A 72,089-nucleotide genomic window follows, 5' to 3' on the forward strand; every position below is an offset into this window, starting at 1 on the left:
TTTGGAGGATCAATCCTCCTTTATTCCCCCTCCCAAACTTCTAACCCTAGAGGTGGAGGAAATTAGTAATACCTAGGAGCAAAAGAATAGGGCAGTTAGCCATAATATAGTTGGAAATCCCAAAGAAGGCGATAATTTAATAGGTGAATACCCTTTCATATAAGGCAACCATGAATCATTGAGCACCATTAAAAACATCTTGCAACCTATGTGAATGAAGATTAGGTTTGTGCTGGAGGAGGGCAAGATCCTGAGAATTGTAATTTCTATACCTACTGAGAAGACTAGTGGTACACTTTCTAAAATTAGTAAGAGGGTTGAAGGTTATTTACTTGAGCTAAAGAAATTTTTTTGGGGAGACAACTCCTTCCTTTCCACTCCCAAGCTTGGAGTGGTGTCTTCTTATTCATCAATGATCTTAACTAAAATACCAACCCAAGCAAACAAGATAATAAGTTGCCTAACAAGGTGTCATTCAACCCCTACTTCCCCTATGTGTAGTGATACAGGGGAATGACATATTCCTAAGAAGAGAATGAGAGACAATAAGAAGGTTGATGTTGGTAATAAGGTCAAACAAGGTAGACCTTAAGAATAAGTACAATAACAAAACAAATTTCCAAAGAAATTACAAGAGGAAGGCAATTGACCCTAGAGGACTCTCATAAAGGTAAAAAATGAGGTTCCTATCATGGAACATAAGAGAGTTGAATAGCCCTCAAAAATAGTACGTGCTTAAATAAACTATCCATGTTATGAAGGTAGATGTGTTACTAATCTTGGAGGTAAAAACATCTTCTTTTTGTTTCTCTAATGTGGTTGATAAAATTTAGCCTAGTGTTAATTTTGTCTATAGTGAAGCAAATGGTGTGTCAGGAGGTGTGGCTATGCTTTAGAATCCTCAGATTATCTTAGGAAGTACTATTATGGTTGGTCAAACTATATTACCACTTCCCATCTCTACAACAACCTATCTTGGTGTCTATTTAGTATTTATGCCCCTAACACGAGGGCGGGGAGAGTGGTGATCTAGAATAAGATCTGTGATTTCATTGGTAATAGTTTGGGTATTAAATATTTGTGCACGATAATTTTAACACCTCCCTTTATCCTTCCAAAAAGTTGGGAAGAGTGATGGATTTCATTGATAGCATGTCTGACTTGGAAAAATTTGTTAACACCAATGATCTTTAGGATGTGGAGCTTCAAAGGCCCCCATTTAATTTGTCTAATAAGAGAAAGGGTCGAGACCTTATCCAAGTCAAACTATATTGGTTTTTGGTCTCTATAGATTGGTAGTAGTTACTTTCCTTTACCTTCTTTGCCCTGTTTGATAATTCCCCCATCCTCTTTAATTGGTTGAATGATCAATATAGTGACCCCATGTAATTTCACTATGAAATTATGTAGCAATCTGTGTGAATGAGTGGTGAAGTATTGTGTTGAAGGTACAATAATGTATATGTTGGCTAAAAGAATTGAGAATGTAAGGAAAATAGATATTGATTGGAGCAAAAATTCATTTGGAGACATTTTTAAAAATAAAGCTAAAACATAGGAGAAAATCAAGCTTATTTAGTAGGCCATAGCTAATGGAGATGACTCTATTGAAACTCATAGAAAGGAAGATGAATAGAGGAGTAAATGGAAGGAGAATATTGTTAGGGAGGAAATATACTAGAAGCAAAGATCAAGAGTCCAATGGCTTATAAAAGGGGATAGGAATGCCTCCTCCTTCCATAGATCAACCTCAAAACATAAAAAGAGAAATGCCATCACATGTTTGTAGGATGACAATAACAACTAGCTGAAGGATGAAGAAGAGATCAGGAGGTAGGGTGTCCAATTTTTCTTTGAGGCTTATGCTAGGCCAAATAGGTCAATTGACACCAACATCAGGGATAGACTTATCAACTCCCTCCCTAGAGTACTTGATGTTAAAGACAATGATGCTATTATTGGTCCTATTGTCGAGGAGGTTAGGAAGGTAGTGTTTCATGAAAGCTTATAAAGCTCCAATCCTAGATGGCTTTCCACCAACACTTTTGGGACCTTACACCAGAGCTATGAGGGACTTCTTCAAAATAGGTAAAATCCTAATAAAGTTAAATAACACTCATATTATGCTTGTTCCTAAAGCATCTGAATTGAAAACCCTCTATGATTTTAAGCCAATTAGCCTCTGTAATACTGCCTATAAAGGTTTTTCCAAGGTTCTTATTAAAATAATTAAACTGCACCTTGGTAATTTCTATCATGCCCGAAAAATGCAAGGGCAAAAACACACAATATTTTTTTTTAATTAATAATAATTAAATCCACTAAGTTGATAAGTTTAACTTGGTTGAGACACGGATACATTGCAAGACAATGACAGGTTTTTCTATCAATACCTTGACATTCCATCTTAAGTTTATAATGTTTGTTTAGTTAAACTTTCATTATTAAATCGAATTGATTAATTAAACAATCTAATATCAAATAATTAAAAGACTTAACTCATTATCACTTTTATTTACTTTTAAAATATTTAAATCATTCGGATAACCATTTAACTAATTACCGATCTAATTAATTTTGAAACATTAAAAGAGTTTACTAATTAATACAACATTACATTTGTAATTAAACTTTATTTAAAATTTATTCAATCACAAAATTTACGTAAATCTATAGTCTGTAATCTATCCTAAAATAAAACATTTCTAATAAAATCATAACATAACTAGAATTAAATAAAAACTAAATAAATAAATAAAATATTACCACTCCTAACTTGTATAGCAATTTGTAAACCAGTATAATTACTAATGTTTAAAACTTTTTAAAATTAAATTTCATAACAAATATAGTCTAAATTTTAAAATTTTAATTCAAATCTAAACTAACCTACACATTAACTACTAACTAACATTATTTAAACTAACATTTTATTTCATACAAAACAAACAACTTTATTGCTAAATATACTAATTTAAAAACATACTAAATCTAAAATTAGTACCAATTATTAATTTAACTAACTTTATTATAAAAACTTTATAAAATAAAAACAAACATACTATATCTAATACTAATACCTATTATTAATTTAACTAACTTCAATATAAAAACTTTATAAAATAAAAACAAACATAATAAAAACTTTAATAAAACTATAACTAACCCTATACTAACTACCTACTATCCCTTAACCACTCTACTCCCCACCCCTTATTCCACATGGCCAAGGCTACATTAAAAAAAATGCAGCAAGATATTTCATAAGAAAAAGGTATGCTTGCTCAAAGAAAAAGGCAAAAAGGTAAGTGTGTAAAGTTTTTTTTTCAAAAAAAACAAAACATTTGCCATGTCTTTAATGTCCACTTCAACATTTGCCATTTTCAATTGTCAAATCACGTGGTCAATTTGGGGCTGCAATTTTTATGGGGTGCACGGGTGATGTCATCTCCCTTAAAAGCATTTTTGAGACAATCTTGCTTGCACCAAACATGGTAAGCATTTATGACAAAGTTTTGTAGTTGAGATAAATAGAAAATGATAGTATTTTTAGAAATAGATATTTTTATTTTTATTTATTATTCTTCTTTTATTGAATTATATAATATAACAAAAATATCAAAAAAGAATATTTAGAAGAATCTTTTAAATGCTCTATTGTAAGAAGACAATTATGTCTTCTTCTCATACAAAATCTAGAGAGCATTTTTGCTCTTGGAGGATTTTTTTTTTTTGAAGTCTATAATTTTTTTCTAAGTGTGAAATTTCTAAGCAATTTATTTTTATAACAAGGAGGTTTATTTTTTTTCTTCTAATTGGATTTACCCAATTACTTATTTAAACAAAGGGGTTGTAATTTTTTTTTAAAGAGTGATAATAGGATAAAAAGCAATACATGAATATTCGAGTTGATATATTTTAACTTCCTAATACTCATGAAAAATAACTAAACAAGATACAAATCAAACAATGAATCTTCTTTAACACACACACACACACACACACACACACATATATTTAATGCAAAGATATATATCCTCATTTTTATCTAATTAACCTTAATTGAATGAGTAAAATTTTGAAAACATGAGATTATCATAGCAAGAAAGATCATCATTTTATCTCATTTTCGATACACACGTACATAATTGAATTACTACAAGGCTCAAGCAAGAATATTACTCAATCTCCTTTCTATTAAATCACCTAATTCAAAGGCTCCGTCGGGAAAGAACCAGTAATAAAACCCGACATCCTTGCCACTTCAACAATAAGTTTAAATACATTTTTACACAAGATTTCAATTCCGAGAAGACACTCCCAACATAACTGAATTTCATAACAATTTGAATTTTCTTCTTGGCCCTTAACAAGGGATCCATTTTGAATTTTGTAATACATCTTGGTGATCATGAAGAGAACGAAAACTGACCAGGTAACAAGCAAACATAACATGAAGACAAAATTAGACATTCACTCCCATCCCGAGTTTGCACAACAGGTTTGACATTGAACTAGACTAGGGAGAAGGTGGATTTTTCCAACAGGAGATGTCGGCCACAATACCATAACATATGCCCAATCGGGGCTAAAATCTCAAGAACTTTTGTTCTTTCCACAGATGCCCTTTCGAGGTTGATATCACAAGGACATTTGTTCTTTTACTTCTCAAATTTCAAAACTCAAACACATGGTTTGTGCTGACGAGTAGGGGCCCATAACACCCTACTCTCTTTCCCTCTTCTCGTCTTGAGAAGAGACTCTGCACTGTTGGAGTCCAACTAAAGACCTTCCCTCGTACATGGCCACTTTTTCCCTATCTGAGGGTGAGTAATGTCAATACAACCCATAAAATCCCTTTGAAATTTAAAGCAAAACACAAAGGAAAGACATTCAAGAAAACCTCTTTCAAACCCTCCCAAAACATACTCAAAACACATACAAACATATAAATGCAATAAAATTGAAGCATGAAGCACAACATGAACAAAATGAGGTGAAGTATTCCTACCTTCTGAATAGGGTTATGGCAAATGAACAAATTTGAGATGAGCATTCCCTTCCTTCTCCTTCTCCTTCAATCCTGAATTCCACTCTAAAACTAGAGGTTAGGTGAACACTCAAAACCCTCTCAAACTTGCCTCTAAAAAAGATCATAACTCAACCACCTCAAAAAGGTAATAACTCCCCCACTTTCCTAAAAGTTCTAGAGGCTTCTAACTCAACTAGACCTAAGGCTAACCTCAAGGTGGAGTTAAAGTTATCCCACCCATGATGAAAAAAATCTAAACAAAACTCTTATCACTAAAATTGGATGACGTCTTGTTGTGAATCCTACTCATTGGGGAGATATTATGAAAGCGGAGTATCTTAGTAACTTTCCTTTGTGTATTATTTAAATAAAAATGTCTGGCCCTAGGGCTCTAAAATCTGGAACAATTTGATTAAGAATAAAAATCTCCTCTAGGAGGGTCTAAAGATGGATAGTGGAAAGAGGAAATAGAGTAAGATTATGGGAAGACAGTTGGCTTAGTGAGAAATCGTTAATGATGACCCAATTTTGTTAGCTCATGGATATCTTGAAATTATATTTTGGGAGAAAGTCAAATGATTATTTTACCTTGGGGAAAGAGTGGAGGAATCTTATTGATGACAGGATACCACATTACTTAGAACCACTTGTTGTGGAGTTATAAAGAATCTTAGAGGAGAATAGAATTATTCAATTCCTTGAAGAGGACAAATTTGTTTGGGACAAAAATGATTTTGGAAAATTCATAATTAAATATGCATATCTACTTCTTTTCAAGAAGGATTTAACCCCCTAGTGGCAAACGAATGTTAGGAATGGCTAGTTGATTATCAAAAAAACTTCTTTTGATGGATTGCCTTGTATGGAGAGATGCTTACTATTGACAACATAAGAAAAAGGGGTGTTCAGATTCTAAATAGATGTTATCTGGGCAAATGGGAGGAAGAAGATATTAATCAGATCCTTCTCTCTTGTCCATTTTCTAGAGAAGTATGGGTGTTGGTCCTCCATAAATTCTCTCTTTCACAAGTTTTTTTGAGTGACTTGCAATTATTTATCCTAAATTGGGATTTCCCTTTCTTCCACCCTTTGATTAGATTACTCTAGAAAATGGCCCCACCCCGTATCTACTAGAGAATTCAGAAAGAGATGAATAATTGGGTTTTTAGGTGGGGGGGGGGGGGGGTGGGATTTTCCAGCCGATACAATGACATCTATTATAATTAATCTCTTAAACAAGAACTTAGGTGTTTATAAGTGGAAAAATCCCCCCAATCCCCTTTCTATTGGTGACCAAAAATATACTTTAACTTGGAACATAACATGAGCCTTTAAGATGAATAACAACTCTAAATCTTTAATTCGGCTAAATTCTAAATGGGGTCCCCCCTGTTAAAAATGAACTTTGATGCTATTGGGAGAGGTGGTTGTATGGTTAGAAACATTGCTAGTAGTCTACTTATGTCTTATTCAAGGAATTTTGGCCACAAGTCTAACAATGTTGCTAAAGCCTTAGTGTTCTTTTAGGGTCTGAAGTTGGCTTTCAATATGGGATTAAAATACCTATGTATGTTTGTGTGAAATATGGTACCTATATATGTGACATGACACCTTGATAAGTCATTAGATTCATGGTTAGATAAATTGAATAATTCAATAAAACACATAAAACTATGGTAGATCGACCTATTGGCTTCTATTCAATATGAGTATGAACCTCTCTCATATTTCAAAGATAATCATTGACTATAGATGCTATTAGAACAAAGAATTTAGGCTGAATGCAAATCAATCTATAATTTTTGCATTTTTTAATGCAATAATAATATGAAATCTAGATGAATAATAACGATACAAGATCAATCTAAATGGAATCGATAAAGTAATAATATTCAAATAGTGATGCACAATACCTCTAAATCAAAATCAACATGATAACTTTACTCTTCAATTGTACACGAGAAATAAGGGTTTGGAGACCTGAATTTATAGGTCCAAAGGTTGAGTTGAAGTTGAATTTGAACTATGCACCTCTTGATGACCGAATACCTTAAAAGGTGGAAGCACGATTCACTTTCTTGATCTAGAGTGTATTTTAGAAGATAAGCAAGTTAACTTATCCATCTAATTTAGAAAGCTTAGTCAACAACTACTTTCTTTCTAGAATATGTGCATGATTCACTTAAATTGCTTTTTTGATTCATGCATAGTTAAGTTAACTATTTCATTTCTCTTTTTAATTTCTTTTTTAGATTTAACTCAACTTTTCACTCAAACTTTGTTTTTGTCAATTTTAGAAGATATTGAGAACATACTTGAATATTTATCTCATTTAATTATATTTTCTTAATTTATGAATATTTAATTTAATAATTGATAGTTTTAGAGATTTAATCCAATTTAATTAAACTAATTCCCTTTTCATGTGTAATTGCACAAATGGGTTCAATTTAATTGGTGTGCTAGGATATTGAATTAAATTAATTGATTTAGAATGATTTAATTGTCAATTAATGTTGATATTTAGGAATTAATTAATTTTTGATGATTATTGCAAATGTTGATGATCTATGTAATTCGATTCTTTGATTAAATAAACGATGAAAATTAATTGGTTTTTGGGTTAGGACTTTGACAAATTTTGAACGATATTTAGGATTAGGGGCACTTGGTTTAGTGGACCATTTTAAAGTGATTATTCTATGTATTGAGGGTGATTCCAAAATAATTGTGGAGACAGTTAAGGGTAATATATATCCATGCTCAATTTCCAATATTCATGGCAGCATATAGATGCTTCTCGCTAGCTTGGAGAGATACAAATATATCACACTTACAGAGAAGGAAATGTTGTGGCAAATTCATTGGCTAGCTTGAGCTTGCAACTGTGGGGAGTTAGATGTTGGAGGCAAATGGCCTTTCTACTAACACATACCCAATCCCTTATTGAAATAGAACAAAATTCTATACACATGAAATGATGATTCCCTTGTTTAGCTGGAATTCCCATTGTAGTTCAAAGGTGGTGATAAATACTAAGCAAGGCACCTTTGTTAATTCAAATTTGAATTTAAGTTCCCCATGAAAAAAGGGAGTCACATGACAAATAGTAAAGTGACTTTTTATAATATTTATGGTACCATAATTGATCAATCCATAAGGATTAATGATACAATCTCTAATGATTATGTCAGACTTGGACCAAGTTAATTTTTTAATGTTCTTACCAACTTTTGGCATAGACTAATATTCATGATTTTTAGAGAAGAGTAAGAATGATAATTGATTATGGTGGGGACCATTCGTATGTGTCACCAAGATGGCATCGAAGAGAATAATTTCTTACCATTCTTAGTAATAATTACAATGATCGCAAAGCTTTCTAAGTCAACAAGCTCAACATTTTTGAGTTATCTATAATATTCTGTCTCTGCAGTAAGGGTTCTTGGAGAGAGGGTTTTCTAAAATTTGTCAATTTGGAGTACTCAAAGGATTTTGAACAAGAGATTGAGATAGGTGGTGAATGGTATGGGTGGAGCCTCCAAAAATTGAGGACTACATGTAGAAAAATCACTGCACATGGATGACAACTATGGAAGGTGGTATGCTCCCATTCATGGAGGGGATGGAAGGGTATGATGAAAATTGCTTGACCTAGTTTTTCAATTCTTGGAATGATAAAAAAAAAGTTACAATAAATGACATTACTTTCTAAGTCAACGAGGAGATTATCACCATGGCTATCAGTTCATCCTTGGAGGGCATGAATGATAGAAGGTGACCGAGGTCCTGGATGAAACCAATCTTAGTAGATTTTATAAAAAAAGATTAAGCCTTAACTAGGCACATATGTTTGTTTAATCAGGAGGAACTATTAGAGTCGTGGGATGAAGCATGTCTCTTGGTTAGGAAGTATCTCACTCTTGAGGGTAGATTTGGTGTTTGTTATTACTACCACTTCCCTTTGCTAAAACACTCTAGGTACCATGATGAAATCTCTATCCTATTCATCCTATTGCATGATTTAGAGGCCATAGTGAAAATTTGTGATTTTACACCAGAGGCTCATTCTTTGCCTTTATAACTTCAACTTTGTGCCCTCTCCATTGTGTTTTCATGCATAATGTCAAGAACTTGCTTAATCCTCTAGGTGTTGTGGGTGGAAGTTGTTATATGATCCCCACTCCTTACTCGTCCCCATCGTCCACTCCCTCTTGGACCTCCAAAAAATAGAAAAAAGATACGCTTAGGGCCTAGGTGAATGTTAAGAAACCCAAAATTGAAGCCCTGGTCAATGTTGAATTGGTGGAGTTTGAAGATGATAATGAGAGTGGCCACAAGAGGTCTAATAGATTAGCAAAATGTAAGGCAAGATGGAAGTAGATAGCTAATGGGAGGATTGATACGGAGGAAGAGAGTCAGGGTTCGAGGTGAGCAAAAAGAAAAACAAACCTAGGAGGAAGGAGGAAGCTATTAGTGATAAGTATGTTGAGGAGGATGAAGAGGAAGAAGAGACCTCAGATTCAAATGTGGGTGAAGTAAAGAAGAAGAAGGACCCCGACCTTAACTCCACCCACATATCTGCTAGCTTTACCATCAACACAATGGACTTCACATCCTTTTCACCCCTGCTGCCCTTGCGATAAATGACACCTCCCCTATGATAACTACTTTCTCGATGGATGCTATAAAAAAAGGAAAAGAAAAGGTTATATCTAACCCTATTGTGTTGTAGGCCCATGATTCTGATATGTTGAAGGGCAAGTGTGTTGATTGCTAGGGTTTGAAGAACATAATTGAGAAAGCCAAAAATGATATTGACTCCTTGTAGGTCAATTTCACCTCCTTAGACAAGAGCTTCAACACACTCACAAAACTTGTTGTGAAGGTTATGCATTCGATAGCCATTATGGTGCAACTCCTACGATAGGATAAAGAGGATATGATGTTAGAGGGTGGAGATTCTAAAAAACTTTATGAATTTTCGGCAAATGATTTGACAAGGATCCTCCTATCGAGGTCAGAGAAGGATACAACAAAAAATAGTTATTTTGTTTAATGTGCTTTGTTTATAGTGTTGTGGATCTGCTAGGATGACCCAAATATGAATGTTTTGGACTAACCCTATGTGGCCTTTTATGGTTTTAAAAACTCTGCTCGTAGCTTTAGGATTAGTTTTATTATTATACTTTCCATGATGGATACTACTATGAACAATATTAGTGTTAAGTTAGATAAGTACTTTAATTGGCTTTGTAGGTTTTGTGGGGATGGATTTTTGATATTACATGAGGGGTTGTGCATTATCTTTTTTTTTTGGTTGATTGTTTGCTATTAATGGGCCTCTCACTGTATTGTTCTTAAAGGCCATCTCCCTATTTCGTTTGCTTTAATATAAAAAATAACAAGGATGATAATGTGGTAAGAAAACAAATGTGGAGCTCAAAAACAACAATGTGGGATACAACAACTACGTGAAAGTGGATTTCTCTTACACCATGTGCTAAAATAGAATGCAAACTCCTAGGTGTCTCAATGATAACTAACATGAAAATGCATTATTGTAAGAAAACTTAAGTAAAGTGTAATTAGTAATATTTAATTACACCAACACAATTAATATAAGAGTCTAGCTCTCCTTTGGGGCTAAATTTGGACATAATTGATTTTTCTTGAATGGAATAATCAAAACTAGAAAAGGGTGAATGAACGAGCTCTTGGTTTATGTCCTTAGGGTAAGACCCCACTTCTTATCATTTTAATATAGTTTCCACTGAAAAGTAGTATATTATGTGGGGATCAAGCTATATATATTGGCTTGACTTGTTTGAAGGACCTCTTAATATTTTATCCTATTTTGGGTACCTCCTTATAAGGTGCAACATATCAAGGAAACTTGTTAACATGATTTATCACTGGTGCACACACCCTCTAGTATTTGAGCAAGTTGGAGGAAGACTAGACCCCATAACTTTGTGCCTACAAGAATCTCTCGCCAATCAAGTTAGGCCTCTAGCTCAAAATATCTTGAGACTATCATTATGCATTCTTATTTACCATTTTTTTTAATATGATTCCGAAAATCTAATCAAACCATATTTACTTTTTCCAAAACATCCTTAATCACAAGGCATATTCATGTAGATTATTGGTAATGTCTCACTTGTAATATCATAATAAACTAGATTTCTTTCTGTTACATATAAACAAAGATCTACACGATTCTAGACATTTTACTCTATAACTTATACAACGTGAACAATATAAGTAGCTCTTAATATTTCTTTCATTATTATTTTTTGTAGTTAGATCTGTTACCAAAGGGCAATGATAATTAGGGGAGATGACCCAGTAGTTGCCTAGGCTAACTTTGGGAACCTAGAATTCCTAATTTGTACGTCAAAATTTACCCTTTTTTTGGTGAACCTCCGTAGGTGAGTGAAGAGCTCAAGGCTAACCTTTCAACTTTTCTGCATTTAGGAAGCTCTCTGTAGAATTCGTAGAATGCGAGGTGGTCTAAATGTGCAATTTTCAAATGTTCACCCAAAACCCATTATGTTCACCCCCTCAATAGCCACTCACAAAAAAAAAGTACCTTTTGTACAAATGAACCAATCAACAACGAAGGAAGCTAAAAAATGATAAACTATTAGTACACGTGTGATTGGCAATTAGCACAATGCTCTCATTTTTTGGGGCTTTTAATGAGTGGTAATTAGAGGAATAGGTAACAATGACAATCATTCAAATAGACTGTGGCTATCCTTCCTACAAATTGCACCATTGACTTAATTTCAAAAAAATGAAAACACAATGATTTTTTTTGAAATTTTCAAGCATTTGATCTTCATGATCTGTATATTTTGTAATTGAAAACAATAATTTTTTTGAGAAAATTTCACTATGCTTTCATGAATTTGAAAAAGAATCATGTTTGACCTTTTTTTGTGTGTCTTTGGTGCATTTTGTTTGGAAATTAGCTAGCAGCCATTCAAACATAGACAACAACTAACTCGTCTCCCCTATTATATTCATTATTAAAAAGACGAAAGAGGAATGTGACTATCTAACCTTATTTATTTTTTCTATTGAAATATTTTATGTTAGCTGATCATGAGTTAAAGGATGATAATATTTTTGCGATTTGATGGATAGACTGTTGGTGATAACAGTTATGTAGTTGCAAACCTTCCAACTGGGAAGACGACATTTTCTATTGAAATATTTTATGTTAGCTGATCATGATTTAAGGATGATAATATTTTTGTGATTTAATGGATAGACTGTTGGGGCCCATTTGGTTGCAAGCGTAGGAATAGAGAATTAGAATGGAAATTTGGAATAGGAATAGAAATGGAGAATGGGAATGGAAAAGACCAATCCCATTCTTGTTTGGTTCCTATGGTGTTTGATTGGGAATACCTATCATCATATTGATGATGAATCTACATCTGGAGACTTCTCTTATATGAAAGCCAATATCAGGGTAGACATAGAAAGCTTTGGCGATGAGGAAAGGATTGGATTTGTGCTAAAAAGACTAGTTTCTACAGAATGGAGAGGAATGAGCCCTACTTAATCTTTTCCTACTATGGTTTGCAAGTCCACGTCAATGCCAATGTTAGCCCCAAATCAGTGAAGTTTAAAATTCAAAGCTAGAAAGAATAAAATCAAATATTGTGCAGCTACCGAGATAACGATTTGTAAGAAGACGTCATTTAATCTTGGGGTGTTTGCACATGATGCCCTTGAGCGGCCTTATAATTGAGGTGGTCGCGTGCATAGTGATGTCCCTATCAATTGCCATGTCTTTGACTCACACGGTTCTTCTCCTTCAGCACGATGATCTCCGTTGGAATGTTGGCAACCAACTATTCGTCATGGGAAAATGTTTATTGCGATCGAGAAGGTCTTATTCTGTGCGGGTTATTTTTGTACAGTTTTGGTGTAGTTATGGAGACAAAATTATACTCGACATGCCCATTCCCCTTTACAACAATGCCAGTCGAATCCAATCCGCTTTACCAGAGCAACTTTTTGAAATATTTTTGAAATATACAAACAACAGAATGAGCAGAAACGATACCCCAAAAATATCAACGCTTAACACGAACCCGACAGATTGTCAAATATGATTAAATGAGATTGAGAATGGGAAGGGGCATTCCAATTACAAGTATTTTTTGGATTAAACAAAAGCTCATTTTGAACTATTTTGAAAATTCATAATCCTATTATGCATTCCAATTCCGCCAACCAAACAAAGAATATAATTTGTATTCTAATTTTCAATGCCAATTCTCATGCTATTCCAGCAACCAAACGGGCCCTTGGTGATAACAGTTCTGTAGTAGCAAACCTTCCAAATGGGAAGACGGCATTTTATATTATATAATGGGGAAGCATTTATTATATCGCAGACCGCGATATAAGTTCTGCGACGGAGATGCTTCTAGTTCCCTCTTCTCCTCGTTTCCTTCTCGGTGAAATACCTTACAAACTCAAAATTCCAGAATGTATTTCATCTTCTTCTCTCAAGCCACAACTGCGAATACGATGTTGTGCTAATCAAAACAACAAACCAAAATTGAAACCCTCGATTCTCCTGGACATGAGTTCTTCTTCTGCCCCTTCTTCCTACACACAGCTGGGCGAGGGCAGTGAGAGTGACAGTGGTGATAACAATAGTAGCAAGACAATGTGGGGTAAGCTAGGTCAAAGGTTCAATCCGCGTGGCATTCTCTCGAGCGTCAAGGTCATATGGAAGGAGCAGCATTTGGCCCTGCCACATTTGAGTGTGCAGGATATAAGGTGGATTAATTGGAAGGAATTGAAGAAGCAGGGGTTTCAAGGGATCGTGTTCGACAAGGACAACACACTCACGGCTCCTTACGCACCCTCCCTCTGGCCCTCGCTCGCTCATTCTTTGCAAGATTGCAAATCTGTTTTCGAAGGTCACATTGCTCTGCTCAGCAATTCTGCCGGTAGATACAATTTCTTCTATTTCCCAGAAAAATATGCTTTCAGTCGCGTTGCACTTTAACGTTTTCACCTTTTTCGAAGATGTTACTTTTTTTTAACTCCTTGGATAGATTTACTTTTCTTTTGTTGCCAAATATTGGGTAATGTTAATTGTTCCTCTATCTTCATGTGGACTGAATAAGGTACTACTAAAAAATTAAAATATGGATCAACGTACCAGAAATTATGCTTTCAATCAAACCACATTTTAAGGGTTTCCTTTACATTTCAAGGCAAAAGGTTGCGTCCCATGGCATTACTTACTTTTGTTGTTAGATGTTGGGTGAGGTTAACAGTTTGCCTATCTTTATGTGGGCTGAGTAAGGAACTGCGCAAAGGTTTAAACGTGTAATTCGCTGAAATGTGATTTTATCGGTTAGAATGCAATTTGAACTTACAGAGCGAGCTTGTAGCGCACTTGAAGTCCTAGACTCCTGAGTCTTAACGCACAGCCAGTGTCGGTTATAAGGTTTGTTGGAATCCTCAATTTAGCGACACATATGGGGGCCATTCCATGGTTGTGTTAGAACGCTTGCTTTTATACACTTGTATGTCACTCGTGAAGCGACCCGTGGTTGACAGTGTGTGTTCGATCCGGAGGCTTTCATGGCAATTTCAACTTGATTCTGCTTCGATTCCAGCATTTTTGTTATCTTCAACCCTAAGTGGCAATACCCAAACACTACACAACTGCTATTATTATGCATTGCCGTGTGAGCAATTTCATGTCAACAAGGAAAAACACATTTTCTCAGCCTATTTCATTTCAGTCGCTATACAAATTTTTTATGCAAATAGGAAAGGAGTCGCAGCAGTACATTGCCCGCAACAGATATTATCATTGCTTAAGCTTAGTTCGTGTATGGTGAATCCCTTATGATGAATTTTAAAATCTATTTAGAAGTGTACATAAATTTTATGATGCACTAGATTTATTTCAGTAGGTAAGTCTGTAGATGGAAAGGAGTGGGTATTTCTCTCCTGCCCTCTCCTAACAGCTGGGCTGAGTTCCTTTAAAATGGGTTACAAATTCTTGCTATGGAAATAAACGTTATGGTAGATTCGTTTATGGGTTACCAACCTTATGGTAGATTCGTTTATGAATTATCCTTTAAACAAATTGAAAAGGACATGATAATAAAACTGGAACCAATCTGTAAGAAAACTTAAACTTAGGGTTCGTTAAGGAAAAATGTCAAATCAAATTTATTATTAATTATCAATGCAGAATTTACTGGTTAATTCAGTGTATGTCACAATTTAGGATTTATATTATTATTCTTTTTAATTAATAAATTTATGATATGTGGATTAGGGATATATTTAGTTTATTTTTAATTAATAACTTTATGATATTGTGGATAAGAGATATATATAGTATTTTTTAATTACTAAATTTATTTAATATTGATCAATAAATAATAAGTATCTGTAATGATATTTGAGTTGACACATATATTTTATATTACTGTACTGGATTTCAAATATTTAATATTTATGGTATTTTTGTTTAACATATTCATGATACAGTATTCTGTACCTAATTTCTGATTTTAGGCTGCAAATATGTTCATGTTTATGATTTTATATGAATTTTGCATGTACTTCTTCAGAATGCACCCAGCCTCACATTATTTTTGTTTTACTGACATACCATACCTTTGTACTTGTACCCAATTTTGATTCAGATTTTGTAACTGGGACATAAATATTGGATGTTTAAGTATTAATGGAAATGCAAGTTGTAGGCTTTAGCTGACTAGCCACTGGTGCTTAAACAGAAAAAGGGCACCCCCTCAAACCAACCTGACTGGGCTAAATTAGAGACCAGCAGTGCCATCCAGTGTGCTGCTGATCACTAATGAGCCTCATGGATTTTTTATTTGGTGTGCTTGGGCTGGATATTTATAGTGTTGCCTCTACTGGAATACAAGAGGTTCACAACCACTTGGACTTTATTTCACCAAGAGTCAAGGGCCCAAATTTAGCACATATACATGTAAACATGTACTAATAATATCACCAAGGAATCTCTTGGAAGGGAAATTCTCAAACATTTTCTACATAAATAACTACTCAAACTCCTGATGGGAATTTGAATATGTTGTTGATGTTGTTTCCAACCATTTTTGGAGTTTTCAGAAGTTTCCTGCATTTGAGTTTTAGCTTTTGGAAGTATTTGTTGAGTCATTTCTAGTAGTTTTTGAGAGCTTCTGATATAGTATCCAATAATTCCAAGAAAATTTTCTTTCTTGTACTGTTTCCTGCCGATTCCTGTTTTTTAATTTTTCTTTAGTAGTCTCCAGACAAGTTTTAGCAGTTAATTTATCCATCCCTTTCGCATATTCATCTTTCACTTCTCTAATATTTTCAAATTCTAAGTACTGGTTTCCAGTTTTTGTTGCAAGGCTTGTGTGAGATGTCATGCCATGGCATGTGTTGAATTCTGAACCAGAATGTAGAAATTCAAAATGCAGAAACACATCAACAGATGACACAATAACTTATCCTGGGATCCACTTGAGGGTGAAAAACTCAGCCCCACAAAAGATAGATCCTTTATTGTATTCTCAAAACAAATACTATATTCTCAAGCTCATAACTGTTAACAGTTAAAGCAATAAACCTTATTCACAGTTTGAACACATTTATTATGAAAATCTAGAATATGTAAAAACTACAAGTATCTCACAGATTCTTCTCACACCAAGGAAGCTTACTGACATAAGTTGATCATACAGTGATCAAACACAGAATGATTATCCATGAGATATCGTACACATGACAGAAGATATATAGTTCAAACACTGAAGTCACAGAACCTATATATGAAACTCTTCACTGTTGTCTATCTGACGTCCCAAAAATAGCCTCTAATATTACTGGAAAAAGTACACCATGATGCTACCCGTTTAGCTCCCAATAAAATCACTTCGGGTTACGCTTGAATAAACATAATCATTGAATCCTCTATTGAATAAACCAACCGAAAATCTCTACTGCCACGAATAAACTTTATTCGTTGAATATAAAAGTGCGAAAACTGATTCATCACAATGAACGGACAATCATCAAGGCACCAGGTAAGACACGTCAGTCACAACTTGAGCCACTGCAAATATCAAGAAGACCCAATGCCATGTCATCACAAACCTGATATGAGGAGTGAATATCAAACAACTCTTTTAATGGCAGGGAGAAGAATAACCAATGACATATAGATGTAAATATGTGAATGAATAAATAGCTCGACGTCAGGCACCATAACTCCATGAAGTTGTGTGGAGATGGGAAAGGCAAGGAGTCGGTTTACCTCACCTTCAGAGAAATACAAAGTTTCTTAAATTAATGCACCAAGGAATGAAGAACACAGTCCATTATTGCAAATATATACTGAGAAAAACTTAGTCGAACATACAGGTAAGAATGATGTCTCTCGCAGCTAATAAAAACATTAACAGGATGTATAGATAAATTAACTGCTGAAAAATGTCAAAAGACTTCTTAAGAAATGATAAGAAACAAGTGATCGGCAGGAAACAGTATGATAAAGAACAAAAATTAATAAGGAACAAAAACTATTGGAAATGGCTTAATAAATACTTTGGAAAGCTGAACTCAAAGGCAGGATAATTCCAAAAACTGCCAAAAATGGCTTGAATTAACATCAACAATATATTAAAATCCTTCACTAGGAGTTTCTAACTATGTCTCACATTGTTTCTGAGACAGGGACAAGGAACAGCAGGGGTCGTGTTTCTGTGATATATTTATTATTTATGATTGTTCCTTTCAAAATATATTGATATATTATAGAGACAGAGATGGAAAGAGACAAGAGATATGTCAATAACTGATAACAACAATATCAATATGTAATTAAATCATGAGAGCTTTAGTATAACAGCACAAATTTTTTTAGTAAAGCATTTTTAACAGCAGTCTCTTAAACAAAGCCTCTTTTGGGCTATAATATCCAAAGAACCATTTGAGTCACTATCGCCCTGTAGCATAATTGTATCACCCTTCTTTACCATTTTTTAGTCTGTGCAGGTTCAAATCTGACAATGGAAGTGCTACAGGAGTGTGAGGCGGACTGTTACAGTTGTGACAATTTAATAGGCACAAAGCTTAGTTACCGATTCGGGATACGAATCCGATTCGGGCACGTGAATCGGATCCGTGGATTCGTGATTTTTTTTTTTCCCGATTAGGATTCGTGAATATATATATATATTACTGATCTTGCCCGAGCCCCAACTAGTAACAGATATATATATATATATATATATATTTCTCTCATTTATTAGTATATATAATGCATAAAAAGGTCATTTTAGCACTAGAAAGCCAAAAAATATATTTAAAAAAGTCATATTAAATAACTTAGACTCACTTAAACCTGTCGATCCTTGAGGATTCACGCTGGATCCTTGAGGATTCGTGCCTGGATTCATGCAGATCCGGGCAGGATCCTTGTTTTACATAGTGGATTTGTCAGGATTCGTGGGCCATGAATCCGGACGAATCCACTGTGTAAAACAAGGATCCTGCCCGGATCTGCACGAATCTAGGCACGAATCTGGATCCGGATCGGACCCAAATCTGGATCCGGCCTCTAGGGCACGAATCCGGTAACTAGGGCACAAAGCTCCCAAGTATGACAATGGGTGCCCTTATCTTGCTATTCGGAGCTAGACTTCGAGGAGACGACACTTCTGAACCTCTTGACTGCATTTTTAACTTACATCTGTCAGATTTGGACAACTTAAGATTAAGGCGCCCAACACCAATGTCTGGCGCTTTCAGCTCTAGTTTCTAGATCCAGTTTCTTTCTGTGTCTTCCTTCTAGATCTGGCTTACCGTGTCCAACCCTTTGTTTGTAACTTAATGTTCATTGCTGAAATCACTCATTTTTCTATAATTGGTCTAGATCACATACATACACTTCACAAATTTCAATTCTGTCACAAAAAAGAGACAAAACTGTAGTGTTCAACTCTCCTACCAGTACTGTAGCTGAACTTATTTGTGCTCTGATATTATAATGGCCTTTTGAGTTCCTTAAGTTTCGCCAATTGATGAGATCTCAATTCAATATGTTTCACGTTGAACCTAAAATCCATGGTAAGCGTGCAACAAGCAAGGAAAATGTAATGTCTTCTTTCTGAAATAGTACTTTATAATAAATAATAATAATATTAAAATATATAAAAAACAAATCTAAGAAATAAATAATAATATATAGTATATTGTAATTAAAAATTACTTAAGTTTAATGAGAAGTCAAAGGGCATGCAATGAAGAATTGTGACTCTCTCAACATTAGCAGTTCATTTGAAAGGGAGCATATAGAGGAAGGAGAATGAAGCAAAGGAATTAAGGAAGCAGAAATGAACCCCTTATTTTGTCAGTCACTGACAAGGTTGCATTGAAGTCACCTGCAAGTAAGACAACTTCATTCTACAGCTCCTGGATTTTCCCATCTAGAGTAGACCATAGCCTTCTTTTCGGTGACACGCTTTATAAATATTGAAGACATGTCTTTTAGAAAGACTAGCCTTGAGACTTAACGAACTGCCAATATCTGTCCCAATTGCAAATAAAAACCTTAAACATTCTTGGATTCCACAAAATTCCTAGGCCACCTAAAGCCCCATCCACTTCTACAAACCATCCTTGCCACGACTTCCACGACTTCAACAAATGATCAACTTCCCCCACTACTGACTTAGATCTTTGAATAAGTACAAAGTCACATTTTGTTTGATCAAGACCTCTTTCAACTAAATAACATTTGTCAAGGGCATTGCAACTCCTTATATTCCACAAAAGGACCTTCATGACGTTTGAGAAAGGGTGATTCCGTAAAGGAATGTAAGATCTCTGACAGAGTAACAGATTGAGTAATGTAATTCTCTTGACTGAAATTCTGATATATAATTCATATGTATTAATCTGCTATGTACTGAGACTGTTTTGAACTGTACCAAACAATTAAAACTTATATCAAAATTGGTGTGATAACTTCAGACAATATTGTGATATAATATTTTGTATATAACTTGGATCGACTGCAGATCACGATTGTGTGTTTCACTGCTGTAGATACTGATTATGCCGTGAATAGATGATAGTTCTCTCACAGCGAACACACACAGTATATATAATGAAACATAGAGTCATCCCATGTAGGGACATGACTCTACGTGGTACAAGTACCACACAGGGTCATGTCCCTACATGGACATGGGCTGGTCAACTTTGTTAATTGCTTAATAACGCCAATTCAAATAATCCAATGTGCGATGGTCATAACAAGTTAATGTACTATGACTGTCGGTGGTTTAGGATGCCACAAAAACCATAAGAAGAAAAGCCTGATACTATGTGAGGCAATATTATAAGATTCAATTTAAGTAAAGTAAATCATGACTCATATATATATATATATATATATATATATATATATATATATATATGTATGTATGTATGTATGTATGTATGTATGTATGTATATGTGTGTGTGTGTGTATACACACACACACTATCTGATTTACCACGTGCTTCAATTCGACTGAAGCTACAACTTTAACACTCCCTATTAGTGAGGGAGGATTTAATCATCAATGTTTCCTCACCATAGTGATATTCACTTGATATGTGCACTGACATCAGATTTGTGATGTCTATCAAGAGAATAAGTTATCTAATTTCCGTCACTCTGGGGCAGCAACTTAACGTAGTCTATCTGATAACAAGTAATCAGAATGCCATGATCTCTATCATGACAAGTATCATGATCTTCGACACTCTAGGACAACAACTTAATGTTCAAATATTTCCCAAATAATCCAACTAGTAACTTTCTTAACCATACTGCTTCACTGGCTCCCATAGAGGCAGCTACATGGGGACTGGTCAACTTTGTTAATTGCTTAATAACGCCAATTCAAATAATCCAATGCGCGATGGTCATAACAAGTCAATATACTATGACTGTTGATGGTTTAGGATGTCACAAAAACCATAAGAAGAAAAGCCTGATACTATGTGAGGCAATATTATAAGATTCAATTTAAGTAAAGTAAATCATGACTCATATATATATATATATATGTATGGATGTATGTATGTATGTATATGTTTACATATGTATATGTGTGTGTGTGTGTGTGTGTGTGTGTGTGTGTATACATTATCTGATTTACCACGTGCTTCAATTTGACTGAAGCTACAACTTTAACACTCCCTATTAGTGAGGGGAGATTGAATCATCAATGTTTCCTCACCATAGTGATGTTCACTTGATATGTGCATTGACATCAGATTTGTGATGTCTATCAAGAGAATAAGTCATCTAATTTCCGTCACTCTGGGGCAGCAACTTAATGTAGTGTATCTGATAACAAGTAATCAGAATGCCATGATCTCTATCATAACAAGTATCATGATCTTCGACACTCTAGGACAACAACTTAATGTTTAGAGATTTCCCAAATAGTCCAACTAGTAACTTTCTTAACCATACTACTTCACTGGCTCCCATAGAGGCAGCTATATATTCAGCTTCAGTGGAACTTAGGGCAATTGATGACTGCGTTCTGCTAAACCAAGATATCATTGCAGATCCAAGGCTAAAACAACATCTTGTAGTACTTTTACGATCGGTGGAACTGTCGGCCTAGTCAAAATCTGAGTACCCATGTAGTTGAATTTCAACATGATCATATTTTAGACCAAGTCCAATAGTACCACACAAGTATCTTTAAGTTGTGCTTGGCTGCCATGAGATGAATCTTCTTAGGTTACACATGAATTGACTTAATGTATTTGTTGCATAACAAATATCAAGGCGAGTATTCACCAAGTACATTAGAGATCTAGTTATTTGTCTATAGTATGTAGGATCTATAGGTTCAGATTCAATTATCATTTTTAAGCTTGTGAAGGTTTGTTTCCATTGACGTTGATAATGACTTGCAGTCCATCATTCCAAATTTGGTCAAGATGTCATCCGTGTATTTTCCTTGGTTTAAGAAAATCTAGTTCTCCTTTTTCCATGCTTCTAGAGCCAAAAAATATTATAGAAGTCCAAGATCTTTCATATCAAATTTAAACGCAATATCCTATTTGCATTTTACTATAATATAATCTTCCCCTGTTATTAGAAGTTATCAACATAAAGAACAAGAATTAACATATTGCCATCTGATATTTTGAAATATATATTAGGATCAGCTTCATTTTTAGAGTATTCTAGTTTTGTGAGATGACTGTCTATCCTTTTGTACCATGCCCTGGGGGCTTGTTTAAGGCTGTAGAGGGCCTTATTTAATTTACACAGGTAGGAGTTCTTATCATGAGTGAAAAAGCCTTTTGGTTGTTTTAGATATACTTCTTCATCAATAACACCATTCAAAAAGGCAGTTTTGACGTCTATTTTATGTATCTTCCATCTTTTGGATGCTATAATAGCAATAATGGTTCTGACAGAAGTGTATCGAGCAACTGGAGCAAATGTCCCTTCATAATCAATTCCAGCCTTTTGAGAAAATCCCTGGGCAACGAATCTGGCTTTTTATTTTTTAATACTACTGTTTGGTGCATGGTTGATTTTGAATAACCATTTGGATGAGACAAATGATTTGTCCTTAGGTCTAGGTACAATATCCCAAACATCATTTTTTACTATAGACTGATATTCTTCAATCACTGCATCTTTCCAAGCTTGGCATGATAAGGTCTTATCAATACTTGATGGTTTAGATTTGATGAGTTAGATATGAGGGCAATATAGCATGAATGACTTCTAGTTTTCTTGCTTTCTCTAAATATTTCTTCAGGTTCTACGTTGTTTTTTTCAATCATTTTTCTTGCCCATAATGGCCATTTCTTATTGTGAGGGTTTTCAAAAATTTCAGTATTTGATGATATGGGCTCATGACCTTTTGAACAATTCTCCCTCTGATTCTCAACTATAAGTTTTTTTTTAAAATTTTATAGTTGACTCCTTGTTTGATTCTTCCATGTTTTTAATAGAGGTTATATGCAATACCTTCTTCAAATTTGACATCTCTGCTGACTTCAATAGTTCTATGCCCTAGAATGTAAACCTTGTAACCTTTGGATGAATCACTATACCCAACAAATATAACTTTCTTCCCAGATGGTTCTAACTTGGATCTCTTTTCTTTCGAAACATGAATATATATTGGACAACCAAAGATTCTTAGGTGACTTAAATTTGGCTTATTTCCTGTAAAGGCTTCTTCAGGAGTTATTTTTTCTAAGATTGAATGGGGACATCAATTTTGGATGTAAATTGCTATATTTGAAGCTTCAACCCAGAATGAGATGTGGAGATTTTGATCATGCATCATGGCTTTAGCGGATTCAATGATAGTTTTGTTTTTCCTTTTTACCACTCCATTTTGTTGTGGATTACAAGGTACTGAAAACTCCCTCTTAATCCCAACAAAAGTGCAAAATTCTTTAAAGTTCTCATAAATGTATTCACCCCCATTGTTAGAGCTTAGACTCTTGATTTTCTTCCCAGTTTGATTTTCGACTAATGCTTTAAATTCTTTGAACTTTGATAATACATTGTTTGACTCTCTAGTTTTAGAAAGTAAATCCAAGTTTTCTTGGAGAAGTCATCAATAAAAATTACATAATATAAGAACCCTCTTAGTGAAGGTATTGACATAGAACCACATGAGTTAGTTTGAATAAGTTCAAACACAGTTTTTGATTTATGTTTGCTTTAAGGGAAAGATCCTTTGATATTTTTTCCTAAAGCACATCCCTTGTAGGTTCCAATGTGATTAGATTTGAGACTAGGTAGACTTGTTACAATCTTTACAACAGATGGTAGAGCACGAAAATGAAGGTGACCTAGCCTTCTATGCCAAATTTCATTAGAGTTTGAAACTTGATGGTTTAAAGCTAGGTTATTGAGGGTTACAAAGTTTCTACAAACTTCCATCTTTGAAACCTATGGTGATAGCATTCTTAATATTGGAATTCTTGGGACAAGATAGAACATTATCTTCTTGAAAGGTGACACAATACCCTTGATCTGCTAGGCCTGAAATGGAGACCAAATTTGTTTTGATGTCAAGTACAAATAGTAAATCTTTTAGTTGTAGAGTAACTCCGGTTTTCAATTGTATTGAACAGCTCTCGATTCCTTTCACTAGATAGGCGGAGTTGTCCCCTACTGTGACTTCTTCAGTGGAGTGATCTTCAAAGGTTTCAAATTGGTCTTTGAATCCATTTGTGTGACGAGATGCTCCACTATCTATAATCCAAGTATTTTTGTTGGTATTTAGTTCACCCGATAATGCTAAAAGGAATAGTGCGTTTTCTTCCTTGACTTCAGCTAGGGCAGCTTGAATTTTCTTTCTTTCCAGGCAGTATTTGTGAATGTGTCCAAATTTATCACACTTGTAGCATTGAATCTTAGACATGTCTCTTTTCTTATATGTTTGATTACTCTTTTCCCTTTTTCGTTTGAAATGTCTTTTCTTCCTTTTATTCTTTGTGTTAACTTGAATGGCTTGAATCTCCCTCTTGACTTGGACTGATTCCTCTTGTGATTAGTCTTGATTCTTCTTGTGTACAATTGTTCTTAAGTTGGTCAAAATTTGGCAATTTAGATCAAGTGCTAATTCCTCGAATAAAGGATTCCCAAGACATAGGTAATCCTTTGAGAGCTATTAGGGATAATTCCTTGTCATCAACCTTATTTCCAATTGTTGAAAGTTGATCTTTTAATTCTGCAATTCTAATGGATAAGATGTGATAGTCAATTCTTTATTCATCTTGATGTATAGAAGTTGCCATTTCAAAGTGAGCAGTCTGCTGGTATTATTGATTTCAAATATGTTTTGGATAGTCATGAACATCTCATAGGCGGTTTTTAGATTTGATATGGATGGAAGAATCTGATCTTTAACAGAATCTGTAATAATTTTCATAGCTTTGTTATTATGCCTTTTCCAGATGGTTTTATCTGGATCATTTTCAGGCATAGTTTTATTTTCTTCCACATATGCTTCTAATTCAAGTTCTCGAAGGATGATCATAATTCAAATTTTCCATGATACAAAGTTTGAAGCACCTTCGAGTCTATCCTCCAGCCTTACATGGTTCACCAAGGTTGCAACTTAGACTTTATTAAATAGGTTTGAAATTTGAGTGGCAACCAATTATTTAAACTCTATCAATTAGGCTCTGATACCATGTAAAGGAATGTAAGATCTCTGACAGAGTAACAGATTGAGTAATGTAATGCTCTTGACTGATATTCTGATATATAATTTATATGTATTAATCTGCTATGTACTAAGACTGTTTGAACTGTACCAAATGATTATAGCTCATATCAAAATTGGTGTGATAACTTCAGACAATATTGTGATATAATATATGGTATATAACTTGGATCGATGGCAGATTATGATTTTGTGTTTCGCTGCTGTAGATACTGATTATGCCGTGAATAGAAATAGTTCTCTCACAGCGAACACGCAGTTTATATAATGAAACATAGAGTCACGCCCTAGGGACATGGACAGGTCAACTTTGTTAATTGCTTAATAATGCCAATTCAAATAATCCAATGCTCAACGGTCATAACAAGTCAATCTACTATGACTGTTGGTGGTTTAGGATGCCACGAAAACTATAAGCAGAAAAGCCCAATATCATGTGAGGCAATATTATAAAACCTTTTTCCGATCTCAACTTACTTTGGCTTGCTGCACTTCCAGCCAACTCCAATTTGAACCATTTGGATTTGGAACATCTTTTTTTCATTTCGGGGGTCTTGACTTTGTCTGATTTCAATCCCGTCTGTGACTCCAAAGACCCTTTTACAACTTTTGTATTTGAAGAAGATTCATGACCACTCTTCTCCAACGCAAATTGTTTATTACGGCTTAGAGACATATAAACATCTTTAAGTTGAACCCCATGATCGTTCTCCCCATCACTACAATGGATTCAACTTTGAAAGCGACCCTTTCATCATGCAATGCCCCTCTAATCTGACTTCCTTTGTAAGGGAGACAACCTTTGAAACATTTCCGAATTTCTTCTGCCAGTATCATCTTTTCCAAAATAATGCCCATCCCCAATCTTACTTTCCCCATCTACTTGGGATTGGTTGGGCATGATTAAAAGGTTACTCTATTCCAGTGCTTTCAAGCTACGTCTATCTTCATTATTGGGTCTTCATCCTTACCGACAACTCCATCTGTTTTCCCATTCTAAGTGCAATCAACAAGATATCCCTTTGTACCATATCTGTCTTTCATTACCTTTGGACTCTCATACTTACTCATCACAGTCTCAATAGTATTTCCCTTGAATGCTGATTCAATGATAATCTCTATGCTTGGCTGGTCATTCTCTAAACAGTGTTTGCACAGTCATCTAAATCATTACCCAGGTCCTTCTGAGTTGGTGTAGAGCACAAGGGCACCCTACTGTCTTGCAGTGATTTTGTGCGCGATCTATCTTGGTCTCCAATCATATCATTGTCCCATGTTTTGTCTATTTCTCCCTTTTCTGACATTTGAATAACTTTACACATAAAGGCTTCATTCACCCCCATTTTTTCGTTTTAAAAACTTGAAATGTTCCCACTTTGTATGGCCTGTGTTTTTACAAGACTTAACTCCACGTATTCCTCCACTCTAATGTTTTTTTTCTGCATACAAACATTTGTGACCAGGTCTATTTCTTTCTAGATCGGATGAATCAGACTCTAGCTGATATATATATTCTAGCATACATGCTAAAATCTTTACTCTTCACTCCTTCCCCAACCTTAATAAACGTCCCTAACTTGTTTCCTATCATCATTAGTATGTCCATGTCCTAGTATTCAAAATGAAGATTATAGAGCTGAATCCAGATTGGTACTCCCTCTATTTTTGCCTTCAAAGGGTTGAAATTCGACTCCTACTCTTTAATAAAAAGGCCCATTCCACTCATCATGTTGGATAACCCATTGTTTTGCTTGAGCAGTTTCACAAATAACTAAGTAAAAAGCTTTTGGGAGGGTTTTAAGTTCTACTTTAAAAGGCCATATTCTTTGCACCATTTCTTGATGGGGGATAACATCGACCATTTCTTGATCCACTTCATAGAAAAGCCTTTCTCTCTGAACCATAAAAAACATCATTCCATCCAATGTGATCTATATTAATCGATAGGGTTTTTGCCCGAGACAAAATATACCTTTGCTGGTATATCCTTTGTCTTGACCTCCTTTGGCTTCCAAAATTTCTTTGAAACCCTTTAATATTTTTTTCCGTTTGAGTTTGTTACCTCCCTTACCTTCCTCTCGCACACTCAAGTAGTGCCCAAGCAGAAACCATTCCGTTTTGTCTGTCTTGTTGCAAGTCTTGGTCCATACATGTCCTATAATTGCCTGATCAACCAGAAAAACCCTTCCAATGACTTGATCTCGACCTCCCCCTCAACACACTCCATTTGTTTCTTAATTCTAAGTCTATTTTTGCATTTGTATTTTTAAGCAATCTATAATTCTTTCAGACTTCTGGTAATGTAGATAGTTCTAGTTAAGGTGGAAATAAACTCGAGTTTGGATTTCAATTCTATAGGCACCTCAGAAGTGTTCTAAAACATCACAATGAAGTTATGCTGTTGAATATCTTTGCATATAATGTAGATAGTTCTAGTTAAGGTGGAAATGAACTCGAGGTTGGATTTCAATTCTATAGGCATCTCAGTAGTGTTCTAAAACATCACAATGAAGTTATGCTGTTGAATATCTTTGCATATAGTTACTACATGCCAATTTGACCTATTAAACATGTTGGAGGTTGTTGGAATAGGAGTTTAAGAGAATGATCATGCATTGTTGTTTAATTGCTAGAGGCTATGGCAATTTGCATTCTTTTTTGGCTAGTGACCATTCCTATTGATTTTGGTGGCCTTTATGTTTAAGATGGAGGTTGTTTTTCTTGTCCATGTGAATTTCCAACAAATAGTTGGAATGGTTATGTTGCTACACCCAAATGACTGAGTTTTCATTGCTGGCAGGCAAAGAAGTATTTATGACAGCAAAGAAAAGGAATAATGGGTTGGCTGGTGCAAGTGAGAAGACATTCATCGCAGGAAAGCAAAATGAAAGCTGTATTTAGAGTATATCGTGATTCCAAGAGTTGAGTGGTGATTGAGGAGGGTGTTGGTTCCTTGCACAAGTCTAATAGACTGTTGAATATGACATCATATTCCATGTATTGACAATCGATAGTAATGTGGTGTTGACAACATGCCCTTCTTGGAGTTTTGATAATTTAATGACGTAAAATATACTAAGATAGCACACAAGGAGTAGGTCAATTTACTTTTGAGAGTCTAAAAGTTTGTGTGGAAGCACAGTGCATAGTTGGAGGTTTACAACAAGTGATAGGGAGAGGGACCATTGTTGTGGTCTTGCAGAGTTTGTTGAGAGTGGTTTACTAAGATTTGGAGCACTTTGAGATGTATTGTAGATCATAGTTTTTCTGCAATTATCATGGGTTGGTGAGCTCAAAACAGAAGTGAGCACACATTGAGTGGGTCAATTTATTTGAGAGTTTAGAAGTTTGTATGGAAGCACATTGCATAGTTAGAGGTTTACAAAAAGGGGATAGGGAGAGGGACCATTGTTGTGGTCTTGGCTCTTGTAGAGTTTTTTGAGAGTGGTTCGCTAAGTTTGGAGAACTTTGATATGTATTGTAGAAGGTAGTTTTTGTGCAATTATCATGGGTTGGTGAGCTCAAAATAGAACTGAGCACACATTGAGTGGGTTAATTTACTTGAGAGTTTATAAGTTCATATGGAAGCACATTGCATAGTTGGAGGTTTACAACAAGGGGACAGAGAGAGGGACCGTTGTTGTTGTCTTTCAGAGTTTGTTGAGGGAGGTTTGCTAGGTTTTTGAGCACTTTCAGATGTATTGTAGTAGGTAGTTTGTGTCCAACTATCTTGGAGTTTGTGTGCTATCTTGGATTAGTGAGATAGTGCGCATGGAGTTAGTTAATTTATTTGAGAGTCTAGAAGTTTGTGTAGAAGCACGTTGCATAATTGGTGGTTTGTAATAAGTAGACAGGGAGAGGGACCATTGTTCTGGTCTTGCAGAGTTTGTTGAGAGTGGTTTGCTAATATTTGAAGTACTTTGAGATGTATTGTAGAAGGCACACATGGAGTTTGTGTGGAAGAACATTGCATAGTTTAAGGTTAACAGGAAGTGGATGGGGAGAGGGACCATTGTTGTGTTCTTGCAGAGTTTGTTGAGGTGGTTTGCCAATATTTGGAGCACTTTGAGATATATTGCAGAAGGTAATTTGTGTGCAACTATCATGGAGTCTGGACTGTTGCAATAGCACATGGAGTGGGTCTATTTACTTGAGAGTGTAGAAGTTTGTGTGGAAGCACATTGCATAGTTGTAGATTTACAACAAGTGGATAGGGAGAGGATCATTGTTGTGGTTTTGCATAGTTTGTTGAGAGTGGTTTTCTAAGATTTGGAGCACTTGTGATGTATTGTTTAAGGTAGTTTGTGTGCAACTATCCTGGGTTCCTGTGATAACACACATGGAGTGGGTCAATTTGCTTGAGAGTCTAGAAGTCTTGGTGGAAGCACATTGCATAGTTGTAGGTTTACAACAAGTGGATAGGGAGAGGGATTACTTGTTTAGAAATACTAAGATAATTTAATGAAATGAAATAATAAAAATATTTAGACAATGGGAATTGAAAGAATAGGTCACAAGGACTGACTGATAGGATTTACAAGCTTTCTGTCCAAGATGCATGTGTGAGTCAAGGATTACAACGCTTATGCAGGACGCTAGCACAATGAGCACATGTCTTGTGCAAATAGGGTACAACACCATAATAGAAAGGTACTAAGGTGACTTAATAGACAAACAAAATATTAACAAAGCTAAGAACAATAACAGGAAATATAGAATAATGGAAATATGATACTCAAATGACAAAGGAAAGGAAAAAGATCTTATAATTGATGAAGGGTGGTGATTTCCAATACACTACTCCATTCTCCTCTATAAGCCTGGACACAAATAGTTGAGAAAAAATGTTGGGGCTGTTGTTTTAGAAGCTTGCCAAAGTCAGACCTCCTCTTTTGGTGTTTTCACGTTCACATACAACCAAGGATTTGATAGATAATTTGATAGCCAAGATAATAGATACAAGATAAAATATATACTATTGATATGGTACTTCAAATCAAAGGAAGTAAATGCATGCGAATAAAGCAGTGCCCCTTCAGTGCCAAGAAACCAGAGTTTGAGGGAAGGAAGGCAAGAGCAAGCTGATGGACGTTGTGCATTGAAAATGAGAAAAAATAGCAGCATGGAGTTGTGAGACAGATCAGGAAGGTCCAGAGAGTGTGTAAACAACCAGCAAGATGCAAGAATGACCAAGAAGACCCAAAATGGAGTTTTTAAGCAACCCTAAGGATTCTAGACATTTGTGGCCTGACATAAGAGGTGTTGCACTGCTAGGGACAAGAGACTTAACACTGTAACGACCACCTCCAGACTTCAGATTCCTGGGACGAGTGTGTGCTGAGCAGACGCCTCTGTGACATGCACATGTCTAAAGTAAAACAATCCACATGGTTAGGAACTCAGACAAAAGTGGTGACTGGGCAATTGGATGGAGTGGAGGCAAAGGTGGAGATTTTGGTTTTGCTAAAGTGGAGGCGCAATGCAACATGGAAGTAATTGATCAACAACTAACAAATAATTTTATTTTAATGAGACTTTGGGATTAATGCTTATATGCATTGGATTCAATTAAAAATTTATCATGGGGGCTCAATAATTTTCTCAACTTCATTCTGAGGAATGGATATTCATTTTGGCTATTTAACTGTCTGCCCTAGATGATTCTTGGAGAAATCATTATAACATTCTTAGCAATGCTAACAACGGAAGACTTTTATAGTATTTGTGATGTCTTATGAGGAAGACAAATTGTTTATATAATTCAAGATGGAGGATTGATGATTAGTCATCAACTGTGCACATTTTCCTGGGGAAAAAAGTATACTTGGTGATTATTATATTGTGATTGATTATTTTTCTTTAAAATATTGCCATATCTGACTTGAGCCTTTTGCTTTCTCTACATCGAAATTCTGTTTGCAAGCCTTGCCTCATTATATTGGATAGATTGCTGGAACTCCCAAGACGGTGATAAATGATAAGGTGACAGTAAACAAAAGTATCGAATGCCTTAATATCCTTTAAGCATTAATCTCATAATAGCTTTGATGCAGTTGTGGCTTTACTCTGTCCCTGGGAACTGCAACATTTGCGAAAGAGAACTGTCTATCTGTCCTATATCGGGAGCAACAACAGTCTAATGCATATGAACGATGACTTTGACATGTTATGTGATAAGTATTTCGCTCAAATTTCAACACTAGTTTTCGTAAGTGAATGACACAATTTCTTCAATCACTGGTTCAGATGGCTCGTGTTCCTTGTGCACCCTTGGAAGAAATTCTGGTAACCAATAATATCTCAAGTATATATTTTTCTCCTGTTAGTACTGAAGAGTTTGCATCAGACTCTGGCATGTCTGTGGAATAATACCTTTATATTGCAGAGGCCGTTCAGACTATTATACCAGTAACAAATACTTTGGCAAGGAAATATTGGGAGTACTGTATATTGCTTCATAAAGTGTTTCTGATGTTAAATCATAGAAACGTGAATCGGAATCGGCAAGGCCGAATCGAATCGTGAATCGGCAATGAATCGGCAATGAATCGGCGATGAATCGGCAAATTTGAAAAAACCCTTTAAATTTAAAGATTTTAACAATTTAAAACTTATTTCATGCACCCTTTATTGAATATAACTTAAGCACACTATAACATCATCAAATAGAAGTTAAAACTTAACATACATAAACATGAAACATAAAATCCATCACATACGTAACTATGTTATCTAAGATTCTAAAATGTAAATTGTAGGCTAGCTGAAGTAAATAGAAATCAAATGATCATAATGATTTAAATCATAGAATGTATGTAAGATGATCCATAAGACATCAAATCATAAATTTATGTAAGAATCTAAGATGAAGATCCATGAAAGTTTGAAACTTTGAAACATATGTCTATCAATGATTCAGTATCAATATCTGTAAACAAAATATAAAAACAAGGCTCCAGCTCAAGCCTCAGGCTCATAGTCATCATCATCCTCAACATCATCCTCAAGCTCGGCTACAGCCTCAGCCTCAGCCTCTGAGTATCCAGTCTGCCTAGTAGCAAGGCGTCTAATGTAGGTCCTAGAGGACTGTCGAGCCATATCTCCCGCATATAAGATGGGCTCACGAATGTCGCTAGGGCCTGTGTCTGTGCGTGCACGTGTGCGTCTACCAATGCCTGAAGAACGTGCTCTAGCTGCCTCAGCCTCTATATCCACCTGGTCAATCCACTCACGTCTTCCTCAGTGAAGACTGGATCTACAACCTCTGTGAGCCACTCTGATTTTGGATCAATCTCCTCCAGAATGATCGGAGAGGAGTCAGTGCCCAAAATCTGTCTGATCCTAAGACGGAGGTTGTAATGAACGAAGACAAGATCATTCAACCTCTGCACTGTCAACCTGTTTCTCCTCTTCGAGTGGATGTGCTCGAACATGGACCAACTGCGCTCACATCCAGAAGCGCTGCTTGGCTGACTCAGAATACGAATGGCAATTTTTTGAAGTTTTGGGGTTGTGGCCCCAAACATTTGCCACCATCTATCTGAAATAAGGGAAAATAAAAATAATTAGTCTCATTTACAAATTACAAATTACAAGTTAACTCTAAAATTACATAATCAACTTTAAGTTTAGAATCTAGATTCATGAACATTGAATATATTATTTAATTTTTACCTGGCTGTATTGTTTCCCGAGCATCTATGGCTACCTTGCTAGAGAAAAGTGGCTCTTCTTTATTATTGAACTTATCAAGCTCAATAATTGCAGCACTGCTATCCTCATCAGTACTCAACCTCTGGATCACTGTATATAATCCGGTGAGAACCTCCTCATCCGCCTTGAAGTCAGGACGGAAACGAAATGCCAAATTCAAAAAGTAAGCTGCTGCATGGATGGGTTTGTGGAGCTGATTCTGCCATCTCCTATCAGTGATGTCCCAAATAGGGGCATACTTCTCCTGCACTCCTGCATACTGAGCTCTAATGGCCTCCTTGGCCCTATCCATGCCCTCATATATGTAGCCCATAGAGGGCTTCTCCCCATCAGCAGTTCGTAGGAGAGATACAAGAGGCTCAGTGGCCTACATATAAAGTAAAACAAAAATTTGAGTCAAAACTTAAACATAGAATAATTCAATAATATAAGGTAAAACTAAATCATTAAACAATTAGCATAGTAAACTGTAAAATATTAAATGTTAAATTGCAATAAAATTACCTTAAGTATTTCTCTAGCAGGTTTCCAAAAACCATCATCATCAAATATGCAATCCACCACATCTATCCCTGCAGTGGTCGTAGCATAGGAAGATGAAATCCACTCCCGCCCAACAAACATGCTCCTCAAATCATCCCTTGATGTCAACAAGGACTGCAAGGTGATGAAATTCGAGGCAAACCTCGTGATCCCTGGACGAGCTAACTCTTTGTCTCCTGTGTACTTCCTCATTGTGCTAAGGACAAATGAATGATTATAAATAAACTTACATATGTTTTTTGCCCTTTCCACACATGACTTGACCCACTCAAGTTTGCCAATTTCCTCCAACATGAGGTCAAGGCAGTGTGCTGCACAAGGGGACCAAAATATGGTGGGGTGCCTCTCTATCAAAAGTTTGCCTACAACAATTTTAAGATAATTAGAAATTCAAATTTCAAACATGTTAGAACTTAGAACTTAGGAAACTTAGAAATTCTAAGTTAGAATTAGAAAAAGTTCAAAATTCAAATAAATTTATTTTCAAAACTTAAAAAGTTAAAAGTTTACCTGCAGCAACATAACTTGCTGCATTATCCGTCACCACTTGCACCACATGTTGTTCCCCCACCTCTGCTATAACTTCCTCAATAACCTCACATAAGTATGTGGCGTTTTTTACATGAGCAGAAGCATCAATGGATTTGAGGAACATGGTATATCCTACAAGTAACAAAACAACGAATTATAATTACTATTAGCAATCAACAAATCAAAATTTGAAATAGTCAATCACGATTCAAAATTATGTATGTAGGAAAGTAGAATGATCAATCACCTCCATAGGATACAAGAAAATTGAGGAGTGTTCTTCCCCTCCTATCTGTCCAACCATCAGTCATGATGGTGCAACCCTTTTCGATCCACTCCTTTCGGTTGTCCTCAAGCTCATGCCTCATATCCTCAACCATTTCCTCCAGGAGGTATCCACTCAACTCAGCCTCAGTTGGGGCTTTAAACCCCGGACCACAAATGGCAACTGCATCTATCATGTTCTGCCAATAAGGAGTCCTGTCACAAATAGATAATGATATTGATTAGAAATTTAGATGTCAAAAACTAAAATCATAAAACAAGTAGATATAATTAAAGTTTTACTTTTACTTTTAACTTTAACTTTGAAGATAACAAAGAAAAAAGAATCAATTACCTGGCTGCAATAAATGGAATGTTGCAAAAGTACCAGAATTTGCAAATCTCTTTTCTGGCAGCATCATGAATCTCCTTGTTCAAACCCATGCCCTCAAGCGTGGGTTGGGAGCCAGGAGTAGTGCGGGGCACAAAGTAACTATCCATTCTGCTTTTCCGCACTCTAGGCCGCAATAGGTTGGTGTTGGACTCTGTCTCAGTATGAGACCGACTACCACTAACACTCACATGAGCACTAGCACTAGGATGAAAAGGAGGCCTAGAAGAACCCTCTCCAACACAACCTACGGATGCGGAAGCTGATGCAGATGCACTTGCAGATGTAGATGCGGTTGCGGATGTGGGAGCACGGGAGCCAATACCTCTTAACCCTTCAAGTTGCATTTTCTTAGTCAACTTGTCTTGTTCAATTTTTTCTAATGCCACTAAACAAGAGCGTTTTGCCTCAGCGGTTTGTTGAGTGCAAACTGTGACATCATGGCCAGGTATGCCAGCAATGTGGTATTTCAATCTATAGATACCTCCCGAATTTATTTTTTCTTTGCAAAATATACATTTTGTTTGATATTTGGTTCTCCCAGGAAACTCTTCATTATATTTCCAGCATTCATCTTTTTTACCCATTGTGGAAATTGGAAAATGAAAGCAAAGGGCTGCTGCAATAAAAAAATTCATGTAAAAAATCAAAGTTTGCAACTAATAAACAAAAACTACAAAACAACAAACCCTAGTTTGCAATTTAGTAAAACTAAAAATAAAAAAATTCAAGATTTGCAAATGAAGTTTGAACACTAAAAAAATTTAACAAAAAATGCATACTGCACTAACATGCAAAAAAAAAACCAACACTTACCTCTTGCAAATGAGTTGAGGAGTGTTGATATTGACTCCTTAATGCTCCCAATGCAATTTATGGCCTCCCTAAATGGACTTCTGATCTCTTTGGTGCTCTTCCTTCTTGCCGGTTGGAAACCTATGGATTCTCTTTTCTCTTCTTCTCTCTCACTCTTCCTCTCTTCTACTCATACTAAGCAAATAGAAGGCTCTTTAGGGTTATAACAAAGAGGAAAGTCAACTTAGAAAGCAAATAAAACATGTGTTTTTTAAAAAAAATTGAACTTTCTATCCTTGCTGCCGTGGCCGATTTCTGGAGATTCACGATGGCGATTTTGGCGATTTTTGCCATGAATCGCCGATTCAGGCGATTCAGGCGATTCACACGAAAAAATCGCCACCAGCGATTTCCGATTCCAAAAAAATCGGGAGCCATGAATCTTATCGCGATTTTGGCGATTTCGGCGATTTCATGGCGATTTTTGGAACTGTGTGTTAAATATATGGTGACAAAATGAGCAAGGGAAATCATTGAGCAACCAATATATTAATTGATCCAAGCATCTTAAACGGTCACAACTGATATCTATTCTGAAATATTCCCAACCAGATATTTGCCCCAAATTTCTAAAAAATGTAAACGAGTAACTTCATGCAATGTATTTCAAATTTAACCAACAAAACTCTGAAAAATATCTAGATAAAATAAAGTCTCAGAAATGTTATTGTACTTCAATGTCAGCAGCAAAATAACAAAATCCAGTCATAAATACAGAAACTACAGTCGGACTCAATGATATGAAATGAAGATTTAAAGTACAAGTGAGATACCTGTGTGATATCTCTAGTAGACTATGAGTTTCCATTCATTGCCTTCAAGCTTGAGGGTTTCCGTCCTCTCACTTGTTGAAAGTTAAAGATTTCTAGAACTCTCCAAGAGAGAAAATGAAATCCAGAATCATAAAACCAAGTATGCCAAATGATTCTTCATTCATTCTTGTAATGCATCAAGCTGTGACTCTGTAGTTCCACTTCTCTGTCTTTTGTCCTCTTCCCTCTTTGTCACCTTTTCCCCTTTTTAATATTAAAATGACTAATACTTTGCATTCAACTCCCAATCAAGTCACTTTTAATGTTTAATGAAGTTGGCTTGTAATTTTCTAATGTCCCAAAAAAGGAACATTAAAGTCCTCCCTCCTTGAGATTGCTTGTCCTCAAACAATCACGAGTCTGTAAACCAATATCAGGATCCCATATCAACTTGCAAGACACTCTATAGCTTATTCTGGAATATTTGAAATCAGGACATGCCATATTGTGAAACCAATTGTTAGGATGCAACTCATCCATCAATAAGATCACTGGGTTCCAATTCAACCTGATACACACTACCGCATCTATCTGCTGCATCACTCTGAACATAACAACACCAAGCCTCAAGATGAGAGGCCACTTGTCATGGTCCACAAAAAGCAAGACACTCGTCCTGTCAACAGCTGGATCCTAAATTAGCCTACCCATTCAAACTTGGGAGTAGAAATAAATGTGTATCATTCTACCATCTTCCTGTAACAACCATCAGAAATGAGTAATCCACCAATTGAAAAATGCGGATCACTGCAAATGTAATAGCGCTGCCTGTACGGTATGTGTGTTTCAAAGGCAACAATTGTTCTCTTATTTACATTTGTGAATGAGACATGGAAAGACACCATGGGACATATCTATTCATTATTACATAATTAATGACATTTTTAAAATTTTATATATATGTATATATATGATATTTTGAGGCCATTACTCTTGATATCATGAGATGATATCTAAATGGTGGATATCTTCTTATCAAAGATATCCTTAAAGCTTGTCATTCCTGATTTTACATTGAGGTAATCTTGTGGTCATCCTCCCTAGCTAAGAAGAGGGAATATTGATGTTTGGGAACTTCAGTCAGATAGACCTATGAGACTAAACTATTGAAGATATAATATATATACACAGAGAGAGAGAGAGAGAGAGAGAGAGAGAGAGAGAGAGAGAGAGAGAGAGAGAGAATTTTCATTAATCATTATTATATTGAAGATATTATATATATATATATAGAGAGAGAGAGAGAGAGAGAGAGAGAGAGAGAGAGAGAGAGAGATTAATATTAATCTCTATCTATCTATCTATCTATCTATATATAATATCTTAAATAGTTAATTCTCATAGCTTTATCTGACTGAAGCTCCCAAACATCAATATTCCCTCTTCTTAGCTAGGGAAGATGACCACAAGATTACCTCAATGTAAAATCAGGAATGACAAGCTTTAAGAATATCTTTGATAAGAAGATATCCACCATTTAGATATCATCTCATGATATCAAGAGTAATGGCCTCAAAATATCAGGTCACATGATATTCACCAAGTACTCAAAAAAGTCCATAGATAATGTATGCTAAATAATACTTACCATATAAATATTCATGGTCTGTTTAAGGAACTTAATCCACCATGCAAGATATAATCTATCATGATCTGTCTTAGACATCATAAGATGCCTATCACAATAGGAGACCATGGTCTGATTAAGGAACTTAATTGACCATGCAAATTATCATCTATCACGATCTGCTTAGACATCATAAGATGTCCATCACAATAGAAGGCCATGGTCCGTTTAAGGAACTTAGTCCACCATACAAGTTATAATCTATAATGATTTGCTTAGACATCATAAGATGTCCATCGTGATAGAAAATTAAGTTATTGTAAGATTGTCATCTTTGGATTAAGTTCGTTAAACTAACAGTCCTTCAAAATGAGATACACAGACAATGATTATTTTACTACTTGTTTCTTCTGTTTCAAACCAAACTCTCCTAGCACTTACTAGAGATTACAACATTTCCCTCTTAACGTGATGGATGATTAAATGACAGTAGTTCATCAGCTGGTAGCAGTCCTTGCTCAAACACTTCCCGTGCTTATAGTTTTCTGTGTTTGGACATGTCGTGATGTTTAACCTTGTTCAAATACAACTGTGAAGGATAATCTTCTCAGACTCAGTGCCCTACTTCCCTTTGTATGTTGTCTTCTCCCGACTATGGATTGGGGTAGATATTTAACTTTATAACTTTAAAGTATCTGCAAATATGTGCGCCCTTGTATTCATGGCAATAGCATAAGTATTAATGTCTGCATCAGGCCTAAATGAAATATAATGGCCAAACTAAACCACCGTCCTTTGGCCTGCGAAAAATATTGAAGTTAGAAGTAAAATTAGCTGCAGTTCATTTCATCAGTTGAAACTGCGATAAACATCATGCCAAAGTTTTAAATCTTATCCTGCAGATGCAATAACCAAAGATGCATGTTCCTCCACTATGTCAGATAACACTTCCCAGATTGACGTGTAAACATATTGCATTCAACCTCATACTCACCAGCCGTTATAGTATTGCTCTGCTCTGTTACTAATGAAAGCTTTTAACACACTGAGATATCTATTTGGACTCCCTGCATACACTGAATGACTGTTTGCACCCAATTTGTATGCCAGCTGCCGCTTACATCTGGATTCCAATCATGCTTCAGTCACATCTAAATTGAATAAACGACTACTATAATGTTCTTCTGCACAAGATAATCCCCCACCAATGATAAAAACATTATAATGTTGGGGCCTAAATTTCTTTCTAATTGATCATCGATACAACATAAAATGTAGTCCTTTACGACAGAGAGCAAGTGGAATTCTGTTTTTTTCTGGTTTCAAGAATATCACTTCCCAATTCACTGTCCTTGTCTTTGCCGTTTTAACAAATTTCCAAGCTTCATGAGAAAATATATTTCCTCATGACACTTTTGATTCACACTACTACAATTGAAGACGAGTCGACCAATTGAGATGCTGTATCAAATTAAGGAAACTTAATAAAGCATCTGCTAGTCTATTTCATTTAGCCAGCATATATATATATATTTCCTCTTCTAAGGCTATGTGGGTCAATTCATTAAATTGGTTCTCTCCTCAAACAATAGTCATCAAAACAATATGATACTTCAAACTTATATTTTCCATGATATTTGGGCTTGCTTAAAATAAAGTTCCATCAAATGACAAATATTGATTGTTATATGCTTTTTAGAACAGAAATTGAATCCTGTCAATAAATATTTCTTCCTTCAAACTTGACTTCTTGGCTTCTGACAGTACCATTTGATTTTCCCTAATTCAAAACAAAAACCGACAGTGGACATCAATAAAAATATCGTCAGAATAAATTATTTGGCCTTCAACTTCAAGGTTTCGTTGCTAATATTTCATTATGCACTAAACTCTTAAACAAACATTTACAACACCTTCAGAGATTATTATTAAACTTTTCCACCTTATTTGTCCAAGTAAATAAACCACTGATGCAAGTGCTTTACATAAGAAATATTGGCTACTTTAATAGGATTCCAATATAATGCCACTAAATTTTTTACATAGTTGCACTCTTTTTGCCAAAGTAATAATTTCTGACTCAATATATCTCTCTGTTTCTTCATAAACTTCCCAGGCAGAAGAACTGATTCTGATAAAACTTTTCGTGTAAGCTTGTCTTTGAAGAAAAACTTCACAAGCTGGCAGGAAAACCAGCTTTGATACCATTGGAATACCCCCAACCAGATATTTGCCCCAAAAATGAAAACAAGTAACTTCAGGGAATGCATTTCAAATTTAACCAACAAAACACCTGAAAATATCTGGATAAAATAAAGTCTCAGAAATGTTGTTGCATCAATGTCAAAAGCAAAATAACAAGATCCAATCTGTAAATACAGAACTGCAGTCGGATTGGATGATATGAAATAAAGATTTAAAGCACAAGTGAGATACCCATGTGATATCTCTAGCGGACAGTGGGTTTTTGTCCATTGCCTCCAAGCTTGAGTGTTTCTGTCCTCTCACCTGCTGAAAGCTGAAGCTCTCCAAAACTCTCCAAGAGAGAAAATGAAATCCAAAATCATAAAATCAAGTATGCCAAATGAGTCTCCATTCCTTCTTTTAATGCATCAAGCTATGACTGTTCAGTTCTCCTTCTCTGTCTTTAATCGTCTTCACCTTGTGTCCCGTTTTTCCTTGTTACCGGATTCGTGCCCTAGAGGCTGGATTCCTCCGGATTCGTACAGATTTTTTTCTTTTCCGGATTATTTTGTTATAATCATAATGTATTTGATGCATAGATTCATACTATGAAATGATTTAGAATCATAGATTCATACTTTGAAACTATGTTCCCCCGAGTTTTCGGGACGGGGACGGCTCGGGACAATAGGACGGGTTTTCGGGACAGCAATTTTTTTTAGCAATTTTGGGGAAGGGGGGACGACTATATATATAAAGAAATTTTAAAATGTACATTGAAATTTGCAAATACACATCATTCATATGAAACTAAGCACAAAGCATGTCATTTAAACATTATAGAACCATAACATACAACATTTGAATGCCATCTAGAATTAATAACCGATTTTAATACTCAATTGTCAATATGCATATCAATACGTGAACAAGAATATTTAAATATAGGTTTAGCAGTGAACAATATCATAAAAATTTGAAAGTCTAAATATGTCCAAAGCTATAGGCCCAAAGGCTAGAGGGCTGCCATAAAGTAATAAGTATTGTAATCGTGTTCAAGTTCAACATGGAAAACAAAACATAGAAAAATGAAGCAGACTGCTGCTCCTATTCCGCCTCTGTGCCATGGTATCAAAATCAAAGTCCTCACTATCATCCTCCGCAGGAAGTGTAGTCTCCTCTAATGTAACCCTAACCAATCCTAGTTCTGTGTCATCCTCATCTATCTGGACCACATCCTCAAGCTCAACATCCCACCACAAAGTTGGTGTTTGCCTATACATTGGAGTTTGATGATCTGCAAATTGAAGAGCATGATGCAATGTCACTAGCTTCTCCGCTCTTTTAGAGGTAAGTCTGTTCCTCTTGATAGAGTGGACAAATGAATATGTGGACCAATTCCTCTTTGCAGCTGAGGCACTAACAACCTGTGCAAGGAGGCGAGTGGCAAGTGTTTTTAAATTAGGTGTATCTCTCCCATGCCAGGTCCACCATCCAGTAGGATCTCTCTGTGCCAAAACAACTCTATCCAACCTTGCTTGTGGCTTACCCAATTTTGGGCCACATAGGTTGGTGAAGTCAAGGAACTGTGCATGAAGAGTAGAGGCCTCTTGAGCTGAATACATCTTATCAATGGCTCTTGTGAAGCCATCCAATACCTCAGGATCATCACATGGGAGGCCCCTTTCACCCAACTGTGTATACCATTTGAGATTTAGACCAAAGGCTGCCATATGAAGAGGGGTATTCATCATGTTCCACTTCCGCGTCACAATAGGCCTAATATGTTCTTCATAAAACCCCAATGTAGGATCCTTTGCTACAACAATTCTCTTCATCTTCCCCAAAATGCTGTCAATAGTCTCATATATCTCTCCAAACTAGGAGTGTCAGTATTAGCATATCTAATGACATCTACAATGGGTGCTATGACAGAGCAAATATATGTGCAAGATGCAAAAAAGAAACTAAAATCAAAATAAAAAATTTAAGAATCTTAAGACTGTTAGTATGAAAATCAGCAAGCAAAAGACCAACATTAAATTTAAAAATCAACAACTTACCTCATTGTGGACCACCAACTCTCATCAAGGATCCTTAGCTTCATTGCTTTTCCTTCACAGGACTTAGAATTGGACCATCGTACCTACTCTGGATTCACCACCATCAATTGAAGGGCCTCATACACCTCAATCATCCTCTCCATCATCAAGATAAAATATGTGCAATACCTATAGCGACAATTATAAATTAAAATATTAATAAAGTTAAACATTAATGATTAAAAACATCATATGTAAGTTTGTAACACTTATAAATAAAAAAAACTTCAAACAAACTAAAAGTAAACTATAGTTAAATTGACATATCTTGTTTGGGCTGGTTTAAGGAACTACTTTTCAAAGAAGGATCTGAATAGAGCAAGTGAAGTGTGGTGGTTGCAAATAAACATTTGTACTTCTCTAGCTTCTAGCATTGCCTGTTTCACCGATTCAATCTTTCCTATGTCCTTCAAAGCTTTGTTCAAGGCATGGACACAAGGGGTCCAAAAGATGTGCCTATAAGCATCCTCTATCATCATATCTACTGATTTGCACACAGGCGTAGAATTTGTGATAACCTGTATGACACTAGACGATCCAAACTCCTCTATGACATCTCTCAAAATGGTGCACTAGAATTCTGCATCCTCCTTTCTTGAGCGATCTATGGCTTTCAAAAAATAAAAGCCAACAGGGGATGTGACAAAGATATTGATGAGTGGCCGATGTCTAACATTGGTCCACCCATCCATCACAATAGAGCAACTCGTCCTAACTCAAGTGCGTTTCATATCCTCAAACAACAAAGCAACCTTTGAGTACTCTTCATCTAGGATGGTGGTTTGTAGCTTATGCTCACCAGGGGGTACAAATGAGGGATTCATATTCAATATGTTTTTTACCATTTGTTTAAAATAAGTGGAACGGGCTACATGATATGGGATACCATTAGCAACAAAGAGTCTACCAATAGATGCCTCACACTTTTTCTTTGCCTATGCATTAAACATACTTTCCACCAAGCCTTTCTCACCACTACTCATCTTTCTCTTCCCTCTAGACTTAGTAGGGTTGCCACTAGTACCAATGGCGGATGATATATGCCTAGATGATTGTGACGGAGTAGATGGTGATGTGACTGTCAAAATTTGCCCCTCCATTTCAGCCTCTAAGTGCAATCTTTGGCATTCTAATCTTTGTTCATCAGTCAAGTTAGGACAAGCTTTGACTTCATGACATGTAACACCTAAAAAGTGCGACTTCACCCTTGTATAGCTACCCGTGTAATCATCGAGATAAACATGGCAATACTACACCCTAGTCCCTTCTGAATTCTTTTTATCTTTTGGCTTAGGTGTGAAATATTGGAGAAGAGGTTTTTTCCTATTGAAGAAGGACCTTTTGCAAAATCCTTCATAATGGTGGAAGGGCATTTAAACGAATCAGATTTAGGATCAGCTCTTTTCCTATTACCACTACTAGCAACATCACCCCCAACCACATTTTCTTCGTCATCACCACTACTACTAGTGCTCTCACTGCTGCTCATTGTGCTTTGTTTTGAGATTTAAAAATGCAATGGAAATATGAGTTGAAACAATGAAAATAAAAATAAAAATTTGTCTTTTCAAGATGTAAATCTATTTAAAAAATGGAAAATGGAAGCATAAAGAGTTCCATACTTGGTGCACAAAATGGAAGATCAAACCCTTGTTCAAGCTTTTGGAAGCAAAAAAATCATCTCCTCTTCTTGCAAAATGAAAACCCCAACCAGCTTCAAGACACTCCAACTTCACTAGCAAAATCAAACAAATGATAAAACAACCAAAATGTGGTCTCTATTAACCTTTTAGGCATTTGGAGGGGTGGGGCCCACTTGGGTGACCAAGTTGGGACCTTATAAAAAATGTTTTAGTGTTCACTTTTTAATTTTTTTGCATGCCAAAAATTGGGGATGGCCATCCATCTCTGGTATGGTCAGGGGACGTCTAGGCGTCCCCTTTCCATACTGCTGTCCCCGTTTTCTCACCCAGGCGTCCTTGAGTTTTAGAGACGTCCCCTGCTGATTTGATGATTTTGGGGACGGCTGGGGGATGTCCTAGACATCTCCGTCTTGGAAACTTTGGTTTTTTTTGCTGGGGATGCGTCCCCGGAGTACGTACTTTGAAATGATTTAGTTTTAGAATTATGTATATTTTTCTTATTTTTAGTATATATATATATATATATATATATGAATCCTCCATGAATCATAATTGGAAAAAAAAATTCATGAATCCACGGATTTTCGATTCACGTGCCTGAATCGGATTTGTTTCACAAATGGGTAACTAAGCTCTTTATAATATTAAAATAACTTCAATAATTTGCATTCAGCTCCCAAACAAGTCACTTTTAATATTTTATGAAGTTGGCTTGTAATTTTCTAATGTCCCAAAAAGGGGACATTACATGTTCACTTCAATTGGAGTATTCTCTAGCTTTATTCATTCCAGGGTTTCGGGTGCAGCTTCTGTTTTCAAGACATTTTGATGAGATGATAAAAAAAAAAAAGTAAGTGGGTTTTATAGTCCACGACACTATGCCATAGTTTTTGGGTTTACATATGGTGACAATGATATGGGACTACCTTGTACTCTTTTTCGAGACGCGCTTGGCGGTACAAACGAGGCATACATACCCTACCCCCAAGTGAGATTTGAACTTGTGACCTCTCTTTCAAGAGTACAAGTTCTCCACCACTAGGCCAACTCGGGTTGTATTGCATGAAACCACACATTGGGAACTGAGATCCTGGGTAAAATTGCATGTATGACTCCATTCCATGTTGCATGTGTAAAATCTGCAATCCTGCGTAAACATATGTGAATCTAGAACTGAAAATAAAACAACAAACAATACCACCTAAACAGCAGTACAGAAGTAGCAAAATTTGAATAACTGTAGGGGTTATTACATAGTGTCTCCTTGCGAGCATGAGCTTGATTTAGAGAAAGGGGAAACTTTGATGCATGGAACACAATGGAGTAGTTACTCGAAGATGTAATAATTAACCTTTTTGTCAGTTTTAACTTGTCAATGAATCGTAGTGTTTTGTGATTGTGTGGCTTTCATTCTGACTCTGATTGTTGGGTGATTGGTGTTTCTCCATCCACAGATGCTTGATACAATTCCAATCATAGATGGGCAGGTTTTATTTCAATCAACTGACTTTATCAGTGTTGTACATAAACCAAAGCTGCACTGTACACAGCAGGATTATCATTTTGGTTGACTAGCTTGACCATTAACTGTATTGGAGCATGTTTATTACTAGTTTCCAAGTGACTTATTCTTCCATGGACATTCTTCGACTCTTTGGTCAATTCAGTGTACAGCGAAGATGTAGAATAACTGTTTACAATTAGATAAATTTAATATAAGTTAATCAAAGGATAATAAATGGTCAATTTAATCAGTGCCAAAGAGGAGCTCTCAGATTTTTATCTAGTCATTGAATGATAAAATACTAATAGGAGTCACATCATTCCATATAGTAGAGATGGCCATGATTAGTTGTGTTTGGTAAAGAGAGTCCCTGTTGTATCAGTTATCGTTTAACATTTATTGATGTAATAGAAGTTGTTTCCAAGTGATGTATATTCTGCATGAATTGTTGTAATCGTGTTTATTGTTGACTCATTCGCAAATTGTGGTGAGACAATATAGATAGTAATGTATGAGCTCCTTTCATCCACCTAGCAAGAAAGTTAGTTTCAACATTCATTTGGTTTCCTAACAGTTTTTATTACTTTATAAATGTTTTTTTTTGTTAACTCACTCACAAATTATGGTTTGAGAGATTAGAGATGGTTAGTAACTTGCAAATTCTTTTCATCCACCTGCCAAGAAAGATATTATCTATATTTATGTTGCTTTCACTTATTCTTTTATTGCCCCATGCATATAAATTCTGTATAGGTTGGCTAGTACTTGATTGCAGGCATGGGAGACGTAGTGAGGTTTGGTAATTCATTAGTACTCAACTGTCCTTTCTCCCATCTGTTGGGACAAAATAGTTTCTTTGTACATGTAGCTTCCTCGTCTGTTTTCAACTGATTTGATTAGATGGAAATGTGAATTATCAAATGGGAAATCCTATTTTTGAGTGAATGAGTGGGTATATTTTTGGGTTTAGATGTCATGGCCAAGGGGCATCTCTTTCATTGAATTCATCTTGCTCTAGCAATTGGATTTCTTCTTAGTTGCCGATTCGTGACACGAATCCGATTTGGGCATGTGAATCGGATCCGTGGATTCGAGATTTTTTTTTTTTTTCCCAATTATGATTCGTGGAGGATTCGTGCACACACACACACACACACACACATATATATATACACACTAAAAAAAAGAGAAATATACATAATTCTAAAACTAAATCATTTCATAGTATGAATCTATGATTCTAGTATGCATCTATGAATCTAGTATACTTGATCAATGACATTGATAATTAATCTATTTTCACGATTATAAAGAAAATCAACACATTCACATTGAATTACTGAAAGTGAAAGTTTGTAACATTCAAAATATAGATCATTAAACTTAAAGTTTATAACATGATTTACTCATAAAAGAGTCAAGAGTCAACACTAAAGTTTTTATTTAATCATCAAATGGATTTTCAAGAAAACCCGCATCAGAGGGGTACTGGTGAGCTGCAAGAGCTGCATCTGTATCAGTAGAAGAACCCAAACCACTAGTAGTAGAGGGGATTGTTAACTCATAATCCTCCTCCTCATCATCCACATCAATCAAAGTGGATCTAGCAAGATCCCGGATGGTCATATCTAAATCAGGAGTCTCGGGTGCTACATCCCAAAGCTTTTCGTGCCCCTTCTTGTACTTAGGATCCTTCCGTGACAACAAGCGCAAATTGTTGTGAATGAACACAAGGTCTTCTGATTTTTTTGGAGCCAACCGATTGCGTTTGACTGAGTGGATAAAGGAGTAAGTACTCCAATTCCGCTTAGCTGCAGAAGAGCTGGCAACCTAAAGAGAAATTAAAAATTATCAATACAACAATCAAGATAAATAAATTAAATAATAAATTCAAGGAATTGAGAATGTTAAGCTTAATCTTACAAACTTACTTGGGATAGGACCTTTATGGCAAGAGGTTGGAGGTACGTGAAGGCTTGCCCATGAAGGTACCACCATTTGATGTCACCCATCCTGCTTTGGTCTGCTATGGCAATAGGGTGGAAATCCTCACCTGAGTTGAAAGCAGAAAATTCACTCCTCATAATTGCCCCAATCTCTGGATCTTCGAATATCTTAGCTAGTGCCCTCTTATACCCATCTGCAACCTCTGCATCTCTAAATGGTGGCACTCTACCTGGAATGCGAAGTACATCTGCACTATAGTACCTGGGGATAACAAAAGACAATTGAACACTATCAAATATCAATAGCACAAACATTGGATAAAATAAGCACAAACATTTGATAAGAACTACAGTACCTCGGGGATAGAGCATATGCAAGGAGGTGCAAAGGTGTGGTCATCTTGTTCCATCGATGATGAACAATTTTTTCCACGTTCTTGTAAAGGGTGTCCTCAGGATCATTCTCCCTCCTCTGTATGACCTAAGATATGAAATATGAATAATAATTATAATTAGTGAATATGTCAATTTAAACTTTAGAATCTAGATATCTCTCAAATAAAAAATTGTTGTAATAGAGCGTAAAACTTACCATTTTAATTTTTTCCAGCATACTATCCATGGAATCATAAATATCCCCAAGGCATGGCTCATCACTATCTGCGAAGCGAAGCATTGCCATTATTGGATCGGTGATTTCCAACACATAACTTACAAGACCCCACCAATCCTCATCTAGTATCATTCTTCTCACATTTAAAGCCCTTGTTGTATTGGAATTCTTCCAAACGCCCCATTGGGGGCTAATGACCATATGCTTCAATGCTTCTTTTACCTTCACAAGTCGTCTCAAGACGATTGTGTGAGAGGCAAAGCGGGTTTCAGCAACCTAAGAGCATGTTAAACTCAAGTTAGTAAAACATTTAAAAATTAAAACATGTTAATGTAAACAACAACAAAAATTAATAATTGTGGAATCCAATAATATTCAATTATATATTAAATATAAAAATTTACCTTCAATAACTCCAAGTCTGAGAAACTCCTAAAAATTGCTTGTGACATGTGGTGATTTGTCACAAACATTTGAATCTCTTCAGCTTCCTCATATATCCTTTTCAACCAATCTATTTCGGTGCCAATTGCTTTCATCACTAAATTGAGAGAGTGGACGGTGCATGGTGTCCAAAAGATATGATCATATCTAGACTCTACAATTATCCCTGCAGCCCTGCAAACTTTTGCATTGTCCGTGACTACTTGAACAACATTATTAGGACCCACTGACTCTATGGCATCAATGAGAATGCGTGAAATAAATTCTGCATCTTTCACTTGCCCTTCACAATCAACTGCCTTCAAGAACATTGCCCCCTTAGGGCATACAGCAATGACATTGATCAATGGACGGTTTCTACAATCTTTCCACCCATCCGAAATAATAGACACACCCGATTGAACCCAAAAATCTCTTATTGGTTGAAGTTGAGCCTCTACATTTTTCCTCTCATCATGTAATATGGTAGTGCGCAACTTCTCATAACCAGGCGGTTTGTAACCATGGGGTGCATCATTTATTGCTTCCACCATCTCCCTAAAATAAGGTGATCTAGCAAAATTAAATGAAACACCATTTGCAATTAAACAACGTCCAACTTTGTGATCAGCAATGTCTCTCTTTTCAATTTGGAATGCCCTATCTAGTGGGCCTCTCTTGCGGGTGAGTGGAGATGGGTCTTCATCTTCATCATTTGTAGTTGGCATAGGCAAAAAAAGATGTGTTCTTGTGTTTGTTTGATTGGATGATGGTGTTGGTATATTTGTTTTTTTTGAAGCACCATGTTTTGCTTTTGCAACTGCTCTATCAGCATCCTCTTGCTCTTTTGCTAACGCTGCTATTTGTGCAGCTGGTAATCCCTTCTTATCACTACCTGGACACGTGTCAATTCCTTCACCCGCAGGGCCCAAAAAATGTAGTTTCACTCGGGAATAGGAGCTTTTATGTTGTATGTTGCAAAAATTACATTTCCATATGTATGCCCCACCCCCAGGACATTGTGCAACTCTTGTTGTGTGTCTCCATAAAGGAGACCCCTTATCAATTTTGAAGCTTGGTGATGCAGCCCCACCCCCACCCACTGAGCCTTGACTGCTCATTGTTCTATTCTTGCAATCTAGAAAAAAAAAGTGAAAGAAAACCATGCTTCACACTTGCACAAAAACTTGAAAATTTGGAAAACTAATAATAAATCAATAATCTATGAAAGAACTCAAGAATATGGTTGAAATGCATACCTTAAACACTTCTTGCAAGGTATTTGAAGCTCCACAACCAATCTCCTTCGAATCCAAGCACTTTACTTCAAACTAGCAAGTATGAGAGAGCAAAATAGAGAGCAAATGAACTTGCATTGTGATTTAGAGGGTCGTTTTTAGGGTTAAGGGAAAAAAAGCACATAAAAAAATTGAAATTGGCCCCACGTTTTTGCTTCCTTACTATGTTATTGCAGCGGATTCACGCGGATCCGCGCGTGGATCCTCAAGGATCCGGGCAGGATCCGTAATCCTGCCTGTGGATCCGTACGGATCCACAGGCAGGATTACGAATCCTGCCCGGATCCGCTCGGATCCATACGTGGATCTGGATCCGAATCGGACCCGAGTCCGGATCCGGCCATTTCCAGGCGAATCCGGTAACTAAGGATTTCTTAGTTGGGCTACACCACATCCGTACTTAAATGTGGCAATATACCCTCTCAACATTCAACTTGTACACTTCTGCAAATCACACCTTATGGGGATTTGATAACGGGTCTCCATTGTGAAAGGTGCAATGATTTATTATTGGAGTTCATTCCATTTGATGATGAGTAGGCATATTGAAGGCTTAAGAAGAATACCCTTTTTCAGTCCTTTTTCTTGATATATACTAGCGTATACTTTTTTTCAATCCTATTTCTTGATATATAGTAGTTCAAATTTTCTTGAGTGATAAATTATAATCATATTCTTCTTTGATGTATTGACAGAGCAGGGCTTTATCAATATGATCCTGATGGTTCAGTAGCAGATGCATTGGAGAAGCTTATTGGAATACCTGTTATAAGACATGGTGAGGTCACTGTTTTTCATTTTAGTAACTATAACATATGATATATAAAATATCTTGGTAATGGAATTGATCAAATTTTAATTGACACTTTATATGTATAACTTGATTGGATGAAAGATAATTTACCTTTAATTAAATTGAAGCACAATTTTTTCTATAGTAAAAACAATGCAAGGCACCTATAGGTTTGACCATTTGAGAACTGCTTTATTTTTCTTTTGCCACCTTCTGGGATTTTATGATTAGAAATGATCTTTACAGCTTTCAGTTCTGGTACCCATCTATCTGTGGAGGATAGATCTTTGTAATTTTCATTGTTATTCATTCATGTCTAGGTTGTATCATGAATTTGCAATTGATTGCTGTGGGATAACCATATTTGCTTGTTTCTTTTTTTTCCTTGTTTCACATTTTCTCTCGGCTTTAGTGTACTTTTATGTACTGCTTTAATGTTTCAAGTCTCAAGATTTATGTGAGATAAATTCATAGTTTTTTTTGTGTTTTCATTTTTCTTACACTTTGAAAATGAGCAGTATATGAACAACATCTGAATGATTAAAATGGCTGAGTTTATGCTGTCATTTAAAAAATAAAAGATTTTTTTTCCTTTAAACATTAATGGTTTCACTTGCTCTGTCATTTTAGGGTTTTGGTAAGTTTGATCATAGTTTCAGACATGTTTTGGACCACACTAAGATGTGCACATATTACGCATACATGTTAAAGTTTTCTTAAGGTAATAAACACAAACATGTTCTTTGCCTTTTCAGAACTCTTCCAATTTATTGCTTTTGTTCAGCTGGATTGTATGTTACCTGTTCTTCAATCGTCCAGTATCCTTGGATAATTATACTTGGTTGCATCTGTTATCATTGGTCTGTGAAGAACAAGTGTTAATGTGCCTAAACTCTAAAGACATACTAGCATGTGCTGGTAATTATGTGTTAGTTAATTGATGGCTGAAAGATTCTCCGTGCTCAATTTTAATGTATATCAATGAGACTCAGTTATATATTATGATATCTTTTCTTTTAGCCGTCCATTGCCCTTATACTTGTCTACATGTCTTTATATTGGTCTTTGAAAGGAAAGAATGACTGTCTAAAGGCATACTGGTGTCTGCATGTAAGATATGGATATGTTTTAATGGCTAGGAATTTGTGTGTCCAATTTGAAGGTGAATAGCTTGTGCAATGATGTTGATTTGTCCTGCTGTTTTTTCCCACTGGTTGCATATTCTGTTGTTCACAGGAACAAAAAAGCCAGCAGGAACTGCAAAAGACATTGAAAAGTACTTTGGTTATGATTCTTCATTGCTTGTGATGGTAGGCTCAGTAAACCCCAAGGAAAATTCTTTAGCTTTCATGGAAGTGCCTTCTTGTTGAATATTTTGAAACTTCCATAATGTATATCTGTTGTGACCTATAATGCATTTGATCTGTAAAATATTCTTGCTCATTCCAGGTTGGTGACAGACACTTCACAGATATTGTGTATGGCAATAGGAATGGATTTCTAACTATCCTGACAGAGCCTTTGACTTTAGCTGGGGAACCTTTCATTGTGAGACAAGTATGGTCTTCTTTCCTATCTCCTTGTTCCGGCCATTTAGAGCTTTTGCTTTCTTTCTGCTGCTGAAAGCTTTTTTCTGTTATCGAGATCAGATTGTTTACTCCAGCATTCTCAAAATGAGCAATTGATTTGGCTTAAATCAAACTTTTCTTATTTGGTCTAACAAGGTGATTATTGTCTGCCTATTGGTTGCTTAAATAGTGTCCTTGTGCTAACAACTGAAACCAATTTCTTTGTATATATCATGGAACTATCAGAAACTTGTCATAACATGACAATTGCAAGGTCTGAGATTAAAATCAGGTTTGAACATAAAATTCTGGAATAAGGAACTGGAATTCAAATTCCTGAATATTCATTGAAAGAGTTTTCTACCTGTTCCAAAAAAAATGCAAGGTTCTGACAAAAGAAGAGATTTAATTGCAATGAGAGGAAACAAAAAAGCAGAAATGCAGCACTATTAAAATATTAGTTCAGGAAGCATATAGAAGAAAAGAAAATTCCTCATGAGATCTGAGCACTGTGGTTCAGAGAGCCCCTCAAGTTTGGCATCATTCCTGCACTTGACAAGACACTCACCAGAGACCTTTGCACAAAGAGTAACTTCAAACATCTTACTTTAATATAGAATGGACTATTGTAGCTACTTTTCCAACTTAGCCCTTCTATCTTTTGCTTGTTGGATGGTTGATATTTTTTAGCACTCCAAAACTACAGCTGGCCAATGCAAACATGGGATGTAATTGGCTAAAAATTTCTAGTGCACCCACAAACTTGGTCACAACAGACTGACTAATTTCTTAATCAGGTAATTTTGAGGGAGATTACCCTCAAGCATCTAACATCCATGATAGATTGGAAGTAGGAAAGCAGTGAAATAATTGCATATCTTAGTTATTTAATCTACAAGAACATTACTAACCTCTCTTTTGTTGATTTTCCATGGTAGATTGTGTTGAAACTGGTCAACTTGAACCTAATTATTTTTAGTGATTTGAAGTATCCAGCTCTCATTTGATTCTAATTTCAATCACGATTTCTAAATTCGTAGTAATTCATCATGTTCACTGTTTTGTCTTTTCTGGTGGGAGAAGAGAAATTAAAGAGAGGAGGGCAAGGTGGTGGTTCAAGCTTTGCAATTCTAAAGACCTATGACTTTAGGAATTAGAATAAGAAGCCATGTTTACGCTACCTGGCACAAACTATTTTTGTAAAAAACTTTAATTGAATTCCTTGTGTATCAATTCGTTCTGTATCCTGGTCTTTAGAAATAAATATGTTGCAGGATGTTAGTCACACTTAGTTTTAATCATAAGCATTAGTCTCCTTCTAGTTGAGTGCCTTTGTCCTCCTTTGCTTGCCATAAAATGGGTTCTGTATAGACAAACGGTAAAGATAGAAATAAAATAACTAAGTGGCTCATTTACAAACATATAATGAACGGAATCTCTTGTGAGCTGAAGACTGGAGATTTGCCCTTCTGAAGTTGATCTAATCCGATTTAAAACTGCAATTTGTAATAGACTGTTTTGAATATAAGATCTTGAAGGCTTTCTGGAGAAGCCTTTTTTGTGCATATCCAGCAATTATTGCAATTCTGGAAGCCATATTTTGCAGAATCATTTTGTCAAACAATTTGCATTACATCTGTTCTCTGCATTGTTTTCCGTTCATGTGTATCATAATAATAAAGACTAAGGTTAGTTTTTAATAATTTGTTAATGGGTCCCTGTGCCCTATTTTAAAGGTCCAAGATTGGCAGAAGCTGATAAGGTAGGCATTATAGTAAGTAATAGTGTAGGCATTATATCTCTAGGCTTTTTTGATTGCCAGCAATCTAAACGTGTATGTGCCTGAAATGACATATAGTAAGTAATAGTGTAGGCATTATATTTTCAGGTTTTTGATCTTTTGATTAAAATATAAATTACACCTTTAGACTATGGCCAAGTCATATCTGAGATACCAGTATTAAGATGTAATATTTTAGCAATTCATAGCGAATAATCAAGTTGCTATTAATTCAATGACAGATAAGGAAGTTGGAGAGTTTTCTTGTACGGTGTTGGTATCGTAAAGGGTTCAAACCTGCAAGTCATCATTTGCTTTTGAGCAAGCATGAATGCATTAGAGATCCTAACTGATCGAAAGCTCTCAATTATAGCTGCTAAGTTTGTGTTGAATCTTCTCACATGCCTTCTTGAGATTATGGCAGTGTACATTAAAGCTTGTGAAGGCAGGGAAACAATCTTCCTTGGAAAGAAAAGTTAGTCACTGTTGATGTCTTCGAATTCGGTGGCCCAGAATATTTCCTTGTTAGAGCCAAGTGGTTTATGGATCTTGTTTCCATCCGACAATTGCATGCTTTTGGGTAAAAGTTTTCTATATTTTAGGTAAATGTCTTTATTAATGTATGAATCCTTGACTTTCTTTTAATGCTATTTTGATTAGTTTAACATTTGGCATTTTAGGTACTATTGGCTCTGAGGACAGTTAATTCATGCAACTGTTGGCAAAATAGTTTACTTTATATGTTGCAAGCATTACAGTTATGTTTTAAGTTGAATCTGATAAACACCGAATAGTGCAAGTTGACAGATTTATAAGTTGAATTTGATGAACATTGAGAAGTGTAAGCTGTTGATTGTTTTAAGAGAATGCATCATATCACATTTAGATTTGCAACTACGTTCTCTAGCATATTATTTTAGAACTTCCATGGAGTAGAGGAATGGAGAATATAGTAGATTTTATGTTGTGTGATGTTTGGGTGTGTATTACATGGCAATATGTAGACCTATAATTTGTTGCTCTGTAATATTATCTGTTAACATTAATATTTGCAGTTAAATTACATCTTTCGATCTTATGTGGTTTATGAAACCTTTCACATGGCAAGGTGCAATAATTATGATCTCAAGTCTAGAGAAAATAATATAACGTTCTTGCAAGTAAAATTTTGGAAAGTCTCTCATGCTAATGATTGTATCTCATTGCTTGCCAGCGTTAATATATTCTTTTTAACGTTCATGCTAATTATAGTCAGTTCTTCACACATTATTTTGGTTTGTTGGAGTTAATGAAGATTACTATTTTGAAGAAACAATATATTGCTGAAGATGAAATCATGCTAATCCTCATAGGCAAACAATTGATGCAATTTACTAATGTTTTCCTTATATAGCTGATTTCAGAAGGAACAATTGGAATTGTGATAATTGATATTTCTCTACATGAATGACCAATTCAACTATATATAAACATGCCTATTTGAGTGCTCATGCATGATGGTGGAGTACAAACACACAATTTGATTACACAGCCTGCCAACCTTCCAGCCTAAAAGGCAATTCAAAGTACTTGCTTGGTAATTATTTGCTTTGACATAGCTCCATTCCTAGGTATGAATTAAATATATAAATAATAATACCGTTTTAACATTTCTAGATAATTTAACCTAGTGTTGTTAAATCAATTTGTATACGTATGCATGTGTTGGGGAAGCCTGATCCTTTTTTATTGGCTCTCTTCTACTCCTTGAGATCCAAATAAGGTTTGATTATTAGTTTGAAAAGTGAAGTTTTGGAGTGGTTAGGTGATACACATACATATATCAAATGTGATAAGAAATGACACTAGGGATTGAGCGCCTAAATGCTTTTTGAGAGGTTTTATAGAGTTTAGGTTGAGCTACTTGTCAACCTCATTGCTTAAGATTAGTGTCTAACAAGTCAAGGCTTCATTGGATTTTGATGGCAACATTATGATCAAAGTTACTAGTAATTCTAATGGTGATTGTGACTGTAAGCATCTATAAATCATTTTTGTAATAAATCATTTTTGTAATTTTTGTATTTGAAGAAATGGCTTGTGATGATGGGAATTCAAATTGCAATATAAGGAAAAACAAGTGTTTTAAACATTTAAATGCCAATGAATCATTAGGGAAGGGCTTTTAAAATGATTATTTTTCTTACATTGTCATAATCCTCCCATCACATTGAACATACCAATTTTTGATATTTGTAGCAATGCAAAGAATTTCCAACGAGAAATCAGCCATCTCAAATTACTAAAATATCACTAGCTACAAATTATTTATATAATAATTGCAATGTTTCATGAGGAGGATTTTGAATAAGGATATAAAGTGGTAGCTATTGTACCATTTGATAAATGGGTGCAAGTTGGAAGTTAGGGTTTACTGTTTATGGATGTTTGCACCTCTCTTTTAAGAATCCAAGCAACCTATGTAGTAAGAACTCCTGCTTGCTTAGTTGAAAGAGCGGGGTCAATCATGAGAGGCAATGTAGGATTGACCCTCATTAATTACTAATTGACCTTAAAACAATTTGAAGGTGATTATAAATGGGTGGGTTGGGGACCTTGTATAAATGGTTTTTTAATTGCATCAATCTAGTCGTAGCACACAATTTCTTTGGGCAAGGTACACAATGATTATAGAAGTAGCAAGCTTATACTGGCACAATTTCCCTCACCTCTAGTGGCTAATTGGTTGTTTTCCACACTTATTGCTAAAAGAGAATTTGGTCTCCCTCGGATAGGACCAAGAGAAGACAATACTTTCTAGTTGATTACTAAGAAGGATGAAGTTAACTTTGGAGGCGTTGACCTCAATGTTGTTTAAGCCCTTCAAAACCAATGTTTGCTTCATTAACATTGCATAATTGCATTTACAGTTTTTGAATAAAGGGATGATATCACTAGTAGATTTGGACCTATTTTTCGATATGGTTCTGGTCGAAATTTCAATAGTTAAACGTCGATAGTCAACGTCACTAGAATTTTGTCGATAGTTTGACGCATTTCATAGCTGTTGATGTATTGACAAGACGATTTGTTAAAAATCATCCCTATCTATGTCACATGTCGATGCTAAACAACTAATTCAAAATGTCGAACTATTGACACAAGCTAGAGATGATTCGACGGTTATGTTATACCGTCGACGACAAACCTCGTCGAACTATTGACGCTAGCCAGAGATGATTCGATGAGTTTGTTATACCATCGACGACAAACCTTGTCGAACTATTGACGCTAGCTAGAGATGATTCAACAAGTTTGTTATACCATCGATGACAAACTATGTCAAAATTTTGACGACAGCTAGAGTTTTCAAAAAATAATAATGAAATATTCTCATTGTATATCAGGTTAATAATAGGCTAACAAGAATGATCATAATAAGCGCAAAATGATTGATTTGGTTAGAATCAACACACTAAAATAACTTGGATTTTTACATGTAGGGACTGAGAGAAGCTAACTTGATGATTTTATGGATTCTTCTTATGAGATTGCAAAAACTGCCAATTATAATGAAGATGAAGTCCTACCATTAGATCTTGAACTCTGTTTGTCCGCATAAAAATATCTTGGTCAGAGGAGTAGAGAAGATTGTGCTCTCATGAATAACCTCTTAAAGAGTAGAGTACACAAGTTTCTGATGTCCTCAACAAGGTCCACGAGAATAAAGAAGTTTCTACAACCATGAAAAATGTGAAGGAGATTCATTATATATCACTGAAATTCAATGAACACTTGTCAATTTCTTTTTTTACTCATTGAAAAGATTGATCATAGAATATTATGGCTATTATTCATTTGTATTTTGTATTTGATGACAATAGATTGCTATTTAGAAGATCATTAATGGCACATGTTCATTCTATGACACTCGTGAGGATCTTCATTTTTTCAATTGACATTGTCAACACCCCTATTGATGTGCAATTGTGTGATAAATTTAGCACACTAGGGCTATATTTTTCAAATTTATGGTGCGTCTGACTTTGGTATGTTAAAATTTGGCTGTAAAGATGGGAGATATGACAGACTCTTTAGACGATTCCCTTATTTGTGATAAACATAGTGGGGATGTAGAATTTTCTTGTTATTTGCAAGGGGTAATGAAATTTCATGTAATTTGTAGGGGAACAATGAAAGTGGATCATTTACATGTTCAAGTGAGTTAGTAAAGAGGATTACAGATGAACCAATGAAAATATGGGCTATTGCATGTCCTTCCATATTCAGTCGCCTAGCTCTAAATGGAACAAGTGTTATGACTCAAGGTTTTGCAGGACTCCTGGGTGAATTAGAATTGGCTGTCATTGCAATACCCATATTGTCATTTTGGGATTGAATTTAGGACTCTTTGTAAGTATATGAATTTGAATGTAAAATTTTGTCCCATTCCATTTTACTTTACTCATGACACACCATGTGTATTGGTCATTCTACGAACTGATAGTTGTAACCATCTAATTCTTGACATAACAATTTTGACTTAATTATTCATTACTTCCTTTCTTTTGTATGTTTATATAGTCCAATAAACAGTTCATGTAAGTCAATTGGTGTCTTATTTCCCAAGAATAAATGAAATAGATACTTCTTTCAGGCCATTTATTCTATCAATATTGCTCCAATTCTTAGTAGTAAATCTTAGTTTTGGATATTATTATAAAGGAATGAGGATTTTAGGTGTGGCGAGTGCCCTTGAGACCATGTGTGCTAGGCAATATCACATGTAGTATTGTCTATGGAGAGAGCGTGGATTAATTCTTCTTGCCAATGTATATATTTGCAACCCCAATCTTAAAGATCCTTGGACAGTTAGAATGTTGCAGAATAAATAGGAACACTTTCAATTTGGCTCATTACTCAACATTTTGCATATGTTTTCTACTTCCCAGTTTAAAGATTTTTGTAGTTCCAGTTGAGGAACATGGTCATTGCTTGGATCTCTACAGCCTAGAATTGGCCTTATCCTTTATGCCACTTGTGGGTTTTGACCAGTGACATTGACATGGACTGAGCTGTTTGAAACTTATATGCATTTTTCAAAAAATCCCATATACCTAGTTTGTCACACAATCTTTTGTTGTGTCAAGTAACAACTTTAAACAAGCAATAGCTATTGCTATTGTTAGTTTTGGTATAGATTTTGAGGATGCCCTAGCTGCAACTATTGGACCTTTAATTGAGGTTTCAGTTTTACTTTTATTGGTACATGTAATATTTGCTTTTAGAAGACGCTGGTTTGGAGAAGCTACTACCAACTCTGAAAATATTTGACATTGATTGTGATTGCAAGAGATGCTTCTAGGATTGGCATGTATACAACACTATTTGGTGTTTGTTTTGTTAAACTTATTTCGTAACTGTTACTTAGAAAATGCATTTTGAGACATGAGGCTAAAAATGGATGTCTTTAATAATTTAAATTTATTATTTTCACAGCATTGTTGGTCTTGATTTGCTAAACTTATTCTTATCACGTGTATTATTTGTACTGTACATTATGTATTATCTTTTAAATGTGGTTGGGTTAAAATGTTTAGATAGACCTACTTTACTTTCATCTTGTGAAGATTCAATGATTCAAGTCGTCAATCAAATAAGACTTCAATGATTCAAGTCATCAATCAAATAAGACTTAAATGATTCAAGTCATCAATCAAATAGGACTTCAATGATTCAAGCCATCAATCAAATAGGACTTTATGGCAGAATCAAATGTTCAAACTCGACCAAATCTATCGGCTATACACTTGCACCCTACCTTGGTGCAAGCGTTAGTTACGTGAATTGAAATAATTATTTCACTAACCTATCATGACTCAAAACATAAATACAATACTTTGATTGTTCAACATACCAATTGCCAAAAATGATGGCTTCATCCAATTCAACAACTTTAACCTTATTGTTCTCACCTCATTTTTTTGCACTTCAATTGTTTTTATTGTCCGTGGATATCTCATTGCCTCTGCATTAAGAGACTCCAATTCTATACTGTCTGTGGTCTTGCATTGACCCATCACCATCCTCTTGTCATCTTGAACCTCTTCTTGGGGTTAGCTCTGCAACTTCATTCTTCTGATTGCATTCTGTCTAATTCCAATATTCTAGTGATGCACCCTTTATATTATTAGTTCATCAAGTAATGCAATTTGCATATGTAATTTTATCACCTTGGAAAAATGTATTTGATCCTGCTAGCTAGGAACAACTAATTGTTCATTTTATTGTACCTAATCTGATGACAGTTCTACAAGAACTGGTACATCAGCCTAGAACATTCATCCTTTAACACTCATTAACAATAGCACATAAACACATAACATTCAATAACATGTGAAATAAGGTATTTAAACATGCGTCAACCAATTATGATTTAAGTTTGGATCACCTGCTTGATACATACATGGTTAAGTGCTACTTAACTATGTCCAAGGTGTTTGCACACTAGAGGATACTTCGCCTACTAGGCTGCCTACATACCCATATACATCAAGACCTTTGAACTACTCACTCTAACGAATATGTAGTTCTGGTTTCTAATTGTTTTGATGTATTTCTATAACCACTAGTGAGCTTTACTCACTTAATACAACTCTTCACCATCATACACCCACTGGGGTGAATCAGGCAATTTTCTATAATTACAATCCTGTAATACCCTATTGCAACCTTTGTGTTGTAGTTTATAGTTAATGTAAGGTTAACCTATATACGTCTTAACTCACTCCTTATATAGTTATGTTTAAAAGCTTGTGACATAATCAGTGGGTCTAAATAGACCAATCAAGTTGATGCTAGTTGGGAACAATTGATTGTTTGTTTTATTGTACCTAATTTAATGACGGTTTTATAGGAATTTGTAATCAACTTAGCTAATCAACAACTAGGCCAATTGAACTAGGTTATGGCTTGTCACTTAGTACGGGTTGAGTGAGTTCTATTGTTTTATTATTTGGATTCTAGAATATGTATGAAGCTGGAACAATTTTTTTGTTGTGCTAAAATGTAATAAGCAACTTAAAAAAAGATCTCTCTGTATATATAATGACTGCAAGTTGTGCATTTTGTCATGTATTGCATTTGCATTTGCTTTACCATTTCTTAAGTTATAAGAGTGTTTCAAGGTTGGGAACCACTGCAACATCCTTTGCATGTTTAGAGGTAATGTCATTGTGACAGTGAGAATAACTTCAGTGAAGAGTTGAGTGTAAGGAGTTACTACCCTGAACATTCAATAACATGTGAAATAAGGTATTTAAACATGCCTTAACCAATTATGATTTAATTTTTCATCACCTACCTGGTTAGTATGGAATTTTGATCTCACCAAAAATCATAAAATGTAAGAACAACTGTGCCAAAAAGAATGTAAAAAGATGATTATTGTGCACAATCATTTTTAAAGCTCTTTTGGCACAATCATTCTTACAATTTTTTGGCTCAATCTCCAACTGGTCTGTATGTGTTTTGAAAAATTATTCTTGGACTGTGAGTTAGGTAAAAGAGAAATATCAAACTTGAAAAAGATGTACATAAATTCAATTAATTTTTAAACTTCAATTTTATAAACTTACAAAGAGAACCATAGAATTATAAAAAACTATTGTGGTTTGTACTATTTGAAAATTATAGTTACAAGTGATAGTTATATACTTTTGATTTAGAGAGTGCAAATAATGGTGGCATACTCTGTCTACCAGGCTACTTACATACCCGTATACACTGGGATCAAGAGCCTTGAACTACTCACTCTAATGAATATGTAGTTCTAGTTTCACAATTGTTTTGATGTAGCTGTATTCGTATAACCACTGGTGAGCTTTACTCACCTAATACAACTCTTCCCCATCATACACCCACTCGGGTGAATCAGACGGTTTTCTATAATTACAATCCTATAATACTCTAGTGCAACCTTTGTATTGTAGTTTACAGTTAATGTAAGGTTAACCTATATACGTCATAACTCACTCCTTATATAGTTATGTTTAAAAGCTTGTGACAATAGTCAATTGGTCTAAATAGTCCAGTCAAGTATATAAACTAAGGTATTTAAACATGCCTCAATCAATTATGATTTAATTTTGGATCACTTACCTGATTAGTTTGGAATTTTGTTCTCACCAAAAATCATAATATTTAAGAACAACTGTGCCAAAAAGAACACAAAATGATGATTATCGTAAAAAGATGATTATTGTTCACAATTATTTTTTGAGCTCTTTTGGCACAATCGTTCTTACAATTTTTTGGCTCAATCTCCAACTAGTCAGTATGTGTTTTGAATAATTATTTTTGGATTGTGAGGGACGCAAAAAGAGAAATATCAAACTTGAAAAAGAGTTGAGTGAGTTTTATTGTTTTATTATTTGGATTAGAGGTAATGTTATTGTTTTATTATTTGGAACCAGTTTAAACACCTATGCTAGAGTTACAACACAATGTGAAGTTGATTTTAGATAAAAGAAAAAAAAAGAAAACACGACATAAATCATTCCCAAATTTTTGTTCACAACTCAAATGCTCTCCCATGCCTTGATCTCTATGTTGTGCCAAGATCTCTCTATTTATATACACATATACATACATACATATACGCATATATACATATACATATGTATATATATGTATATACATACATACATACATATACAACGATCACAAGGGTAGGACAATGAAATCCTAGATCTTCACTGATCTCCACAATCAACAAGATCTCTCTCTCTCTCTCGCTCTCTCTCTCTCTACACACACACACACATCCGCATATGCAATTTTATCACCTTGGAAGGCATTGGAAGGCATTTGATTAGAAATATGGAAAAGTTGCAAAAATTGACAAAAAGTTGTCATGCAACAAATATTGGAAGGCAATTAAAATCATTTGTTTTGAAATATTGGTAGGCATTTAAAGTCATTTGTTTTGAAATATTGGAAAATTGTAAAAATTGCAAAAAAACTTGTCATGCAACTTTTTTTGTAAAAATGGAAGATCAATAGTCAGTTTATTGTTTTGATCGAACATGTAGGAATGAATTTGTAAGGTCAAGATGTTTGATCTATAAAGTGAATATCTTCAACCTAGGAAAGGGTTGGAATGTGTTGTACAAAATTTGAGTCCAATAAACAAGTGTTTTGGTGGAAAAGAGATGTGCAGACAACAAGTACAAATTTGAAATCTTCTTGTAGTGTTCAGTATGTACCTGTGTTTATGGTGAAAATTTGTGTTTTTGATCATTTGTCAGTGTACTGATTAGTTTATATCGAATAGAATTAGTTTGTGTTTGATTTTCATTTATTTGGGTCTATTGGTTAACCTAGACTACGATTAGGGTTTTAACTAAAATGGCTCCTCCCTCCTAATTCCCACGGTGGAAAACTTGAATTATTGGTCTCTAGAACGGTATTAGGATGGAGATGTCCATTGCGGTTCTTGTTTTACCACCACCCACCTACTTGTGATATTCTGGCAACATTTGAGGCTAAGCAATTGGTATGCTTGGCGTGCTGACAGTTTGAAATAACGTTGCAAAAGACAGATAATAGATCATAAGTGCTTGAGATTGGGTGAGTAGCAATGTGGAAGGATGCCCTTGGTGATAGAAGAAACATTTTTTATGTGGGTCTTAGGTTTGAAGGCTTAGAAGCCCAAACAATGTTATTACACCCATTACTTGCATCAAAAGTAGAATTCAAAACAAAAAAAATTAGGGGAGGGCATGATAGTGGCATTACTAATGTATTAAGTTTTACGGGTCACTCAGTGGATACAATGTTTAATCTTTTTCCTTATTTAATTTCTTTCCAATACAAATACAAATGAGTGAGAATCACGTGTTTACGAAACTAAGCGTTTTCTTTAAACTCACTAAATATTTCTTGCAAGATGAATTATTGGTAGCGATTGCATGGCTTCATAAAGAAATTGTAGATCATAACTACTCCAATTACTTGACAGTGAAATGCAAATTCTATGGGCGAAATGGGATGGAGCATGGTGGAGTTATCTTGGGATGTTAAATACAAAGGGGTTAAAGTGCTTGCTTCCATGGTCAGGGTGCAAGCCATCCAAATTGCTAATATGCGACAATTTTTAGACGATTATGTTTGTCATATGATTTAAATTCACTTGCTATCAAAAATATCTCCTACTAAAAGATTTAAATTTTAACACTTAAAAATGTTTCGTATGCAGGCATAATGATGAAAAAAATGGTGTACCATTGTTCCTTACTTTTTAGTAGTCAATAGTACATTTATCATGCATCCAATATCAGAAGTCAACAATATACAACTAATATAAGAAAAAATCAAAGTATCCATACCCCGATTGTCAAATTTGTCCTGCTGGCATTTGGAGGAAATTGCAATGCAACCCTTGTTTGTGTACACTAGCGTGCATTCTTTATAATTCAAGATAGATTACAAGTCTTTCTAAAATTAACTACACACACAAAGATTTACATATAACAATGCAAAATCATTCTGACTCATAACATAAGCAATCAAATAGCTTAAATGTTTTGGGTATGTTCATAGATCATCAAACAGTCTACCAACCAAATTGGCTGCAAACCCTAGAAAATGATTAGGATGGATAAGCTAATAATATCTAGAGCTCATCTCTACTCTTGATTTTTTTGGTAGCTTCTCTTCAACGAACTTCTTACTAGACGGAGGAAAAATGAACTTGGTTTAAAACCAAGTAAGCCTTAAAAATTGTTTTATGAAAACCCTTGCCTTTAACGACATTGTAAAAATCTTCATGAAGCCTCCATCTCGCCCGCACTTTGCCGCGTGAATAAATGAAGTTTCACTTTTTTTTCTTTATATCTTCAACAATGTTGAAATATTGATGCTAAACTTAAATTTCATCAAAATTTTGACGTTATCGGGATCATATTTTTTTAGAAAATGAAGTTGACAAGCCAAATTGGCCCACCATCAAAAATTTTGGTCGAAAATGACCCCCAAATGTACTAGTGTACGAACTCATTAGGTTGTGCATATTAATAATTGTTAATTGGGTGTGCTATTGCTTCACATGTTGGTGAACTTTATAGGGTGAATCATCTCCGATTTCCCCTTGTTTTCTAGACTAGAGAGATAATATCTCTTAGCTTCTTGGTGGGAGGAGGAAATGTCTTCCTAAATCATTACTCCAGTCTTGTTACAATGATAGGTGAGAGGGAAAGTATAACAACGTTTGTAATTGTCTCACTAGGACCTTAGATCGGCTCAACTTTATTACTTTTTTGTAGTTGATTTTGGGAACTTGGCTTTAGTTGTATCTCACTTTTTTTTCATTATGGAGTGCTTTGGTTTCTTCCATTGTTCATTTTCATCTACATTTTTGGTTTTTCATTGTTGTATAAGGGTTTGAGCCCTTTCAATTTTCTTATCAATATCATAATTTTACAAAAAAGTTTAGTTGGAAACAATGTTATAAGCAAATCACTATCCATCTTGCAAGATCTTGTAGCTTGATACTATGTAATATCCCTTTACAGATATTTTCCCCTAACCCTTGATATTTAAGTGCAGATTCAAATCCGAATAGTAAACCAATACTTAATCTAAATTCCAGAACATTAATCGTTCATAACCAACAAATAAACATATGAGAAACTCCAGAAAAGAAATGTATTTATTTCCTCCAATAATCAACATTACATATTAAGACCAAGAGTTAACTCAAATATCTCAAAATGAGCTACTATATTATACATCAGCAGTACAATAACGTGCAACAACTCAAGTAATCCAATCTTATAAACAGAAAATGACAGTCAGATTAAAAATATAAATGAAACCTGTAAGAAGGATAGGTTTGCGTCCAACCTTCAAACGCTTCTCCAAGGGTTTGCGTCCTAGAAGAAGTAACCATCAATGTTTCCAGCTCCCAGATTAATATTTGCTTGAATATTATAATCTTCATATATCCTTACGTGTAGAGCTTGTTGTCCCTTTATAACTTTTCCCAAAGTGATGCACACTCTTTTAAGCAATGTGGGATAAAACACATTTTTTGACCTTTAGTCACTTAAGCGAACATAGTAACTTTTCAAATAAAGTGACAAATTAAATGACTTTAATAGTCACTTAGTCAGGAAATGATATAATCATCAGGCATTAAAATAGCTGAGCAAATGAACTCAGATAATCACATGCAATAGCTCGTTGGAAAGCTCTTGGTGAGACACTTCCAAACTAACACTGAGGTACCGTAAATACTGTGCTCTGTTTACTTACTAAAAATAGTAAGTATTTGGACAACCTGCCAAACTGCTCTGATGAGTCTGAAACTGGAAATGCCTAGGCCAAACCTTGAACTGAACCCTGTAAAGAACCTTTCCACACCTGAAACCTAGGCGAAGTGAGCCAGCGCACATAATTATAATGTCCCAGAAAAATGAGACATTACACAGCCTCCCCTCTCAAAGATTGCTTGCCCTCAAGCAATCTGCTCATATCCGTAGAAACCAAATGCGAGGATCCCATATCTCACCGTAAAGGTACACCAACTGCCATGTTTTGCTGCTCTGTGTGCCAAAACCCTCAGTCAACATAAGGGCCTCACTCCATGAGTGACTCTACGAGTCTCTACTGTCAAGTGAGAATGGGAGCTTGACAATATGCCAATATCCACCACAAGATGATAACATCCAAACTCTCCTCCTAGCTCCCCGATGAAAGGCAATACACAAGGATGCTCCCCTTGGATCCCAAGTGAGAACTCATGCGCTATCTAAGATACCTCTGACCAAATCCTGTAATATCTGCACCATTGTACCACTCTTGCAATATCTGTATCGATGATAATGATAGATCTGGCCAATCTAACTCAATCATTATATCACCTAGGTGAAAACAAAGTAATCCTGATCTCTGGATCTCTGATATGTTAGAAGGCTAAAACACACAGATCATAACCCTGTGACTGTGTAACAACACAACATAAACCACCAGATGTAAGACACTATTAGCACCTGGATCAAGTTACCTCTGACCAAATCCTAGACCTCTGACCAAATCCTGTAATATCTGCACCATTGTACCACTCTTGCAATATCTGTATCGATGATAATGATAGATCTGGCCAATCTAACTCAATCATTATATCACCTAGGTGAAAACAAAGTAATCCTGATCTCTGGATCTCTGATATGTTAGAAGGCTAAAACACACAGATCATAACCCTGTGACTGTGTAACAACACAACATAAACCACCAGATGTAAGACACTATTAGCACCTGGATCCCTGATCACCCAATCAACATGATCCTGGGGAAAGGAAAGAGTGGTTGGTGAATCACCAACATCATGAATGCTAACACTGTCTCTAGTATACTGCTGAGTAAAAAATGTAAACACCTTATGTGGTACGCAGGGTAATGTATGCTCTCCCCACTCAGGTGCAAATAACTCATTGACCTCTGAAGGCCAAATAGAATCAACGGATATACTAACATCATCCACAGGCAAACCACTAATAGCAGGAATATACCAACAAGTGAAATCACCAATCAACAAGTGACCCATGACCATCTCATAAGAGCTAGGTGGTAAAACTTTGGGTAGGCTAAAAAATCCCTTAGTGCATGCAAAGGATAAATCTGAACTTCACACTACACCATAAGTACTCTCACTCATGTCAAGGTCTTCATAAAAGTATGGTTCACCATTAGCTGAAAACTCTGAATTATCCCCACTTGTTGTATCACTAACCATGTCCTCTTGTGAAAATGTACAACTGCTGTCATAAAAATCAGAATTTTCAAACTCATCAAATTGCCGATCCATAGATTTTTTCTCACCATAGAAGATCTCAAACGGGGAACATGTGATTGAATCACATTATTTTCCTTCACATCTACCCACTTTATGAATTCCTTCAATGATTTGCTTGATTTCTTGTGCCCTTGAACCATTGTCATCTTCTTCATAAGTGGCTGCCCCACTAGCTTGATTTTCAGCTTTGTGGATGGAATAATGTATTAAGCTCAATTGAAGACATAACTCATCTACCTCACTCTTCTTATCCCTTCCAAATTTTATTCCTAGATCTCTATCCATTAGTAGTTGCAAATATTCATATTTTATCATTTTCAAAATTTCAAAAATAGTATGTAAAAGAGGACTTGTGATACCGCAAACATTCCCATCCCTCTCTTCTATCACAATCTTACGCAAGAGATCCTCAATCAAATTGGAAGAATCATCCAACCTTGTCAACACTTGGAAAATCTTCTCCTCTTTGACCAAAAGCATATCCAATAAGTTAAGGAGTGATAATGGTTTTTGACCATCTCCTTCAAACACAAATGGGCTGTTCTCCATAGAGTTTTCTGATTTTTCATCACCTGGGGAAACAACTTTTTTAGATATACCCTCTAACTCGATGTGTGCTAGATTATCAATCTTGCCAACATTGCGGTCCATTTTCTCCCCCTCAAAACTTGACATAATTTCTAGCTTGGTATCATCATAAAATTCATCCAAGTTAATTTTCATGTCGCCAAATAAGATGCTGGAGTTGCCAATACTTGGGCCATTAACCTACTCATCAGAAGGACTAGTGTAAACAACTCCATAAGATACTTTTGCCTCCCAATTACCTATTAGTATACTTGTGTCATTATCATGCGAAGATTGCTTTTCCTTTTCAGTACTACGATTAGGTTGATTGCTATCTTTCCTGTGCAAATTTCTGTAACTGTCCTTTGCAAGGAGATTTCAAGGCAATTCATAGTATTTGTTTTTTATCATGTCTATCTTGCTTTGCAGTTCTAGCTGAAAGTCAACATATTCCATGAAAGGTAATTGTTTCTGAATCTGTGGAGGAAATTTGTGGTAACCATCATATATGCCCATTATTTCAGCCCTCATATCGGATTGAAAATTTTGGGCTAACTACTGTTGTAACTTATAGCCAGGTATTTTTCCCATTTAATAGTTTTCAACTCTTATTGCTGAAATTGAATGGTCTGAAGATGACCTTATCAAGATTCACAGCCAAAAATGGAATTCTCATCCCTCCCTCGACAACAAATGCCACAAGATATCTTTTTGAACTTTGACAGTGGTTAATTTGAAATCTTGAAATCTACACCCATTAAATCTCTTAAGACTTCATATGTCACAAACGCCATTGCTATGGAAGGCACCACCTTAACTGAATTTGGAGCTAATCCCCTTTACAATGTAATAAACCCTTCATTCTGGACTATTTTCCTAAATGCATCAACCATCTAGACAAGACTTTCAACCCTAAGAAATCATGTGTTTTTCCTCTTGTAGTAGATGTATTCCATGAAATGAAAACCTCACATAATTAATGAGCTTCTTCAAAAGATGGTGGTCACAATAAAAAATGGTTCCACGATTATTTGTTGTAGTAAAAACTTGAGGATCAATAAGCAGTTTTTGCCCATTCACAGCAATATCCAGAAGATTCAAGTTGTAATGCGCCCTTTTGTGACCGAAATAGGCCTCAAGAAGGCTGCAATAGCATCAAGGATACCTCCAGACAGTTGAATAGATTCTCCAAACTTGTACGGGGATGGCTAAATAGTCTGTCAAAATTTTCTTCCAACTCTGAACTGCCTTAGCAACTCACATTATCACCTTAATCTATAAACACCAACTTTTTGTCAGCAAATCATAGTTAATAGATGCTAGCTGTGACAAGTTCTTGAATGAGAAATTTATGAAGGAGTATTTCACTGATGTACTATCAAATTCAACTAAGCCTCCACATTCATCTGTCACTTCATCAGGCCCATTTATGAAAGAACTACTGCTCCCGCTACTGCTCCCACAGTCACTGATATCTTCAAAATCATTAGCTGAATAAACATCCCCTTCTGATGCATTCCACATAAATTGAGAAGTGAAATAACTTGTGTCTAGTGCCCCATATGCGTTTGGAACAAAATTGTCTGCTCTCTGTAGTGTGTCCTAGTTAATGTTCTTAAAAAAAATGAATGTCTTTTCACCTCTGCTGCTCCTTTAGCTCCACGTCTTTGATTTGGATCCTCAGTAAGAAGTTTATCGATCGAGTCTTTTGCTTCATATGACATCTCCTTGGGGACATTTGGACAAGGTATTTTACGATTCAAAATATTATCAAATATAGTTTGAGGGTGTTCTGCATTAAAAGGTGGAATCCCTGTAAGCAATTCAAAAAGAATGACTCCAACAGACCACCAATCTGTCGTTTCAGCATGCCCAGTTCCCAGGAGGATCTCTGGTGCCAATGTAGAATGGTTAGCGCACAACCCTACATACCCGACTTGCGCAAGCAGAATGGTAGTTTTATTTTTCTCTGGTGCAGAAAAAATGACCCCGCAATTAGTATTAACTCCTCCAATACCCAACATGGCCGAGGATGGCAGACTGGGTTATAAACTCCACCACTAGTGCCTTTCTGCGTGCAAGATGTTTGGGTTTTTTGACCTGTATACTGCTCACGACTACTGAGAATGCAATCATGATCACTTCCCGCGAAATTACAACCACCCCACGCTGTCTTAGTTGCTTACGGAGGATTTTCGCTTGTCACAAGGAGTGGGAGACCAACGAATACCCTGTGCGTGAGTTCCTCACTTCCTTCCCGCGTCCACAATATACAAAACCTAACGACCTGAGGTGAGATTAATGCCACGACGCTTCTCTTACTGCAACCCACACACATGAATATGTGCTTGAATAGTGTTGGACATGGAACACGATGCTAGCAACATGGGTATTCCGCCCTATATCATCACCACTGAAACTCACAAAATATCCCTCCTTAGTTGAGAACAATGATGTCTACATTTTTGGGTCGTGCCTAATATCGATTCATTACCGAAATCCTGCCCAATACCACTGCAAAACTTCATCCTCACAGTAAAACTTTGAATGAGAGGAGCTAGGGTGACGTCCAACTCCTTACAACCTTTTCAGACTAGAGGGTTTTCATCCTCATAGTCTCAGACCAGGCACATCAAAGCAACCAGAACTTAAAATGCCTGTTCTCAGAAATTTTCTTGTATATTTTCACAAGATGGCAAAATTTTAGGCTCTGATACCACTGTAATATCCCTTTACGGATATTTTCCCTGAACCCTTGATATTTAAGTGCAGATTTAAATCCAGATAGTAAACCAATACTTAATCTAAATTCTAGAACATTAATCATTCATAACTAGCAAATAAACATATGAAAAACTCCAGAAAAGAAATGTATTTATTTCCTCCAATAATCAGAAGTACATATTAAAACTAGGAGTTAACTCAAATATCTCAAAATGCATTAGTGTATTATACATCAACAATACAATAACGTGCAACAACTCAAGTAATCCAATCTTATAAAGAGAAAATGACAGTTAGATTGGAAATATGAATGAAACCTGAAAGAAGGCTAGGTTTGCGTCCAACTTTCAAATGCTTCTCCAAGGGTTTGCGTCCTAGAAGAAGTAACCAACAACTATTTCCAACTCTTAGATTAATATTTGCTTGAATATTATAATCTTCATATATCCTCACGTGTGGAGCTTGTTGTCCCTTTATAACTTTTCTCAAAGTGATGCACTCTCTTTTAAGCAATGTGGGATAAAGCACCTTTTTCGTCCTTTAGCCACTTAAGTGAACATAGTAACTTTTAAAATAAAGTGACAAATTGAATAACTTTAATAGTCACTTAGTCAGGAAACCATATAATCATCAGGCATTAAAATAGCTGACCAAATGAACTCAGAAAATCACACACAATAGCTTGTTGGAAAGCTCTCCGTGAGACGCTTCCAAACTAACACTGAGGTACCGTAAATACTGCACTCTGTTTACTCACTAAAAATAGTAAGTATCTGGACAACCTACCAAATTGCTTCGATGAGTCTGAAACTAGAAATGCCTAGGCCAAACCTCAAACTGAACCCTACAAAGAACCTTTCCACCCCTGAAACCTAGGTAAAGCGAGCCAACACACATAATTATAATGTCCTAGAAAAATGGGACATTAAATACTATGAATAATATTCCTATATAGGCTATTGCACATATAACATGTACATAATCAAAACAAATATTATGACAATGTAAGCACTATATATGTAATACCTCGCTTAGAGATCCTTGGAACAAGGATAAACAAAGGAAAATACTTTTTTGAATAGGTAAGATGCAACAACTTACA

General features: G+C 35.5%; 2 protein-coding genes across 3 annotated transcripts; one reads left to right on the forward strand and one right to left on the reverse strand.

The window, feature by feature from the left end:
- The first annotated feature begins 13,451 nt into the window (after positions 1 to 13,451).
- Positions 13,452 to 54,701, forward strand: LOC149547996 (haloacid dehalogenase (HAD) superfamily protein). 2 transcript variants are annotated; one of them, XR_016353956.1, is made up of 6 exons: positions 13,452 to 14,016; positions 50,422 to 50,499; positions 51,751 to 51,824; positions 51,964 to 52,071; positions 54,105 to 54,442; positions 54,543 to 54,701. XR_016353956.1 is itself a non-coding variant. In XM_089792028.1 (5 exons), the coding sequence occupies exons 1-5, from the start codon at positions 13,479 to 13,481 to the stop codon at positions 54,213 to 54,215; spliced, it is 909 nt and encodes a 302-aa protein (XP_089648154.1). In that variant the 5' UTR covers positions 13,452 to 13,478; the 3' UTR covers positions 54,216 to 54,529. The 2 variants fall into 2 exon arrangements, 1 of the variants encoding a protein (XP_089648154.1); XM_089792028.1 differs by lacking the exon at positions 54,543 to 54,701 and having other exon boundaries at positions 54,105 to 54,529.
- Positions 32,102 to 35,494, reverse strand: LOC149547997 (uncharacterized). The gene is made up of 6 exons (XM_089793650.1): positions 34,739 to 35,494; positions 34,367 to 34,599; positions 34,099 to 34,251; positions 33,550 to 33,950; positions 33,007 to 33,412; positions 32,102 to 32,872 (listed from the first exon to the last, which is right to left on the reverse strand). The coding sequence occupies exons 1-6, from the start codon at positions 35,410 to 35,412 to the stop codon at positions 32,538 to 32,540; spliced, it is 2,202 nt and encodes a 733-aa protein (XP_089649776.1). The 5' UTR covers positions 35,413 to 35,494; the 3' UTR covers positions 32,102 to 32,537.
- Positions 54,702 to 72,089: the final 17,388 nt, after the last annotated feature.

The sequence above is a fragment of the Cupressus sempervirens genome, chromosome 7, assembly GCF_028749045.1.
Source record: "Cupressus sempervirens isolate cs-2001-9-10 chromosome 7, ASM2874904v1, whole genome shotgun sequence".
NCBI classification, from domain to species: domain Eukaryota; kingdom Viridiplantae; phylum Streptophyta; class Pinopsida; order Cupressales; family Cupressaceae; genus Cupressus; species Cupressus sempervirens.

Coding starts and splice junctions, on each gene's coding strand:
- LOC149547996 (XM_089792028.1), top strand. CDS start 13,479: ATGCTTCTAGTTCCCTCTTCTCCTCGTTTCCTTCTCGGTGAAATACCT. Junction 14,017..50,421: donor TCTGCTCAGCAATTCTGCCG/GTAGATACAATT, acceptor TTGACAGAGCAG/GGCTTTATCAATATGATCCT. Junction 52,072..54,104: donor AACCTTTCATTGTGAGACAA/GTATGGTCTTCT, acceptor ATTCAATGACAG/ATAAGGAAGTTGGAGAGTTT.
- LOC149547997 (XM_089793650.1), bottom strand. CDS start 35,412: ATGAATTTTTTTATTGCAGCAGCCCTTTGCTTTCATTTTCCAATTTCC. Junction 34,252..34,366: donor TTTTCTTGTATCCTATGGAG/GTGATTGATCAT, acceptor TGTTACTTGTAG/GATATACCATGTTCCTCAAA. Junction 33,413..33,549: donor CTGCTAGAGAAATACTTAAG/GTAATTTTATTG, acceptor CTTTATATGTAG/GCCACTGAGCCTCTTGTATC.